This window comes from Henckelia pumila, chromosome 2 (assembly GCF_033568475.1).
Source record: "Henckelia pumila isolate YLH828 chromosome 2, ASM3356847v2, whole genome shotgun sequence".
NCBI lineage: Eukaryota > Viridiplantae > Streptophyta > Magnoliopsida > Lamiales > Gesneriaceae > Henckelia > Henckelia pumila.
Genome location: NC_133121.1, coordinates 148,154,980 through 148,227,068, shown reverse-complemented (window position 1 = coordinate 148,227,068; position 72,089 = coordinate 148,154,980). Strand labels below are relative to the sequence as shown.

General features: G+C 32.4%; 4 protein-coding genes across 7 annotated transcripts; 1 reads left to right on the top strand and 3 right to left on the bottom strand.

The window, feature by feature from the left end:
• Window positions 1–9,088: 9,088 nt before the first annotated feature.
• LOC140884091 (ethylene-responsive transcription factor ERF071-like) lies at window positions 9,089–10,187 on the bottom strand. Its single transcript, XM_073290757.1, has 2 exons — window positions 9,899–10,187; window positions 9,089–9,810 (listed from the first exon to the last, which is right to left on the bottom strand). The coding sequence occupies exons 1-2, from the start codon at window positions 10,053–10,055 to the stop codon at window positions 9,218–9,220; spliced, it is 750 nt and encodes a 249-aa protein (XP_073146858.1). The 5' UTR covers window positions 10,056–10,187; the 3' UTR covers window positions 9,089–9,217.
• A 25,447-nt stretch (window positions 10,188–35,634) lies between these two features.
• On the top strand, window positions 35,635–38,202 carry LOC140882799 (uncharacterized). The gene is made up of 3 exons (XM_073289002.1): window positions 35,635–36,218; window positions 36,343–36,394; window positions 36,534–38,202. Exons 1-3 carry the CDS (start codon window positions 35,914–35,916, stop codon window positions 37,983–37,985), a joined length of 1,809 nt encoding a protein of 602 aa, XP_073145103.1. The 5' UTR covers window positions 35,635–35,913; the 3' UTR covers window positions 37,986–38,202.
• A 309-nt stretch (window positions 38,203–38,511) lies between these two features.
• Window positions 38,512–46,737, bottom strand: LOC140878880 (putative GTP diphosphokinase RSH1, chloroplastic). Of its 2 annotated transcripts, none has more exons than XM_073282504.1 (25): window positions 46,598–46,737; window positions 46,398–46,469; window positions 45,888–46,066; window positions 45,430–45,606; window positions 44,874–44,939; window positions 44,530–44,622; window positions 44,286–44,417; window positions 44,011–44,112; window positions 43,842–43,919; window positions 43,679–43,750; window positions 42,582–42,689; window positions 42,347–42,444; window positions 42,037–42,097; window positions 41,891–41,953; window positions 41,752–41,808; window positions 41,576–41,677; window positions 41,056–41,208; window positions 40,805–40,936; window positions 40,632–40,718; window positions 40,460–40,531; window positions 40,058–40,144; window positions 39,453–39,906; window positions 39,195–39,256; window positions 39,023–39,091; window positions 38,512–38,935 (listed from the first exon to the last, which is right to left on the bottom strand). In XM_073282504.1, the coding sequence occupies exons 2-25, from the start codon at window positions 46,426–46,428 to the stop codon at window positions 38,831–38,833; spliced, it is 2,640 nt and encodes an 879-aa protein (XP_073138605.1). In that variant the 5' UTR covers window positions 46,429–46,469; window positions 46,598–46,737; the 3' UTR covers window positions 38,512–38,830. The 2 variants fall into 2 exon arrangements, with proteins under 2 accessions (XP_073138605.1, XP_073138606.1); XM_073282505.1 differs by having other exon boundaries at window positions 46,540–46,735.
• A 12,942-nt stretch (window positions 46,738–59,679) lies between these two features.
• Window positions 59,680–61,685, bottom strand: LOC140884816 (exopolygalacturonase clone GBGE184-like). 3 transcript variants are annotated; one of them, XM_073291681.1, is made up of 5 exons: window positions 61,426–61,685; window positions 60,816–61,118; window positions 60,408–60,697; window positions 60,095–60,314; window positions 59,680–59,978 (listed from the first exon to the last, which is right to left on the bottom strand). In XM_073291681.1, the coding sequence occupies exons 1-5, from the start codon at window positions 61,600–61,602 to the stop codon at window positions 59,745–59,747; spliced, it is 1,224 nt and encodes a 407-aa protein (XP_073147782.1). In that variant the 5' UTR covers window positions 61,603–61,685; the 3' UTR covers window positions 59,680–59,744. The 3 variants fall into 3 exon arrangements, with proteins under 3 accessions (XP_073147782.1, XP_073147784.1, XP_073147783.1); XM_073291683.1 differs by having other exon boundaries at window positions 61,446–61,585; XM_073291682.1 differs by having other exon boundaries at window positions 61,321–61,459.
• Between the last annotated feature and the right edge of the window lie 10,404 nt (window positions 61,686–72,089).

Sequence of the window (72,089 nt, the reverse complement as noted above, 5' to 3'; positions counted from 1 at the left end):
ATTCTGCAGCGGTCTGAGGTTCAGGTAGACAAGGATTTGACTTATGTTGAGAAACCTTTTCGTATCCTGGATTATAAGGATAAGGTTTTACGGAACAAAGTCATTCCTTTGGTTTTAGTTCAGTGGCAGCGCCGAGGCACTGAGGAAGCTACTTGGGAGCTTGAGGACAGGATGCGTAAAGACCATCCTGAGTTGTTTTGATTTCATTCTTTAAGTTGTATTCAGTTGCAAACTCTGTAAACGTTTGATTTGAATAAAGAATGTTTCTGATTTCTGTATTTGCATTCGGTACTTAAGATCTGTTTTCGAGGACGAAATATCTTAAGTGGGGGAGAATGTAGTAGCCCGTACCCTAATTGAGTAATTAAAAGATTAATACTAATTAATTGAATTGGGTATCGGACGGATCGGAAGCTCCGAAGGCACGATCGGAAGCTCCGAACAGGATCGGAAGCTCCGATGAGCGATCGGAGGCACCGATGTTATTACGTCAGGCATGACGTGTGGTTGGATCGGAAGCTCCGATCAGGACCGGAGGCTCCGATCACCCCTATCCGGAGTCAACAAGTGATATTTTGACACGTTGCAGATCAGGATCTTCGGAAGCTCCGATGGCAGGATCGGACGTTCCGATCGAGGTTCGGACGTTCCGATCAAGGATCGGAAGTTCCGATCGTTGTCTATAAATAGAAGGCCGAGGCTTCACTTTCATTTGCCAATTCCGAGTTCTCCTTTCCCTTCTAGTCCTTTTGGAGCGGTTCTAGTCTTCTTAGGCTTGGTCCGAAGGTCGGCAAGGCGTTCGGTAGTCGTAGCGGAGTTGTGCCCAAGTTCTGGAGGCATCGACATCAAAGGGCTAACGACGGACGAAGGTATAGCTTTTGCTTCCTATAAATATTTAGGAGTATGCAATAGCTTAGTTAAGGCTTTTAGAGCACTTTAATGATAGTAGTATCATTTGGCAGTGTAGAGCAGACTATAGGCGTGGACCTAGAGTTGGTAGAGCTTGCACTGTATTGAGGTACGAAAGTACTGTTTGAGATATCCTGACTGAGTATGCATGTATTATGTGACCACATGATTTATATGCCATGATATTATGCTGCATTCATTTGCATCTTGCTGTATCTCCTTCGAGATGTCTGTTAGTAGGGTTGTACCCTATCCTGTTAGTGGATGGACTTCCATCGATTTGGGTCCGGCGTTTCCACGGTTATCTCGGTATGGGAGCCACCTCCTGAAGCGACGGCACAGCGTGCTACATACCAGGGCCCGGTCTGTCTCTGTTATCTGATCCTTGACCTCGAGTCTATAGGGAGTTCACTTTGCATGCATGTATACTCATACTCTCGCACTGAGCGTCTTATGCTCACGTCTCGTACTCTGTATTTTTCTGGACACCCTATTCCATGGGGCAGGTTTGCGATTGGACGAGGAGGGTGGATCCAGGAGGGGCTAGTCAGCGGTTGGCCGGCTGGAGCTTTGCTTAGGTTTTATTACTGTTGTTTGGGTTTATACAGCTATTCGATTTGGTTGTATATTATTGGATAAATTACAGATTCCTTTACTTGGGATTGTATAATGTTTATGGTTTCCGCAGTTTTATTCTGATATCTGTTTTATTAAGTTAATTGCATGTCTAAGTTCTGTTTAGTAGGTGATTCGGGTAAGGATCACTACACAGCTAGTCTCGTAATTAGTAATCTAGCATATGGTCGTATTCTCGAAGGCCGATAAGGAAGTAAACAACAATCTTCGTGGATTGTCGCCTACATCACTAACAAACGTTAAAAAAGCGTCAGAGATTGTTCGACGTAGATCATTCCAACACTCAAGTCAGTAAATAATAGTGAGGGTAATCCTCTAAATTTTTAGAAGTGTCTAGTGAATCTAAACTTTTTTAAGCAAAGTGGGTCGAGTACTGAAATTGGGCTTATAACTCATTAATATAATCCTATCATAGTTTTAAAATTAATATATATGTCTGTACATATGTTTTAAAATTAATATATATGTTTTCCCCTAATTTTATATATATATATATATATATATATATATATATATATATATATATATAATTTCGATCACATGGATAACCACTATATGAACAACTACGTGAGCAACAACTGACGTGGCAATCACTCATTGAATATACAAGGTGTCACATCAACTGTTGCTCACATAGTTATCCATGGTGGTTGCTCATGTGATCCAAATTAATAACCAAAATTTGTAGACTTGTACCAAATTTCAATGATACAATCACGTCAGAAATACATGACAGTCAAACACTCTCATTTCGTTATCGTATTTGCAACCGAGGATTAATGGAGTAGCTCATCTTCTAGCTCGGAAAGTTCGTTTATCACTTCATTATTAGATTTTTCTGATGGTGGCTTTCCACCTTAACTTCGGATATTTAAGGATGCTTTCAATTAATATTATGAATGCTTTCCTTTCAAATTTTTTTTTTTAAAAAAAACAAGGGGGAAATCAAAAAATAAAACTAAATTTTTTTTATAATCTATGTTGAGTGTGAAGTGATGAATTGCTCATGCAGAAAAGGACAGAGCAACACCCTGATTCCCATTACGTTTCCCACGCGTTTACAGCATACTCACATATATATTTTCCCACTTTTAGGTCAGAATTCAATTTTGTTTTATTATGATCAGTTTTTTATTTTAAAATGTTTTCGTCATAAAGAATGGAGATTGACGCTCGGTACTAAATTTGGTTGAATGATGATGCACACGAAATGGCGTATTGCATTGGGAATGGCAGCAAAATGAGTGGAAATTTTCTATTTTTAACTTCTCATCCAAACAAATTATACTAACATAAGCCCACCCCAGCGACAATAGTTCACTAAATTTTCATGTAAAATATGTTAAAATCAAGTATTTTGTTTAGATATATTGTTCGAAGAACAATTATTTTACTTAAACTATATGCACAACATTGATAAAAAAAAATACAAATTAAAATAAATGTAACCAATGTTTTCATAACCGGACCGGTGATCGAACCGGTCTACCTTAAAAAAACGGTCCAACCGGTTCAACCGTTTTAACCGGACGGTCGGACCGAAAAACCGTTTATATAATATAATATAATTAATAATATCTTTTAAATTTTATAAATCTAAAAGATGTATATAAATAAACAAAAATATATTTATCATAGTTTAAAAAATAAATAACTATATAAATATATTCAAAATATTAATTATAGTTATATATACTATATTTTTATAAATAAATAAATTAATTAAAAAATATATAATAATAGAAAAATAATATTTTTAACGAAGTACAAATTTCAAATAATCATGTGTATATATATAATAAAATATTAAATTAAGATTTTAAAATTAAAAAAAACAATTTTTAAAAAAAATTAAAAAAAATTCGAAAACCGGTTCAACCGGTTTTCTGGCCGGTTCTTAACCGGTTCTTGGCCGGTTCGACCGGTTTTGACCGGTTCTTGACCGGTTCTGAGCGGTTGAACCGTTAAAACGGTTTTTAAGGGTATTTCGGACCGGACCAGCGACCGGTTCCCGGTCGAACCGGCCGGTCCGGTCCGGTTTTTAAAACACTGAATGTAACAAATCGAATCAAACTTATGAGTGGCGATTGATTAATTACGTAATTATATCTATATTAGTTCAAAATAATTAACACATAAAATTGTTAGAATAATTTTCCGAATTCATTTAATATTTTCAGAAATTTGGTTGCTCATGACGAATAATGATCTCCGCTGCGAAAATTACAGGGCAACGCCTCCGAAAGCTCTTCAGAAACCTCATGACATGTTCACGAGTTGATGCTTTGGTTCGTGAACGGGTCTCACTAAGAATCGCAACTTTTCAACATCGTCTCTTCATTTATATAAATATGTGCATCATCAGATTCAATGGTATGTCTTGTATCAGTTTATTACCTTCATTATATCATGAGAGAGATCGTAAAAACATCTCTTAAAAGATAGCGTTTAAAACGTGATTTGGAGTTCATCAAATTCTTTTATAATATTTTCAAAATTCTTCAACAAAAATATCCTGTATTGATCGTATTAGGATCGAAAACTCTAGGCCACAAAGGGTCCATAGCATTTATAGAATTTCCGAAACTCAAAATTTTTAAGAACAAACCTTTTTTCCCGAGTAAACCACACAAATATATATATATATATATATATATATATATATATATATATATATATATATATAGAGTTCTTTTATGGTGCCCAACTCATATGCCCAACTCCATGCCCACCATGTACAATATGTGAGTTGACCAACACAATTGATGAGTTGACTTATCACATATTGTACATGGTGGGCATGGAGTTGGGTATATAGAGTTGGGCACAATAAAAGAACTCTATATATATATATATATATATATATATATGTATATATTAATGGATCATGACACAAATGATGATTGATGAGTGTGTTATGAAAACTAAAGAATGAAGTATTTAAATAAAATAAAATAAAATATATTAGATTTTAAAATTGAAATAATAAGGAAGAAAAATAAAATATAAAGAAAATACGTGATCTGCCGGAGGGAGGGATGCTCCCTTTTCCATATGGAGGACCAGCTCTTCCACACTGAGATACTTTTTATTTTACAAAGTGTTTTAAAATAATAAAAAAATAAAAAGGAATTCACCTTGATTAGCTACCTATCGTCATGCCTTAATTAACCTTTATTATAATATACTAAAACCATGTGATTAATTTTGATAAGATGGAGGGTATTTTTAGCAAATCCAAAATTACACGACATAATGTTCTATTGTATCATATATAGTAATAGAAAATAAATCAGGGTACATTGGGGTTGGCCACCGCTCAAATTTTAAATTTTTTATTGGATGAATTTTATATAAAAACTATAAATTAAGATAAAAGAAGAAAATAATTCTTCTTCCCAATTTTCCATTTTATATAATCTTTATCCTATTTTTTCATTATTTTCTTCCCAAGTCCCAAATCTCTTTTTATGTGATTTTAATTATTTATTTTTATTTACGAATTTTTAAAACCATATTTATGATATTTTACTTGATTATTTTTTATTTTGTGTGATTTAGTATGAAATTTAAGATCTTCTTGCAATTCTTTTGTTGGTTAATGAGATCCTATTTTTAGGATATTGTCTAATTCATGGATCTAATGATCTATATTTTAACACATAAGCATAATTAATATTGAATAGATGACGTGACAAATCATTAAACCATTAGATCATAATTAATATTGGAGAGATGACGTGATAAATCATTAAACCATTAAATTGACAATTAGGGTAATACTCGTAAGATATTCTTTCTTTTGTTTTAATCGAATGTTATATATATATATATAACTGGTGAATGCTTATTCGAATGTCGTAACGATATTTTTTCACCTCCTTATTTAAATTGTTATTTTGAAAATTTTAGCTCGATGTGAAGTGTGACTGTGTGAGGAAATTAATGTTGAACTGGATGAAAAGATTTCAAATTAATTATTTTGATTTTAGTTTTATTGTTAACAACGAAACAATATATCAAATCTTAAATTCATATCTTAATTATTTATTAATTAATTATATAATTTAGAATAAATTTCAAATAACATCATTATTTGATGAATTTGAATTTCATCTTAATTAATATAAAATACTATATAAACATGAAATATGATGATCTCAAAGTTTATGATCTTATTTATTTTATTAAAAAAACACATTTGAAATTATTCCTCCATTACATCTTAAAGGATTTCAACAATAATTTAGCATTCAACTTAATGTAAGATTTGTTATTTTGATGTCATCGTTGGATTTCAATTCTGAAAAAGATTCAAATATTGATGGACAATAGATGTATATATAGCAACTTTTTTAAAATTATCTATCACATTGATTATAGCCAACTTGAAATTAAAATTAAGGCAATATATATATGTATGTTATAACCTAATGAGTATATTTCTAATGACAATTTTATAAAATAAACTTTTACGATATATATTCTGTATTTTCAATACATAATAATCCTAAATTATTACAAACACAAGCTGTTGGCGGTGATTGGTGGTAGTGAAAACCAGGGGCGCAGTTGGTATCACGCCTACCTTTGTCTTGGTCGCCCGCAGGCCGCAGCCACTCAAAATTCCGTTTCACCCTTTTTAACGTTTTCTGAGTTTTATTAAGCACACTAGGTTTAAATAATTTAATTAAGTTAAAACTTTGTCCAAACACAAACTACAACTACACCCTTCTCGAAATATCCAAGTTGGTGAAGTAGATTAACGTTTAACCAGATATCAAGAGTTCGATTCTTTCTACCAACACTTTCTTGAACTAGTCTGTCGCATATGACTTACCTAGTATTGTTTACTTGACTAGCGTAGTTTAAAAGCTATTACGTTAGTCCAGAAGTTTACCCAGTACGTAACGAAAGGTGGTAGTTGCGGGTTCCTATGTCAAAAAAAAAAAAAAAAAAAACAACTACAACTACATACCAAAATTTAAATTAAACTAATTATCGACACACACCATGCGTGTGATATATGGACAATGCTATGTGTACATATAATCTTACATAAAGGGTTACACGCCTTATTAAATTAGGAAGTATCTCATTTTTTAAAAAAATTAATTTCTTTTCAACTTACAATTTTTTGTCTAGCTCAAAAAAAAATTTAATGAAAATATTATTATTTTTATTACTTACTTATAGAATTAATTTTATTGAGTTCAACAAAAAATTTATTTTATAAAATTATAAAATATAATTATTTACTAAGTTCAACAAAACTAATAATGTCTATTTTTATAGTAAATATATTTTAAAATTTTTAAAATTAAAATTTTAGATTTCAATCATATATAAGCGAGATTTTATTATTATATATTTAAATTAAAATATATTTAATATTATTATGTGTAATAATTAATTATTTTTGTTAATAAAAAAAATAACAAATCAAATTATGTAGGTTTGTGTTGATCGGGTTAGTCGAGTTCTAGTCGTTCACTATTGATTTATTCGGATTTGGTTTGAGAAATTTGTAAAAAAAAATTACTTATTTATAGAATTAAGAAATATTTACTATATTTTTATATATTGTATGTTTGAAAAATAATTATTTTATATTGTATCATATATTTTCAATATGTAATAATTATTTTGTAAAACATTGATTTTTTTAAAAATAATTGTTATTTTGTGAAGTAAGTATATTTTAAATTTTGTACACTTGAACTTTCAAATTTAAATTATATAGAACTATATAAGTTGTTATGTATTTAAATCAAAATATATTGATTATTATTGTGTGTATTTAATTATTTTGTTAAAAATTTAATAAAATCAAATATTTCAAGTCCATCCTGAACCCCAAAACCTCAACCTTAACCCGATAATTATCTGGTCAACTCGGGTCAGGTTCAATTTTGACACCTCTAAAACTGTATAATAAATAAAAATAATAATAATAAAAATTTTGTTAAGAATTTTTTTTTTTAACAAGACAAACAATTATATGTTGAAAATAAAGATATTTTAAAAGAATTTTGATTACTTTCATAATTTAATGGGTGTGTAACCTATAAAACTCTATGTACACATATCATTATCCGTTATATATTGGGAAAGCAATTTTGTAAACTTATACGGTGGATTTCCAGTAATTAGATCAATAGTTGAAATTTTTCTTCCTGTCTAGGGTTATTAATTTTCACTTCGTTTTTTAAAAAAATATTTACATTTTTTAAATTAAATTAAGAGGACTATAGATATAAATATAATTTGGTGTAACTAAGTTAGTCATTAAATAACTCAAACTTAATTAATAAATGTAAATATAGAGGACTATAGAGTTCATTTCAACCTATTTTTACAGACACTATCTTCATGATAGATCTAAGGATCATCATTTATCAATACATGCGGGGTCCACTAAAAAATAATGGACCCCACATTTATTGATAAATGATAGATATAAATATAATTTGGTGTAACTAAGTTAATCATTGAATTACTCAAATTTAATTAATAAGTAAATTAAGTCATCTTAATTAATATCTTTTCAGTATTATTAAATCTGATATCATAAAAGAATATTTGATTAAACTAGATAGTACATACTAATTAAAAAAGGTTTAATTTAATTATGTACTTCTATTATTATAAACGGGTGAAAATATATTTGACCCACAAGTTTTTATTTTAAAATCATTGAAAAGATTTATAATATGATCGAAAGGTCCTCTGGATCGAGCAGTGAAGTAAAAGTTCGATTTTGATGGAGAAATTAATAATCATAAATAAAAGTTTGATGATGATGATGATGATGATGATGATTATTGATTATATACGCCAAATTATGTTATGATAATCCATATATAATTCAGAAACAAATTAATATTAAACTTCGAAAACATAACATACATGACAATCAATCAAATGGAAAATTGCTTTTTTGGTCCTGTATGTTTGTTACTTTGCGATTTCAATCCTTTATATTTTCAGATTTTAGTTTTAGTCCGCTATCTTTATTTTTTTTGGCAAATTTAGTCATTTTTTCGACGTGGCGTTGATGTGGCACCAATTCAGTGCTGTTGTGGAGCTGACGTGTACAATATCACGTTAACATTTTTGAATAAAAAGGACCAAAATTGTCAAAAATCAAAACATGCAGGACTAAAACTGAAATGTGAAAATATAGAAAATCAAAATCGCAAAATTACAAACATATAAGACTAAATTTATAATTTTCCAATATTTAAAACTCGAGTTTCAAAACCCGGAATGATGTATCGTCTCCTGAAAATTATATTATATTTTGTTTTAAAAAATTTTATATTATTTACAAATGTATTATTCATCGATAAAGATGAAAATTTTCATAAAAACCTAAAATTTTGCAATAAAATATTAATTTATATATATATATATATTAATAAAATTATAAATTAAAATCTCAGATTATCAGTACGTCAAATTTACAAATCAAAGAATAATTTTATTCCATCACAAATTTAAAAATAAATGGTAAAATTAGAAAAATAATTTAAAATTTAGAGCGCAAGAAATTATAATTTATTTCACAAAATATATTACAAAAGCATTGGGCGCCGCGTACACATATTTAATCACCAAAATTACAAAATTAATATTATGTTAATTAAAAAAACTAAATGGGAAAAATCCGTTAAAGCACACTGGAGACCGGAACGCTGCCTTCATCGAAACTCCAGAGCTCCACCGACTCCGGTGGCGGAATAGTTGCCGCCGCCGTCTCAGATTGCCCGTCAACGTACGGTAATTGGTAGAAACTCATGTAATTTTCATAAGCTGTGAGCTCCTCAGACAGCTTCTGCAGCTCGTTCTCCTCCTCCTCCGCCGCCGTCGTCGTCTCCATCGCCTCGACTACGTCCGGTTTCCTGATATCAACATTTCCATTCACCTCGGAGTTGACTTCGTCTTCACTGTGATTCTTGGAGTGAAACTCATAATTATCACACATTTCCAATTCGTCGGAGTTGAAATCGTTACAATAATCATGGTCTTCATTAATATTGGGGAAATTGACTTTAGCTTTCTTCCCTCTGATATTCCGGGCCTCTCGATCGTAAGCTCGGGCAGCTTCTTCAGCGGTGTTGTACGTACCTAACCAAACCCTAACCCCTTTTCTCGGGTCACGGATCTCCGCCGCCCATTTCCCCCACGGCCTCTGCCTGATCCCTCTGTACAGGTTTTTCCTTTGCTTCTTCGCCACAACAAACTCCTCCACCTGTTCATCACCTGTTTCCGATCAATCCCCTTTTTAGTTTTTGGACAAAAAATAATGGAATCAATCGTCGTATATATGTAAATATATTATGAATTTTACCTCTAGTAGGTTTAGATCTTTTGAGAGGCGAGGAGCTGGAGACATCTCGGGTGAAAGAAGCAGTAGCAGACCAGAAATCGGCGGAGGTGGGACAGGTATCGTCGGCGGAGACGCGACGGCGAGGGATGATTCCGGCGAGGATTGCACCGCCACACATTCTCGATGATTATATATAAATATAAATGAATGAAAAACAAAGAGCAGAAAAAAGAAGAGAGATATCAGAAATCAACGAAGAATTGGTTGATAATAAATAAATATATCGCATTAAGTAAGCATTTTGATGAAGGAAAGGGGGTTGGTTTTGCTGTTATATATACTAGGGAAGGGGTGGTACGGTAATATATTATTTATTAATAAAGTTTAAATAAAAAGATAAGAACAAATCCAAATTCATTGCATGTTCTTAAAATATTTCATGTCAATATGCATGCTAGATAGCTTTTGTAAGTTGCCCTTTGTGCCCAATTGGGAATATCAATTAATGGATTGTTTAATATTCCATTATGAACGTGATTTTAAAAACATTTATGTTTTATTTTAGGATTAATTTTATAAGATAAATATCTTATAAATTTGATTCGTAAAAATATATTACTTTTTATATCAAAATAATTGTTTCTCATTCTTTATATAGATCGGTGTGAATTATCTCACGATAAATATAAGTGAGACTTTCTCACAAGTAACATATTTTTATGATAATGGGATAAATATAAAGTTTTAAAATCGAAGTTAAAATTATATTGCATTTATTTCAGCTGATAAAATTGAAATATTTATACCAGTATTTGAGACCTTCTTTGCAACTTAGGCTTGTGATTAGAAATTGCACATATTTATTATGAGGGGATAAATTCAGAAAATTTAATTACTAAAAGGAAAATGATTTTTTAATATAATTAATTTTCAAAATAATATAATTATAGTATTTGAAATATACATATAAAATAGTTATTGTTATTAATTTTGTTTTAAGATAACATTCATTAACTAGAAATCAACAAGTCTTGCATTACAAATTTCGAAAGTCAAGATGAGATGCACCCATCACTCCATTCAATGTTTGATTTAACTAAAAGAACTTCTCGAGCCAATCGGTGAGCTGCACCATTCGCCACTTTCCCCGTATGCTTTAAGCCAATGAATTTAAGGTACCGTTTGGTTGGCAATATTGTTAGCATATATATAATATGTCTCATCTAATCTTGTGTTTTTTTTATGGTGAATTACCCAAATATCCCCAAATCAATACTGAAATATGTGCTCAGTCCCATATCAGGAAAAAATTGTTCTCAGTCCCTAACATGGACTAATTATTTTTCTCAACTCCCTAGTTGATTCCAAAGACATAAATGCCCTTTACCACCTTGTGAATTGTACATGAATTCCTCATTTCTTCTTCTTCGTATAACTTTTTTTTTTTTATTCTCCATATAACTTCTCTGTCTTTTTTTTCCATTATTTTAAAGTTTGATTTCTCTTTTTTGAATCCAAAAGAAATCGCAATAAATGAAACCCACCAAAACAGAACAATTTTCCAGAGCATATATATTTTTATTTTTACAACCACATCACTTCCTCGAATACCAACATTTAATTTACTTATTCACTAAACGGAATTTGTAGCGAGAAATATCATATCAGTTATGCTTCTCTACGTGGGGTGTGCAATCGGTTAAAACAAAACAGATCGAACCAAAAGTTTCAAAAATCGAATCAACTGATTTATTTTTTAACAAATCGAACCGATCGAATTTGTATATTAAAACCGACTAACCGAGCCGATAAAAAAATCGGTTCGACCGAATAACCGATTTTTTTATTTATTATTTACATGTTTTTTTTTACCGAACCGATAAAAAATCTGTTCAACAGAAATAACCGATTTATATTTGTTTTTTTTATTTACATGTTTTTTTTTAAAAAAAATAAATGTATTTTCGTGTGCACACATTTCTCCATTTGAATTTACAAGTATTTTTAGGTGCACGGGCCTTTAACAATTTTTTTTTAAAAAAAAAATATAATCTTACATGCGCACAAGCTTTCAATCGAATTTAAGATGAAATTTCAATATGACGATGAAGATAAATTGTGGTGTTAGGATTTAAGGCAAAAAATTAAAAAATATGATATGCGTTTTTGTTGGGTTAGTGAGTTTGAATTCTAATAAAATTGGATATATATAGTTATAGCCCAACAACAAATAAATAATTATAGTTAAAACTTAAGGCCCAATATTAATTTTTTTAATTATATAAAAAAATTCGGTTTAATCGATATTTTTTAAAAATAACCGAACCGAACCGATTAAACCGACTTAACCGATATCTTTTAAAAAAATAACTGGTCAAACCGAATAAACCGAACCGAATTTCCGATTTTTTTGGTTCGGTCGGTTTTCTCGGTTTGACCGATTTTTTTTTAGCCCTCATGACACTTAATTTTTTCATCACATTACATTAATTTCTAGTTCTGCTTCACTTTGGTTTTGTTCCAATTTCGACACCCACCCCAATTTTTTGCCAATTGGAGGAGCCCCAAGATATCTAGGTTGTATCCAATCAAATATGGTTAGTAGTAGACAGTAGCATTCAATATTTTATTTGGTAATTAACTTACTTTGATTTTTCTTTCTATAATTGTATAAATTTAGGGGGGAATTTGGATCTATATATGTTCTTTGCGAAAGGATAGCTCTTAACTTCAATATAGATCTTGAATATGTGCTATGTTGACTCCTATATAATAATGTGTTTTATTGACTTCTATATGTGCTCTTTTTTTACTTGGATATACTCGATTTACTTACATATGTACCTTATTTAATTTTTTTATTATTTATTAGTCAATTGACATAATATAAATTTTTGTGTATAAATATTGAAATATGGTAAATATGTGCTATATTCACCTCTTTACGTACCTCATTTGAATATTATTATACCTTATTTACTTGAATATGTACCATGTTTAATTGAGTTATTAATTCTTATGTTATATTGTCATTTGATACAAGTGAAACTTATTTGAGAAGCTATTACATGATTTTAGTATCTCAAACACATTTTAACATGCACTCCTAATGGTTGGAATATTGATGGTCTCTATTTGAATTCATATCATGTAAATATTGCATATATTCATGAACTACTTACAAAAAATATGATTACATGTTTGCTAATCTTAATCTATGTGTTGGTGCGAACATCTCATTAATAATTCAATAACTAAAATAACTATCTCAAATGATTTTTTGTACACAATCACGTTCATGTTCGGTGGAAAACACAATCTTCCTATCGAATACTCAAATTTGATAATAATGTGCTCTCTTAATCCTGTATGTGCTCTGTTTTTACTTGAATGTACTTGATTTACTTAAATATGTACCTTATTTAACTTTTCATTATTTAATTGTCAATTCACATTAATATAGGTTTTTTGTATAAACACTAAAGCATGATAAATTCGTGCTATATTAACCTCTTTAAGTACCTAATTTGAATATTATTGTACTTTAGTTTCTTGAATATGTATCCTATTTAATTCAATAATTAAATCTTAGATTATACTTATCATTTGATATGAGTGGGATTCGTTTGAGTAGCTATTACATTGTTTTAGTATCTCAATCATGTATTCATGTGCACTCCTATTGGTTGGAATATTGATGATCTCTATTTTGAAGTCATATCATGTAACCATTCTCTATAAAGAAATTTCTCACATGTTTGCTAATCTTAATCTATGTTTTCGTGTGCACATCTCATTCGCAATTCAATATTTATAGTAACTATCTCCAATCGTGTTTTGGAATGAACCAAGCCTTCCGTTCGGTGGAGACCACGATATTCCCACCTAATACTGAATTTTGGTGACCATGTCCTCTATTAACTCTCATATGTCCCTTATTTACAGCTTCCATGTACCCGATTTATTTACACAGATACCCTATATGATTCTTTAATTATTTACTTGTGAATTCAAATTAGTGTAGCTCTTTTATGAAAGTACTCAAATTTCACACATATGTACCGTACTCAGCTCGATACGTACCCTATTGGAATATTATTGTACCTCATTTACTTGCATATATACTCTCTTTAAGTGATAGTTAAATATTAGATTATACATGTGAATTTGTATTAGTGAAACTTTTTTGCATAGTTTGAGTGTCTCAGATATAGGGACATCCACACTCCATGGTTGCTATATCGTTATGCCTCTAAATTCATATCATGTAATCATTCTCTATAAAGAAATTACTCACATATTTTTTAATCTTAATATATGTTCTCGTGTGCACATCTCATTCGCAATTCAATATTTATAGTAACTATTAATTGTGAATTGAAATTAGTGTAGCTCTTTTATGAAAGTGCTCAAATTTTACACATATGTACCGTATTCAGATCGATAAGTACCCTATTAAAATATTATTTTACCTCATTTACTTGCATATATACGATCTTTAAGTAAGTAATTAAATATTAGATTATAATTGTTAATTTGTATTAGTGAAACTTATTTGCATAGTTTGAGTGTCTCAAATATATGGACATCCACACTCTATGGTTGGTATATCGATTATGCCTCTAAATTCATATCATGTAACCATTCTCTATAAAGAAATTGCTCACGTTTGCTAATCTTAATCTATATTTTCGTGTGCACATCTCATTCGCAATTCAATATTTATAGTAACTATCTCCAATCGTGTTTTGGAATGAACCAAGCTCAAGTTCGGTGGAGATCACGATATTCCCATCTAATACTTGATTTTGGTGACCATGTCCTCTATTTACTCTCATATGTACCTTATTTATAGCTTTCATGTACCCGATTTACTTACACATGTACCTTACCTTATCAACACATCACATCTCATTCGCAATTCAATATTTATAGTAAGTATCTCCAATGGTGTTTTGGAACGAACCACACTCCCGTTCAGTGGAGACCACGATATTCCTACCTAATATTGGATTTTGGTAACAATGTACTCTATTGACTCTTATATGTACCTTATTTATAGCTTCAATGTACCCGATTTACTTAAAAGTGCACCTTATCTGATTCTTTAATTATTTACTTATGAATTCAAATTAGTATAGCTCTTTTATGTAAGTACTCTAATTTCACACATATGTACCTTATTCAGCTCGTTATGTACCTTTTTTTAAAATCCTCCAGAATAGTGTTTCCTTATCTCGAATCTCGATCATATTCGAGCGGATAAAAGTTACCACTCGAGCGCATAACTCTTTGTTTTGCATTCTTCAAAAATCATCGTGCACGCTCGAGCGGTCTTTGTACCGTATTCAGCTACTTATGTACTTTATTTTAACAGTTTTGTACCCGATGTACTTAAATTTGTATGCGATTTAAGCATGCACGACAACCCATATTCTCTTTTGTTTTTTTTTCTAGTTTTAAATTTAATATTTTTTTAAAAAAGAAATTGTGCTTGAAAAAAAAATTATAGCTCTTAACTCTATTGCTCCATGCGGATACACCACCCGTGTGCCCCCCAAGCGTGGGTTACCCTACTTTTTAAATTTTCCAATGTCAAGATATTTAGTTGTGTTAGTACCAGAATAATGATACAACACGGTACAATAGTTAGATTAAGTTTATGAAACATGAGATAAACTTGTTTGTAAGTAGTGGATGAATAACTATGAAATATGTGCATAACATGACTTCATATATAGATCACCAATAACCAAACCAACGTGTTCTTTTGTATATATGTACGAAATATATAAACCACAACATAGTTAGACTAAAAATCTTCACTCATGCCAATTCAAGAGTATAATGTAATATTGAACTACTTGTTACTTAAGGGTACAAGTCGAGTAAATCGGGTGCGTACAATATGTAATCGGGTATGTGTAAGAGTCAATCGAGTACAACATCGAGTACACCGTTGTGAGAATAAGAATGTCTATGATATGTTTGAATCAGTATGAAACATGTGATCAACTTCATTGTAAATATTACAAGAATGTCTATGATATGTTTGAATGATATGATTTCATGTAGTGACCACCAATATCCAAAGCATGAAATGACATGTTGACATATGTTTTACATACTTAAATCTCTGAGTAGTTAGTCAGACAAGGTAGACTAATTTCAAATCCCAAGTAATCAATCATAATTGTAACTAAACAATTAACCAAATACAAAGTCATGTATATCATGTACATATGAGCATAATATAAGTACAGATCGTGGTAAACCAAACACATTTCAGTACTTCTATCTACTTTCTGATAGAAGGTAAATAATTTCATTTCATAAGTAGACATAATAATTTCACGAGGTACAAACTCTATCTAATCCAAGTACATATAAGAGTATTATAGGTACATATAATGGTAAACTAAGCACATTTCATGAGTACTTTCTAATAGACGGTAAATAATGTCATTTCACAAGTAAAAATCATAATTTTACGAGGTACAAAGTCATGTATATGAAGTACATATGAGCGTAATATGGATACAGATCGTGGTAAACCAAGAACATTTAATTACTTTTTGATAGAAGGTAAACAATATCATTTCACAGGTAAGCATAATAATTTAGCGAGATACAAACTCTATATAAGCCGGGTATATATGAGCGTATTATAGGTACATAACGTGTCATTTTTACCCGCTTGAGCTTGCATGAGGTAGTTTGAAGACCAAAACTGAGAACAATGCGCTCGAGCGGTAACTTTTACCCGATCGAGCTCTCCATATAAAAAAATCAGCATCTGAACAGAAAATAATGCGCACGAGCGGTACTTTTTACCCGCTGAAGCACGAGCAGATGAATTTTCAAAGTGCAGATCGTGGTACAAATGCATGTATATCAAGTACATATGAGCATAATATAGGTACAGATCGTGATAAACCAAGCACATTTCAGTACTTTCTGATGGAAGGTAATGTATATCAAGTACATATTGCAGGACAAGTGTACAATGCCATTATTATACTCTGGATATTATTGCAGGATGATGGAAGGTAATGTGCTCCTTGTAGTTCTTTTCATTGTTCTAATGAGACATTGATGGATGAAGCTGACCTTCGATTTTGGTACTAATTTGCATGCCATAATTGGAAAATTTTTTTTGGTTCATTAGTTGTATACCCGATTTGGGTTCATTGAGTACCATATATGTAAAATAAATATACCTAATTTCGCTTTATTTGTACTTTTTTTTTGTCTCAACTTCGATATGTTGTTATCATTTGTACGAAAAACTATGTGTAAAAAAACACAAACACCATCACAAAAAACATAATACGTAACACAAAAAAATTACACAAACACAACAACAAAATTTGTCCAAAATACAAATTCGACGGTAACAACATAATATGTCAACACAAAAGGTTGTCCACAAAAGAAATATGACTCGGAAATGAAACAAAAGGTGTGTGTGTGTGAAGTATGTGATGGTATCTCTATCATGTGTAAATATTGTTGGTGCTTCCATTTTTTATTGCTTCTTCTTTATTTTTGATGCTCTTCTTCTTCTTCTTCCTTCAATATATACACAGATATATATTCAAAAATTCATTAATATTAATATTTGATTTTTTGTGTGTGTTTTTTTGTGAATGAATAAGTTTCTGGAGATATATATATATATATATACACACAACTAGGCGGGTGCGAGGCAGAGGTGGATTCCTTATTCAGAACTCTGCACAGAAAAAGTAAGGAAAATATAAGGAGTCCAATACGATATAACATGTATGTTAATTTATTCTCTATATGGTTATTTTTCTATAAAATCGATCGAATTAAGTATTATTCTGCCAAAAGTTTTTGTGAAATAATAGGGATTTTCTCCAATTAATCAATAATTTTATAAACGAATTAGTACCTAATAATAAAGCTACAAGCTTGTAAAATTTATAAAATTTGAGATTTTGTGTTCCAAACCTTTCAATTTTCACAATGAAACTAGCTTCAAGATTCTTCAATGTTGTTGCTTCGTAGTAGAACAAAAACATTTTCTGGTCTTCGAAGTAGACTCCTACAAAACGAAGATGGATTCAAGAGTTTCAATTTAAGGCTCTTCGAAAATTTTGCTGCCAAGAATTTAGAAGCTCACAGACACCAATTAAATGTCTTCCACTTTTTATTCCTAGGAGACGAAGGGATATGGAAATGAAAGATGGAAAGGAGAATAAAACAAGAAAAGAGATGGTGCAGGTGACGTGAGCAATTGAAGGATAAATAAGTAAAATGGTCCATTTAGGGAGCTTAAACAAACAAATGAAATGGATCAGGAATTGAAAATGTATTTTGCCTGACAAGGGACTGTCCCCAAACCCAAGTTTGGGTTTGGGGATTTAATCCCAATTTACCGTTTTTTTTATCATATTATTTATTCATATATTAATTATTAATTTTACATCAATCAAATCATTGAATCTAAATTACTATATATATTACACCTATAAATAATATTATTTATATTTTATTTATTGTTTAAAAGACAAAATAATAATTTATCATTTTTTTATAAAATTTAATCAATCAAATCAAATAAACTATAATCTATCAATCAAATTCAATATTATATTAATTATCATTTATTATTTATTTTTTAATACATTATATTACTTATCTATGTATTATTTATCTTATCACTTTAATCAAATCGTACCCTATGCTCGAATTTCCATCGCTACAGTGTCATCCGTACCCAAATCCTCTATTGGTTTAGTTACTGTCTGGAAAAGAGAATCCGAAAATATAGAATGAAATCAAGCATAGCCAACCACATGAAAATTCTGACTTTAGGTCGCATGTCTCACTACAAAAAAAAATCTGGGTTTTGCGACCATTAAAGCATCGCACAAATAGTTGTAAAATTGAATTTGCAACGGTTTTACGACGGTTGTTTTCTACCGTTACAAAACACATCGTCGCATTCGTTTGCGACGGTTTAAAAAAAGCATGGTAAAATTTGCGACAATTTAAAAAAATATTGCAAAATATTGCGACGCTTTAACAAAAACCGTGGTAATAATTTGTCATGGTTACACTTTAACCGTTGCAAAAAATGCGACGGTTTTACTTTAACCGTGGCAAATGTTTGCTACGGTTGTTTCTAACCGTCGCAAATTTTGCAACGATTAACCATAAAACGTTGCAAATAATTTAATGTATTATATGAAAAACGTTAATTTATATATTTTATTAATCAATAGTAAATTATTAATATTAGTAAAATATTCTAATTAATAAAATAACAAATTTGTCAAATACATTTAACTAATTCAAATATTAAACCAAAGTGCACACAAATTATCCAAATTTTGATACAAACAGTAGTCTATGGAAACATGAGTTGTGATCAATCCGACGCCTGCTGTGTCTCGTCGTCGTTGTCGTCGCCATCGCCATCGCCTTCATGCTGAGTGGGCTCCTGAATACGCAACGAGTAAGATGGATATGATGCCTGAGCAGCAGCACGTGTGTCTTCTGCGGATTGTTTCTTCTTCTTGTTGACCGCAGATAAGATCTTAGCCATCATCTGCTCCATCTTACTCAGGCACGACTGAGTATGCTCGTGCTCTGCTCGAAGCTGCTGTGTCTCCAGTCTGGCTGCCTGGGTCTCCTGTCTCGCAGCTAGGGTTGGGAAAAAATACCAAAATGCCGAAAATACCGTCATAACGTACCGAAAAATTTACTTTCGGTATCGATAACGGTATATAAAATTTTTTATTTTGGTATACCGAATATACCGAATTTATTTATTTTTTTAAAATTTTTACGGTATACCGAAAAAAAACTCGGTATACCGAAAAATTTTTCGGTATGCCGAAATTTGTCGGTATATCGAATTTTTTTATTTCCGGTACGGTATTCGATATAAAAATTCTCTATACCGAAAATTCGGTATACCAAATTTTCGGTATGGTACCGGTATGAAATTCTTCATATCGTTATGGTACGGTACGGTATACGGTATGAGAGTTTGGTACGGTATACCGTACCGTACCGTACCCAGCCCTACTCGCAGCCTCTGCCTCAGCTCTGACGGCCTGTATCGCCTCATTTTGTGCCGCCATCGTCGATTTCATCTGGCTAGAACCGCGAGGACGAGGTGTCATTTCATCCGGTTATATGGTATGTGTGGTAGACCCGATACCATATACCATATAGCACCTAAAAATCTAATCTACTAAATCGCATGCATTTATATTAAATAGATATTATGATTATTATTTTTAAGTTTAATCGATTTAAATTTCTTTATTTAAATTATGTGTTAATAAAATATTAATTATTTATTCAAATGATTTTATTGTACCAGCTATTTAATTTATATTGTAATTGTTTAAGTTTAATTGTCTAAATGATTTTTATTGTGCAACTTAATTGTTTTAATATTTTAAAGGTTAGCTTGCTTAATTAAATGATTCTTATTATTTAGTTTATTTATTTAAATAATTTTTCTATTTAAATGATTTGAATTGTCCAGTTTATTTATTTAAAATAATTTAAGTTTATCGATTAGTTATTTAAATTATTTTAAAATTCCTAGCTTATTTATTTAAATATTTTTATCTGTCCAAATCATTTAAAGGTTTTTATATCGCTTGTGTATTTATTTAAATTAATTTTAAACGTTCGTCTAGTTGTTTAAATTATTTTAATCGCTCTGCTATTATTTAAATATTCCATTTATTGTCGTGACATCAAAATATTTAAATTGTTGATTTTAATTCCTAAGATAGTGCCTAAATTCATTTTCAATATTTATGATTTTAATTGCTTGAATTTTTAATTGCTTAAGTTTCCTTTAAAGTTTTAGTTGCTCAAAGATTTTAAATTAATTATTCTTAAAGATTCTTAAGTTCAGTATTCTCCGGTTCTGGCTTCGGCGATGGTGGATTTCGACGGTAAATTCCAAGATTTTATTTTAAAAGAGATAAGTTGAGAGGAATGAGGAATTTAGACGAGAGTTTGATTTTTTTGAAGTTTCCGGGTGTCAGAAATCATTTTATCGCATTCTTGGGCTTTTTCTTTAACTTTTTCAAAAGTTAGAATTTTCTTAAACCTCGACTAGTAAAACTCAATTTAATATTTTAATTTGGAGCTTTTTTTAACTTAGGAATTTTATAATTATAAGTTTAGTAAGCAAAAGTTGTAGTATTTTAAGTTGTACTTTTAAAACAACACACACACACACACACTTACTTTTATATACTTACACCTATACATACACACACATGTACACCTAACACTCACTTTTTTATCCCAAAACAAACAAAACTTGAACCCTAATATTTTGATAGTACACTAGCCGCCCCCCTTCATTCTCTCTTTCCCTCATTTTCTCTCCCACCTTCGGCCGCCCCTTTTCCAGCCCTTTCGGCCGCCGCCGCCCTGCGACCACCATAGCCGATCGGAGTTCGTGTGTAGGAAGTGTAGCAAGCTGCTGGCCGTGTTGTCTAGCTCATTTTTCCATCGTTTCTTCAAGTTTTCTTAGCTAAGGCAAAGTGTATGCATTTCCTTGAACATTCAAGCTAGCTATTATATTCTTGTGCTAAAACCCTATTTAATTTTTGAAATGCTTGTAATTATATGTATGATAGGGTTCGGTTTTCATCATTTTTCAGTAGGGTTCATGATAGTTTCGAATTTTTTTTATTGAGAATGAATTTTAAGGAGTTGCACGGAAATTGTGATTGGAGGCATGATGTGTTTTGATGCATATTGCATAAATTCAAATTTTCAGAGGTTGTGCATGCCCTAAATTCGAAAATTTCATGGTGATAGGGCTGTGTTTGAAGTGTGTGTGGAGCATTTTGTTGTTTGTCAATTGGCTTCATTGATTGTTCATGAATTTAAGGCATTATGGTGCATGATCTTGTTGTTTTCGAATTGTGATGTGGGTGAGCTCTTAGCCTAAGATTCATCTCAAGGGAAAGACTTCTTAGCTTCAGCCTCGCCTTAAGGGAGACCCCGGATGAACAAGCGCGTGAGTCTCACTCACGTGGTCTCTACGGAATGTGTGTAGTCCCCTACCTTCAACTTTATAAATACCGGGTTTGCTCACTTCATTTGCAACTCAATACTTTCATTTTTGAGGGGCGTCCAAGCTCTCCTCTTCACTCATATATTTCTGACTCTGACTTGAGCGTCGGAAGGGCTATGCCGGGACACTCTTCCGGCCCCCTCTAACACTCTTTGCTTGGTTTCAGGCTCGCCTACGGACTTGGAGCTTTGGGCTTAGGTTGGACTCGGATCATCAAATTTTATTGAGTATCAATTATCATCAACGTGGACGAAAATAAAGACTCGAAAACTCACATTATATTTATTTGACATATAATTATATTATATTACTAACATAGTAAAGTGTGCTAATTATCAAACAAAATCATTTTGGTCTAAAAAAATTAGGATACGTTGGAATTCGATAATATTGCATGCGGATGAAATAATTTTCAAATCAACTAGAAAATCTCGTGAACTACCTCAACCTGTTTAATCCCTAGCAAGTACCAACTACACCCAATTCGTCAAAAAAAAAAAAAAAACTACACCTAAAACTTATTTATAATATAAGAAATAAGAAATAAGAAATAATACGTGATACAAAAAAATAAATAAAAAAAATGTGATGATGATGTTGATGATGATAATTATTATTATTGTTATAATAATACACCCTGAAGACCCATTAATTTTGGGCTTTGTTGCAGTTGACATAATACATTTTTCGATAGATGTCCTCGTATGCAAACTTATAAAGATTAGGCCCATAACTTGTTTTATTATATTCGTATCAGAGAACATGTTCGACACGAAACGATATAAAAAGTTTCTTTTAAGTTTTATCATTTTTTTGCTTGAAAAAAAAAGAGTGCAATAAATTTTTTTTATAAAAAGACAATTATCTTATCTTTTTGTGTGTTCTAGTTTGTGTGTTCTAGTTTCTCATATTCTTTTTTTAAGTAAAAAACATGTCACGAAAACTCATATACAATCATTTCACGGGTAGAGATGTATATTTCATCCAATCCATCACGACATGACCAATGAAAAGTATTATTTTTATGGTCAAAGTATTATTTTTCAATGCAAAGTATCATTTTTCGTTAGTTATGTTAATAAAAAATATTTTGTAATAATGCTGACTTGAGTGAAAAGTATTTATAAAAAGAATTATTTTTTATGTCTAAGTATTTTTTTTCAGAAAAATTATTTCTTTTGGTTAGTTATGTTATGAAGAAATATTGTGTAATCAGGGGTGGATCTACGTGAGGATGAACCCCCGAAAATTTTAAATTTTTTTAGTATTATATATGAATATTTTATAAAGTACCTATAGATATATTAATAGTTATCTATAATAATAATCAAGCCTTCAGGCATAGATGGCTTGCAGAATTTTATTCAGGCAACGGGTCACGGTTTCGAGCCTTCTTCCCCCTCATTTCATTTTCTTTTTAATTTTTTCATTTATATGTCTTGTTCTTCTCAATCCATTGTTTTTTTATTTATTTATCTTGGACTCATGAATTAATTAATACATTTTCAATATTTTTTAGTTGATTTTTTTTCATTTATTTGTCTTGTTCTTCTCAATCCATTGTTTTTTTTTATTTATTTATCTTGGACTCATGGATTAATTAATAAATTTTCAATCTTTTTTAGTTTAGACAATTTTAATGTCTATTATTAAGTCTTTATTAAATTGAATTACTTTTTTCTATGTATAGTTTTTTTAATTTATTTGTCTTGGACTCATGAATTAATGTTTTTTTATTTATTTATGTCTTGTTCTTCTCATTGATTAATGTTTATTTATTTATTTATCTTGGACTCATAGATTAATTGATACATTTTCAATATTTTTTAGTTGAGACAATTTTAATGTCTATTATTAAGTTTTTATTAAATTGAATTAATTTTTTTCCCATTTATAGACGTTAAGAATGAGCATTTCTTATCAAACTAAATTTTTTACTTTTAAAAATTTATGTTACATCACTTTTCTCTTATTGAAAAAGGTCTAAAAATTAGTTAAAAAATATCTCTGAACTTTAAAGTAATTAAGAATTAACTATAAAAAGACAAAAAATTAGGAGTTTTATTAAGTTCAAATTTGATTTCGTTAATAATGACAAACCTATATGACTCTCGAACATAAAATTTCTCAATTTTTTTTCTTTTATATTTCGCACTTAAAGAGAAATTTTTATGAAAACAACAAATAAACTACAAGTCAAAATAACGAAATTAATAGTCATTGTTGGAAATTAGCAGTTCTATTACAGTCGCACATTGTCGTTACTTAATATACGACCCCCCAATTTTAACGTCTTGGATCCGCCCCTATGTGTAATACATGCTCATTTGAGTGAAAATATTTTTTGTATAGCCAAAAAGATTACTTTCATAACAAATATGAATTTGGTCAACCAATCTAACATAGATAAATCCAAAAAACTGTTGCAAAAAATATTTAATGAAAGTGTGTCTTGATAATCTCAAAGAACAGAAGGCCAAAAAAAAAAACGATTGCCTAGAGTCAGTATGACAAATTAAAAAAAGTCCCTGATTACTATTATATGTCATATTTAAGTACTGTTATATGTTTAATTACAACATTATATGTTTAATTACTTTTAATGCTGATGATGGGATAATTCCTAAATATATCCCTCTAGTTTTGTTATTGAGCCAATTATATCCCTTTTGTTTTTCGTATCCTAAAAATATCCCTTTTTAATTAAAAAGTATCTCGAACATGTCCTTGAAAATAAAAAATACATATTCTGCCCTTTATTTCTTAATTTTATTAAAGTTATGCATAAGCCCATCATGCTTCCGTAAGATTAATTAAAATTAAATACCTCTTTGACCATAGTATCGCCGGGTCATACCTGCCGAGTTTTACGAAGTGCTCCTCACACTCAACCACGCAGTCGCAACAGATAGTTTCTGCACAAGCTCCTTCAACGACACCCAGCACAGCCTTAATTCTTTTTCTACCTTAAGGCGTATGATATATAAAATTAATTATAAAATATAAGCATGGATGAACAAGAGACTTAGAAAATTTATTCAGATAACATATTATTACATAAATCAATCTCATTTAAAGAGGAGGAGATAACTAGTTTAGCTACTCATAGTAGCCTTGTTCTTGAAATACATAAAACAGAAATTTAACACACACTCAGAAAGAGAAATATTACAATAATTTTTATTTCGTAAAAAAAAACTGAAGGGAATGATCGATCTTAGATTTGCCCTTGTCAGTGTGGGGTCTAAGATTGATCTCTTCCTCTTTTACCCCAGAGGCGGAGGGTTGACTTGATGAGTTATCATCATCAATTGTTGCTTTATCTAGATCATCAAAAGCTGATGATAGATTAGCGCTTGTTTCTTGAGTGTTAGAATCCTCAACATATTGTTTTACAACCGTTGGCTGTATTTCTTGTTTTTGTAAAACCAATGGTTTTAACATTTCTTGTTTTTGAGAAACCAGTGGTTTTTTATGGCACGCATAATTGGCCCTTGAATAGCAGCCCATAGTTGAGTTTGAGCTTGCATACATCCTGTGATTCGATTGGATACTTTGATCCGATCAGCTTGTTGTAACCTGTCCGCCATATCAGCACTTAGGACAAGCTGGTTGAACTTGGTTTGAAGCAGCCCAAGGTGTTCCTTGAGATGCCTCTGTATTTTCATGATGGAATCTACGTCACTTCCTGCCATCTCTTGTTAAGAAATCTGCAAGAATATTTTCATGAGATTTATTAATAACAATATCAAAATATAATTTTGACATAAAGCTTGCCATCTTAATAACCTAGCTTTCTCATGTTTAGATTCAATCTTATTCCTTAAAAAAGCTTTTACCTGAGTGTTATCAACCTTCAAAGTGAATTTTTTAGCAAGTAAAAATAATGGCCATTTTTCAAAAGGCCTTTTAACTGCATAAAATTCCTTCTCGTTGATATGCCATCTGATAGCTTCAGATTCTGAAAAAAGACCGCTACAGTATCTGCATGGTACTTCTCCATCCGGAGTGATCTTAGTAAGCACTGCTGCCCACCATTCATCACTAGCATCCGTAAATAACACCAGATCATCTTTATCCACGGGTATAGCCATTTTTGGGAGATTCTTACATATTTCCTTTAATTGGTTCACCCCTTTAGTATGGTCATCGGTCCATATAAACCTTGCATCTTTTTTTAACAAAGGGTTGAACACCTTTCTGTACATTGCCAGATTGTTTATGAACATCCCTGCAAAATTAATTACCCCTAGAAAACTTTGGAGTTGTTTTACATTTTTGAGTTTATCTGGAAAATTCTTTACCTTTTCCACAATATGGGGTTGTAGAATTATTACAGTTTCATCAATCTCAATCCCAAGAAATTCAATTTTTCTTGTGGCTATGACTGCTTTCTTTTCAGATAAAACCAGTCCTTCTTGTTTACAAATTTTAGAGAAAATCTCTAAATGTTTAACATGTTCATCTATGTTTTTTGATGCTATAAGAATATCATCAATATAAACAAACATGAAGTTGAAATAATTTTTAAAAAGATTATCCATTTTTCTTTGAAATATTTGGGGTGCATTAGCCAATCCCATAGGCATAACTTCCCAGATATAATGTCCTTGTGGTGTAGAGAAGACTGTGAATTTCTTACTGCCTTCCTCCATTCGAATCTGGTAGAATCCAGACTTACAATTAAATTTTGAGAACACTTTAGCATTTCGTACACAGCTAATTAGATGTTCTCTACTGGGTATGAAGTACCCATCAAACTCCAGGATTTTATTAATACCTTGGTAGTTAATAACTAACCTGGGTTTCCCTCTTTTTATTTCACCATGATTTCTGACCAGAAAACCTGGGCTGCTATATGGTGAAACTTCTTTTTTGATTAGACCAAAGTCCAAATGTTCCTTGATAATCATTATCATATCCCTTTGATCTGTTATGTTCATTGGGATAGACTTATATCTGACAAATTCATACTATTTTCCTTCCTTTAGAGTAAGACTGGCTTTGAGTTGATTTCTATCCCACCATGCCAAAGGATGCTCATTGTAACTTTCTTTGATTCTCTTTTTGACATCTTCAAGGTATACCTTATTTTCTAACTCTATATCTCTGTGATTTAGAGTTACTTTGAGAAGCTCCATATCCTCTGTTTGGAGTTCTTGTTCTCTTGTTATTTTCAACATGGTTTCTCCAAACCTTCTTGGATCTTTCATTTTTGGATGAAAAAGTTGTCCTTTATCACCACGCTGGCTGCGAAATATTATCGGTAATTGTCGATAAAAAGCAAACTTGAGTCTTTGAACGATAATTTTATGATCACAAATTGTAGTGAACATAAGTCATCTTGACTCGTCGTCTTGTGTGTACTTCTTAAACATTTGTAAGAAGTTATTTCCTAACAAGATGTCTGCTCTTGTACCATGGAAATAGATTGATGGTGTTTTTACCTTGTACCAGGGTGTTTGACCTGCTCCTCCCACAAGGATCTCTGCTTGTTTTATTCCTTTGCAAAGAATTAAAATTCTTCGAGAGAAATCTCGTCCAGCAATTTTTGGCAATTCTTCTTCACATTTTTCAGGGAAGACTCCCCTTTTTGCTGTACAAATTCCTGCTCCCGAGTCAATATAAGCTGCAAAGTATTCAGCCTTATATTGTTCATACAAAATATCAATCGGAATGTATATGGAGAAAGGACTTGTCATCATTTTTTAAAGGGATTACTAAATGGCCCCGCCATTTTTAACAGACTATGTTGTACCTTAGTAATCCGATTAAGACTATTCACCTTTAGTTTTCCTAAGGCTTCAGAAGGTAGAGTATGGTTACTCCTTTTTACTTCCTCAATGCGTTCTAGTAAATCATGTTCCTAACTTACTAATTTCAACAATTGCTTCTTTCTCTGTTTGTGAACAGAGTTTTCAAATCTGATTAAGGGATTGTCCCTTATCCAATTGTCTTGGTTTTCCATCTCGTAGAATTCTTATTGAATCCTCCAAGTCTTTTCTTTTATAATAAACTATATTCCTTTTTTAAGGCGTTTCCATGGTTTATGGTCCTCCAGAAACTCTAGGCCAAGAATGAGCTGATCCACTTCTTTTCCTGGAATTCCATAGATTTGAACTTCCAATTCTCCAATATTTAGTAATGCTTGGTAAGTTCCTGTTACCTGCTGCTCTAAATAGTAAATCGAGTTACAAGGAAATTGGTTCTTGTGACTTGTAATTTCGAATACTATTTTGACTTCTTTCCATCCTTCTGGAGATCTAAGTTTTCCTATTATCGAAAACTCCTTTTCTTCTGGTGGAATTTCCTGAATAGGAGATTTTTCCCACCTTCGACTTGTCATTCGGCCACCTTGGAAAGATAACCTACGGGGTTCTATTTTAAGATCTCTGTATAGAACCGATTTATCTTGTATTTGAATGTCTGTTTCTTGAATTAAAGGAAACTCGATTCTTTCCGGGTATATTGCTTGAGCAACTTTCCCAAAGATTTCTGGAATTTCAATAAACTCGTTTCTAATAAATAATTCAGAATGATGAGTATTAGAAAGAGCATATGAAATTTGATAAGTAATAGAATATGGTCTATTACCTTCCTTCATTAATCTTTTTTCCTTGAAGTTTTGATGCAACGTCAAGGCTCGACTAAAGTCTCTGTCAGCTAAATTGTAGGCTATTCTTGGATAAATAACTCCTACAATTTTTTCTGCACATAGATTTCCTAAGATCGTACCCAGAACAGCATCTTGGATATTCCCCATTCTTTTATCACATACTACGATATCAATGGGTGAATCTATTCCTTTTTTAAAAGTTGCCTTGATCATTATTTGGATTGCTCCAATATGAATCTAAGACATCATTCTTGCTACCTCACTTTTCAGCTTCTGCAATTCCCCTCTTACTTCTTCAAAAAGAATTAACTGCATCTCTATTTGATTACTTGTTAACTCCATAGGGATTGCCATTTCCCTTCTGGATACTTTGTAAATCAAATGATGTCTTCTTTGTCTAAGCCCTAGGTTGCCTAAGACTCTTTCTACTTGTCCTGCCGAAAATCCTTGGTACTTTTGTAAGGTTGGATTTTCTCTCATAATCATTTGGACCATATTATGAGATATCGTGGTTTGACTAAAAAACCCAGCCAAACTCTCATGTGTTTCGTGTCGAAACACTTCTTCTTTATTCTGATTCTGATTCAGATTCATCTTGGTTAAACAATATCTCTTCTTCATATATACTTTCATCTGAGGGGATATCCTCAAATTGATATACTTGGACTATATCTTGAAAGAAGACCGTATCATCTATATCTGGTGTTGCTTCAAAGAGTTTAACTCATTTTCTCTCGTTTTCTGGACAGTTTGTAGATATATGTCATCTAGCTCCACATGTCCAGCAATTGCAATCCTTAAAAATTTCACTTGCTCTCGTATGAGTTCTTTTGAAAGTTCTTCTAGATGGTGTTCTTCCCCTGCTTTGTGATGAGTTTGTTGCTGGGGATGCTCGTGTAGGTCCACTTTTTCTACCAGATCTATAGGCTCTGGCCTTTTTTTTGGACCAAAATGTTCTTGGTTTTCAAGAACTTTTCATTCTTTTATTGTAGGGATTATTTCTGAATTTCTTCCTCTTAAATCCCTGTGATCTATTCCCTATAATCGTAGGGAGATCATTTTCTCTATAACATAGAGGAGTATGCTTATTAATACCCCTTATTTTCTTGTAGTTCTTCTGTAATGCTGCCATATGGCACCATTCCGCCAATTTACCTTTCAAAAAGGAGGCACGTCTTGCCAATGTATCAAGATTACCTGGAACGTATTCTTTTATCAGCATTTCTCTCCAGGGGCTTGGCATTTTTGCGAAAAATAGCTGAATGGCTATATTTTCTTCAACTCCCGAATTCCATCTGTATTTGGTGAATAACATAATATATTCATCAACTAAACAGATATCATGTAACTCGAGGCTATACAGAGCTTGAGTATATCTTCTCTTTTTCTCTGTATCTTGATTATTGAAATAATCTACCCCTATGAATTGTGCTTTAAAAAGGGTGGTCATTCTTCCTCCAATCTCGCTAAGTGATTCTCCTGCTAAGATTGATTCATTGGTTTCTGGCATGGTCATTTCCCAAGCTATCTTGACAGATTCCATTAGACTCATTTCCAGAAGTTTGATAAATCCTTCTTTATTGAGATCTAAAGTTCCTGCTGCTATTCTCATAGCTGATGTCCAATCATCTATAAGATCTTCTTTGTTTTTGAAGTCCAGAACATTCAGGTTTAACATAACTCCATAAGAATGTATAGGGTCTAAAACAGTTTTTGCATAAGGAGTTTGATGTATTGGTATATTACTCCTTCTTGATCTGGTTCCGGCTGGATGTGAATTTTCTCCAACATGGAACTCACTATGTGGTTCTTCTGTTTTAACCACATATCTAGGGGGATTCCCTATGGGTTGTTCACCCTCAGGGGAATTTATTTTTAGATCTACTACTTTGAGATTCGCAAAAGAATCCGCAAGATCTTGTAGATCCTCGAGATTTAATCTTTCTAAAGTAGTCATCAGATAGTGTTTTTCTCTATTAATCATCATCAATTAAAGGTTTTTGAACCATTTTGGTTTTATCTTTCTGATGTAACAGAGGTTTGGTACCAAACGAGAGTGGTAACCTTCCTCCCGTATTTTTCTTTCTAGAACTAGAAGTGTGTTCTAGATTTACGATTTTGGTTTGAAGATCCTTTATAGTTACAAAAATTTCTTTTTGTTTCTTAAGGATTTCTCCAATCTGTCGAGGTATTTCGTACAGCTGATTACTGTAATATTGTACCGTGTTTTGAATTTCTCTAATATCTCCGGAGAGTTTAGAGGAATCTGGTGTGATCTCTAGAAATTGAGAATTAGAAATCATATTTCTTAATCTCTTCAAAGAGTATATAAGACCTAAGTCTCTTTAAGTTTTGTAAAAAATCTATTTTAAATAGATTCACTTGTTTTTGGGATTTCATATAAATGAAATCTTTCTGGTTCAAACTCTTGTTTAAAACCATGGTTTGTTGAAAATCTCTTCCTCAACAAAGAAAAGTATGATTTAATGAATAATATAAAGTTTGAATAAAATTACCTAGGCTCTGATGCCATTTTCAGCCATTGGGAAATATTGGGAAATGTTTATACAAAATATTAATATAAAATATTAATATAAGAGTAGTTAGGAAATTTTTAGCTTGGAAGACATATCAGGAAAACTTTTTATAAAAAAAGGGACGTAATTGGCCCCGAAAAAAGTGTTAGTATATTTTTGCGAAAGTTAGAAAACTTTAGGGACATAATCATTAATTATCCCACTGATGATCATTGCCACTAATAATAAGTATAAATTATGTGATATAATTTAGTCAATATTCTTTTTATTCTGACGTAACAATGCTCATTAAGTAGGTTTTGACCAACATTTCTTTGACACACACATATATATGAGTAATTTTTAGCTGTCCAACCATTCATGTTCATCTCGTTCGGGTTTTAGTTATTTTTTTTTATTTTTCACATCACTAAAACACGGTAGCGGATTTTAGTTATCGGGGATGAGTTGGGCATCATTGGTTGGACAGCTGAAAATATATATATATATATATAAATATATATATATATATATATATATGACTATATACATTCAATAAATTTGATCTTTACATAAAAAAAATGGTACCAATTTTACGACAATTGATATATATATATATATATATATATATATATATATATATATATGACTATATACATTCAATAAATTTGATCTTTACATAAAAAAAATGGTACCAATTTTACGACCATTGAATTTCTCAAACAAGAAGAATGGTCCTTGGCTAAACAGAAACATATGACTAATTGACTTCAAATCGTATCCTATTATATCTTTTACTCACATGGGTAAGCAACACTTTTTTTTTAAGAGCACACATTTTCTGGGAAAAAAAAAAGAAAAAAAAAAAGAAAATAGACGGTGTAACACAGTCTCATGAATCTATATCCGTGAGACGAATGAATTTGATTTATATTTATAATAAAAAGTAATATTTTTAACATAAAAATAATATTTTTCACGAGCGGGTCAGATAGTTTTCTCATAGCATTGGCTCTGATATTTTATTTTTATTTTTTCTCGGACGTCTAATAGCTATACTATCTTATTAATTTTTATTAAAGTAACTAAATTTGATGGTATGGTGTAAAAATTCCAACAATATACCTCTAAAATTATAAAAGTGGTCTATTTTTATTTAATAAAACATATAGTAAAAATCTATTTATTAAATTTTTACATTGTATTTTCTCTATCATATCCACTTTCAAAAAATTTTAAAGCTATTAAAATATTTATTTAATATTTGTCCAAAATTTTGAGTTTTAAAATAATTATATCATTTTTAATATAAAAACTGTTATAAAAAAACCATTGAATAAAAAAAAATTAAAACAAAAAATATCGTATATATGCACGCAACGCGTGTGTAGAGGCGCAATTTATATCTATTCTATTATATTCATTGCGAGGCCACACAAAATTTGTATATATGTTGGAGTGGCCTTCTTGGTTTTTTTGTTTTTTTAATTTTTTAACAATTTTTTAATATTTTTTTTCATTTTTTAAAATTATTTATTAATAAAAAAATAGATTGTACGAGCAGTCGAGCACGCAACATGTATGCAAAAACAGACTGTATAAGCACGCAACGCGTGTAATTCATTACTAGTATTAAGTGAGAGAGGTTTAGTATGTTAGTGTGAGTGTGACCTTTTTTTAAAAAAAAACAATGTTTCTTTATTTACGAAAATATTGCATATGGATCTTTGTAAAATTAATGTACTTTTACTGTCCTGTTGGTGAGTTTTTTTTTTATTTTTTTTCTATTTTTCCATTTATTATTATTATTATTATTATTATTATTATTATTATTTGGGATTTCGTTACATCAAAGGACACTCGAGTACTAGTGATTAATAATTGAAGAGTGAAGAATAAATGCTAGGTTAATTATGATACATGCCCTTAAATTTATAATAATTACAAAAAAAATAAACTGTAGGATTGATCGAGCGCTTACCGCTTTACCAAAAACTATAGTTGATGGTAATTGTGCAATTCAAATCTTTTAAACCGTACAGCAACTCAAGCGTCATGGTTCGATCGATTGTTCGATCGCTCTACCAACACGGACATTTATTGCATCCCAACATGTTCTACCCAATAATTGCACTCTTTGCAATCAATGTCATCGAACACATAATCTTGACTCTGATACCAATTGTAGAACTAAGCGATTGTCGCTTTATCAAAAACTATAACTGATGGTAATTGTGCAACTCAAATCTTTTAAACTGCACAACAACCCAAACATCATGGTTCTATCAGTCTATCGATAAGAACAATTATTGTACCCCAACACAAACCAACTTTAAAATTACATATAACTCCTTCAAAGTTGTATCAACCTTGTTTCTACTCCTATTGAGTTTATTATTTACATGCATATCTCTTTTAGGTTGTTATCGACCTTACAATTTTTCCGTCACATTATATTTAGAGGGATAATTAATCATAAGATAGACATATTCTTGGAGCGAGATATATGTAAATTTTAAAGTTAACACCTGTAAAAGTAAGGTTAATACAATGGGATATATATAGTTTCAAAATTAACCGGATATTTTATAATTTTTATAAATTAAGCTTGATTAGATGTGTATATAATTAACTCTTAAATGCTATCCTAAAATAGAAACTTTAACCTAAAATTATTCCATAAAAAAAAACTCTCAGATTGCATTTGGATTGATATATAATTTGAAAGATCAGGATTTCAAATCACTGATAAAAAATTCATTAGTTTGTTCAGCAAAATTTACTTGACATTAAATTTCAAATTTCAATTAGTTATTTTTTTTAGTCATATGACTGGATTTCAAATTTTATATAATATAAAATCATTTTAAATCATCCTTTCCAATATCTTCTCAAAGGTTGGATCGATGTTGGCTTCAGAACATAATCAATGACTCGGATCAATTTTGTAGGTCAAATTAATTGATCTGCAAAAAAATTCGGGCCGTTGAATCTCCACCTGAACACTACCTAGATGAAGTAGCATCGACAGATTTCTTCTCAAATCGATATTTTATAGTCCAAACGCTATCTATGTCCTTCTCAAATCGACATTTTATAGTCCAAACGCAATCATAGATAGCTACATTGTTAAACAAGATTCCTATGCACTGTGAAGTGTATGCTTCGGCCCGTGAGGATTTGTCATATTCAATTCATAGGTTTGTTAGAACAATGTGATGTCATGTCATTCAATTAACGTGACCTACCTACCCATCCTACACCAACTTTCAATTCATTAATCATTAATGAGTGGCCACTGCGGTTGTTTGGATTTGGAATTAACCTTCAATGTATTACTAATTAATGATGTTCAAAAAATTATATTACTAATTAACATATAAATTTTAAGAAATTTATAAAAGGGTTTTTCTTCAAACTAACCAAGTAAAACGAATACAAATAAAACACAAAAAATATATTTATATAATATCACAAGAGTAAGTCTTTTGTGAGACGACGAGTCAATTCTACTCATATTTACAATAAAAAGTAATAATTTTAACATAAAAAATATTTTTTCATGGACGAGCAAATGAGATATCCGTTTCACAAAATTAACTAGTAAAACTGTCAGTTTTCGAGATATCAAAAATTATAATGTTAATGTTTCTGTATCACCTATAATTTTTTAGAATTTTTTTTTCTTTCACCAAAACTCCCTATGAAATTTCAAAAATATGTATTTCACCTCATGAAAATTGAATAAACGTCCAAACCTTGACTTTTTATATAAATTTAACGATAAATCCTTGCTAACTAATTTTTTTTTTAATACACACCCATACTGGTGGCTAAAAACCAATGCTTTTTTTTAAGAGGCTAAAGACCACCAACATTAAGTTGAAATTTCTTCTAAAAAAAACCATTGGAAGATTCAATGGTTTGCTTAACTTTGTTAGTGGATTAGTTGATCTGAAAAATTATATTACAATAGACATATTGTGTAGATCTGAAAAATATTACAAATTAATAGAATGCTATTTTTTTTTTATATTTGGCGTAATATTGTTTGAAAAAAAAAAGCCAGAACATGATCGCGTGTTCAAAAAATCATGTTTAGCAAAAGGTTAATCGTACAAGTTAAGGGCTGTCATGCCAATTTATTTTTCGTGAGGATGAAGTAAGCATTTTGATATTTCAAAGGGATTTTGGTGCAAAAAAATCAATATTTTTATGACCATAAAACTTGCAATCGCTATCATAAGACACACACTCGATAAATCATCGGGATAATGCAATAGTCTGAAAATCATTTCAACCAGATGTAATCTGCATTGTATCGAAAAAGTGTTAGTCAAAAAATCAAACTCCTGATTATTAATCAAACGTTCGACTATTTTCATGCCAATACAGTATTTACCAGGTCACCTGTTCTAGTGGGTACTTGGGAGGGTTTTTAATAACATATATAGTAGGCACTTGTCACGCAAGCCTGAGGTTGAGGATTTAGAACAATTTCTTATTCATTTTCAAGAAATGAAGAACATATTTTTTAATAAAAAATTCGAAAGCAAAAAAAAAAAGAAAAGAAAAGAATATATATGAAATGAGAGACAGAAAAGGTCAAATCCGGCGTCCGCTTCAAACTCCTAAAGATCCAGTAGTCTCCAGTAAAAACACAAACAAAATCGCATCGGGAATCCCGAACGAATCAGCTCCGAAAAGCTCACGAAGATTTACGTCCCAGGAGTTGGGAGGTGATACATAAATTTTATCTGACAGTAATCAAATCATAAAAAAGAAAGTGAAGATCAAGAAGTAGATTATTGTCATGGAGGAATCGAAGGGACCAAGCCATGCTCCAGAAAAGAAGAGAATCGTCGTGAATATCGGCAGAGTCTCTACACACGGCGGTGGAGGAATTGGAGGAGTTATTCTGTTGGGTGGCGCTTTGGCCACCGCCGCTCTCGCCTCGGCCTTTATAATCGGGAGGAAGAGACGCGGTGGTTCCAGCGACAACAGTCGCCGGAACACCCGTACTCCACCACCTGCGGCGGAGAACAACAAGGATGAACGGGATAGCGAAGCAAACAAAAAGGAGTGCTCCACTTTTCTTGATGCCAATAAGCAATCAAGGTTGGCTTGCATAATCATTTTCCCTTTCTCCAATTTTTTTAATTTTTTTTTTTTTGGAGAGAGAGAGAATCATAGTTCGTGTGATGTGGTTAATGGGTTTTTTAATGATTTTGAATTGCAACAGTGAAACAACCAAAGAAATTGAGTTCAAGAACGATACTCAGAGCATGGTTTTGGTAAGTCTATTCTTCGACGTGAAAATTATCTGCTACTTGCTATTAATGCGTTATGATCTAGATGAACGTTGTTAAATCAAGAACATTTCTGGAAAGGGACTTGATTTTATTGTTCCAATTATAAATTGAATTTCTACAGTATGAGAAGCACAGGATTGAAATCAATGGAGTTGCTGTCTGCGACAGCGAGACGAGCGAGCAAATTCTCTGCTCTATCACTCCCCTGAGACCAGAAAATGGTGCAATTTCTAATGGAGGTGTGTCCCATTTACAAGCCCGGGAGAAGAAAATGCCGCCGCCACTCGAGATCGAGAATACACTGGCACAAGATATGAAAATGCAGTCATCGGCGGAAGCAGCCATTGACGACAATGGAATTAAGAAAGAATGTAAAGATTTTGAGGTAGCGGAAGCAGAGGGAGAAGACAGGGATGCTAGAGAAATTGAATTGATGGGAGAAATCCATGAGGCGAAATGTGAAGACACCATGGAAAGCAATGGAAATTATGTGCCTGTAATAGAAGGAGGAACCTTAGTTCTAGAACACGGCAAGGATGGGCAAGAAAGTGATTTGCCAGTGGTTCGGAGTCCTATCAGCAAACACGAAAATGTTGATCATGATGAGAAACAAGATTTCTTGTCCAGTGAGGTGCCGGAAATAATTCATGATGGTGAAGCTATCCAGCAGGAAGAAGACGATCAGCTTGAATGCATAGAGGGACATTTGGTTCATGAATGCGAGAAATGTATTGAACCTGATGAAGAAATTATCCCACAGAAGGGCGAGGAAGAAAAAGAAGAAGAGAACGTTGAAGAAAATGGCTACATCGATAATACAACACCAGAGAACAGGCAACTTGGAGATTCTGGCAGGGAGGATGTGCAAATTTTGGCAATGCATTTGCCTGAAAATGAGCCGATTTCCCCTGACGAAATGAAAGTTGCAGAAGATGATGCAGTAAACGAAGAAATTGAAGTGTCATTTTGCCAGCACAAAGACACAGAAGATGAGATTGCGAAGAATGTTGAAAATGAAGTTGAGGACTCATGTGGAACAATTGATACAGGTATTGCCACAGCAGAGAATGAAGAGAATATCATTGATGGAACAGATGGTGATGAAGATTTATCAGATGACTATGAGGCAGAACAAAGCACAGAAGGAACCGTAGATACCTCCATAGAATCCAATATAGGAGGGGGAGGCGTTCCAGCCGAAGCAATTCATGAACCATCCATCAAAACTCAGCAAGAAAAGCTTGTCAATAGAGAAATAGAAGGAAAGATTCAAGAAGATACAACAGCGAAACGAGGGAAAGATGTACTCCACCCGAATAAGATCATTGCTGACAACACCCAGATTACGAATGGCAGATGCAACTCAGCTAAAACTTTTATTGAGAGGTATGTGGTGGATCTAGCAACACTGAAGAGTTATTCAACAAATTCAGGCACGCGCAAGGCGCTTCTTGTGGCCATCCCCGTCCTGTCATCAGTCTCATGTTCCTGGTTCTTCGGCCTACCATTCGACAAATTCTGCTTCGTAGTTTTATTGACCATTGTTCTGTCTAAATCCATGATCGTTAGATAGTCAGGTTAAGCTACGTGCACTGCAATAAAATAACGTAGCTAACCTTTGAAACTAAGCAAGGACACGGCTGCACAAGAATTTCTCGGTACACGATAGTAGAATTTGAACCACTGAATTATAATTTTGCTTGAGTAATGGATATTGTTTTCGGGTTCAGCGACTTAGCCACTGAATTATAATTTTGCTTGAGTAATGGATATTGTTTTCGGGTTCAGCGACTTAGAATCCTTGATCAAAAGTTGTGGATACCTTGTAACAAATCTGCACAAGGAATGTCGATAACGATTGCCACCAGTTTTATTTGCTGTCCTAAGCTATTTGCCTAGATCGCAGTACTATCGTTGGTGTTTGGGATTGCTTTTAAAAAAGCACATTTGCGTTTTTCTTTCGCAAAATTTGCAAAAACTCAAAAATGCTTCCTAAAAATAATCTCATACAGTAATGTAGTAATCAACGTCAACATAATAAACATGCAGCAAAGTTATACTTAATCAACTTCCCAAATTCTTCCAACCATAAATCAAATTGTTTAGAAAAAGAAACCAGATTTGAAAAGTATGAATATGCCCATAATAAAAGGCAATTAATTTATATTGGACGATTTCTTTAACTTCCAAATCCATTTACATGTATACTGTCATTTTACTACTACTATGCTACCACTCTTCTTTCTGTACACGGACCCTCGAACCCCATGGACTGCTAGCCTTTAAATCTGATTTGGATGATGGTTAGATTTCGACATAATTGACAAGAGCAAAGGATCTGAATTCCCTAAAACAAAAAGCTCACTTCACAAAAATTTATCCCTTTTTTTAATCAATTATTTACGTTGGGCCACCAGGCTAGCACTCTAGAAGCTGTTGGTTTTCTCTTGAACTCAGCCAGCTGCAACCAGTTGACCATCCCAAAACACCGAGAATTAGATCCACCTTCGAACATGCACTGGCCTGGGAAAAAGAGAAAAGTTTCAATTTATTAGGGAATGTAAAACAGCGGCACTTGAATGTGAAAATTGTATGCAAATTTAAGTATACCAAATCATCAAAACTTGATTCGACATGAAAAAGCATGACCCCCATTCCCTTCTTTCGGTCAATTTCCGCCTGTCAATGTTACCATGGTGACAAGATAAAGAAATGTAAAGTTCAAGGAATCTGTTGTCTAAAATTGATCAACATCGCAATATTATTTTTCATTCAAACTCACAGCGCAAGAACATATGGTAATTCCTTCAGCTGCCAGAGCTGATGTAATATCTGCCATCATGCCTGATAATCATTTTGCACATCAATACATCAATTGGATTTAATGGACAATGATCCGAGAAAAGATCATCAAAACCTATTGCATTCAATGTTCAAAAACTCACACACTCAAATGCCTCATCGCTGCGAAATTTCATTCCAGAACATGGACAGTTGACAATAACAACACAAAAATTAAGTAGCATGGCCACAAAAGTACCTCTTCGATCCAAGCAGACAATGGACAGCCACTGGATTGAGTTTCCATCTAGGTTGTGCCATGCAGTGATCTTGCTAGCTTGCCAGCCCTCTAAGCCGGGCAATACTTCCCTGTACAATGGAATATTGGCAAGTATCATCTTGGCGACACCATTACCTTGAGAAAGCACTTCTCCTTTAGCCTTCAAGCTCACGTTCAGCATATTTTTGCTATGTTTCCCATTAACTTTGGGCATTTGAATAGAACCCTTCTCAAGTTGAAAGATATCTTCATTACTTGTCTTTGCAGATGCAATTTGCATAACATTCCTCAAAATCTTCTCCCATGTGTGTTTAGCACCTTTAGAATGATTTACTTCTTCCACTTCACTATCCCCTTCAGATTCAGTAACAAATTGCTTCACCGAATCAGCAGTTATTTCAGTTTCTGACAGTGCGGCTTGCTCCCTCAGAAACTGAGATAATAGGAAACGACTAGATTAATAGAGTTGAAGGAACAATTTGATTTTTTTATTTTTGCGTACATTCTAGTAATTTGTTTGATTTTACACCTTTTTAATTTAGCTTCAGAGTATTGATAGAAATCTAATAGAAAGATAAACCTACTTTAATAATCTTGTGTCGGGCACTGCGTGTTTTTGCATGTTGCAGCCACTGCTTATGTCTCTGAAAGGCAGATTTACTAGAGAGCCCCTGATACAGAAAAAAAGGAATTAGCTGTGCATGCAGTAACTCTGTCTTCGGGATAATGAAAGACCAAGAATAGTGAATGATAGAGGAAGATAGAGGTAAAGCAAGTTTCCGAATAGATTGAAATGTGACAGCAGTATCATGAGATGAAATTATCAGACCATGCACCCAAACTTTCAAAAAAGTAAAGCTCCAAGAGAATACAAATCTTTCTTCAAATGGACTTATTATGATGCTAGCCAGCTATTAATTTTGGAAGCAACAGAATGAACCCAGAAAGGTGCGAGAATCAAAGTCAAACTTTCAAATCAAACTCACGTTATAGGTGATAATCTCCACAACTTCAGCATTCACAAGCACATGTGCGGGAGAGACGAGATTACCATTGACCTTCAGACGGAAAAATTACGGTGAGATTAAGATAAGAACTCGACGACATGGAACTAATTAACATAAAAGGTGAAACAAGGACAACAAGAAGTCATTATACCTTAGCAGCCACCATTTTATTCCCAATTTCAGTGTGGATCATATATGCATAATCAGTGACAGTCGCCCCCTTGGGCAGATTTTTAATCTGTAGGCAGTGTTGTAGAACTCAATAAGTAATAGTGATAACTAAGAAAATCCCTTTTCAAGCAAAACTAATTATGATCCTCTAACCTCTCCCCTTGGTGTAAATACAAACACACGACTGCCTAAAAGATCCCTAGTGATAGTATCAACAAATTCCCTAGAGCTCATATTTCCAACGAACTCCTCTTGCCATTCCCTAATTGCATTGAGCCAGCCTATCTGCAGGTTTAAAAAGACGACAAAAATTAGTGTTAGACCATTAATGGACTTTTTAACTGAAAATGTACCAAAGAAAAAAATTTAGAAGATACGAGAGTACAAAGGCAAATCTATTCTACCCTGAGAGCAATACTAGCATTGTTGAGGCACATTGGTTTCCCTCCAGAGCTATTGCCATTTGGGATCCCGACCACACCATTCACAAAAACTTTCCCACTGTAATGTGCAGCAATCCCTCTTTCAGAAATTAAATCCATCTCTTCAGTCCTAATCTGCCAAACAAATACGGAAAGATATAAATCGACAAAGATTATGTTACAGACTTTGATATTTTCATGGGCTCGAGAATTGGACAGGGGTATAAAACATGACCAGAGGCTGTGGGAATCATCCAGTTATTGTTTTTGAGTTTTGTGACTAGTGTAGCTAGGGAAATACTAGCATTTTGCTAGGGTTTGGTGTGCAGAGCTTGTGTGTGGGAGTCCTTTTTGTTCCATTTACAATAAATTCGTATTAAATTGTGGTCGCAACAAATTGGTCCCGATAATCTGTCATAAATAAGTCAATTCTATTTAAATACAAATGATACAAGAAAACACATAGGAAGAACACACAAGTATAAGTAGTACAATGACAAACCTGAACCTCCAGCCTGAACATACTCTCATATAGAAAGGGAATCACTGTAGTATGAAGACTTTGATAGCCATTGGGCTTCGGGGTGGCAATATAATCCTTCATCTGTCACCACAAAAAAAGATAAATGACAGTATATGTTAAGCAAGTCTCATATACTAGAGATTATTGAAACATACCGTTCGAGGGATAGGGGTCCAAATTCCATGCACAAGGCCAAGCACATGGTAGCATATCTGTTGCATAAATTTTGGTAGACAAAATAAGCTCCCAGTTGAAATTGGAAGATGTATTATCTACTAGCAACTAAACATTCACCTGTTGCGCATTACACAAAGGTCCAACTCCAACACATGGTTTCGGCTTTATTATAATTCGAAGCTGGTGATTAAGATATTTTCACGGATAAGTAGCATAGATATTGGAACATAAATGTGGATATTAAAACTACTATTATAACAAACCTGTGCAGTCTGGTTAACTTCACTTATGGAGCCTTTAGATTTAAGAACAGCTTTGTAGATGCTGCATATAAAACAAAAGAACTGAGTAGTCACAGCATTATAATCTGTTACAATAAATTATTCCATCCAATAAGAAGTAGTTGTACTTCAAAACCCGACCACTTATGTCGCATTAAGAGTTTGAAGTAAAAAGACTCTGGATGGAAATAGTTCTAAGGTAAAGTAGAAAAAAGGAAACACAAACTTACCCTGCCAGCTACAGTTTAGTCTAGTAACTACATTCCTAAGAATGATAGAAGCTTATGATTACCTGTACGGTTCTTTACATACAGGCTGAACTTCAGTTTTCACAGTCAGAAGGTCTAAGAACTGATCATCCTCAATCCGCTTCTTCAATATTGTGTTTGCCTAATGAGAGGAGACAGATAAGTAGAAAATTACCAGATTGCAATTACTACGAATTGAAAGGTAGAGAAGGAGACATTCAAATAGCAGTGCACTGCAGCACTGAATCATGTGGACGTTCAGGTAATAAGCATAATCACCTCTTTGAGGTCTTTTTCATGTTCTTGATAAAGTTCCGCCAATCTTCTCTTGACCTTAGCATAATCTTGAGGGTTTGTATACATAAAGGCCAGATTTTCAAGTTCAGACTGCAAGAAGGAGATGAGTGCAATAACACAACAAAAATTCAGAAAACAGAAGGCTGAATAATCATAAAAGAGGATCTCATCATGTGAGAAGACATGAATAATCATAAAAGAGGATCTCATCATGTGAGAAGACATGGCGGTGCATACAAGACACTGAAGCATATTGCAGACCAGAAATACTTGTGTCTAAAGAAGAGAAATAAGTGATCTTGAAGTTTGCTATAACAAAAGACCAAAGAGGCTACAGTACACCAATGTAAATAGTTGTTTAGAGTTAAATCCCACCAACTCAATTGCTAATTATTTTCAAATCATAATAAGCATTAGTGAGGAAGGATCAAAGTTTTGACATTTAAAAGGAGAGAAAATTTTATGCCATAAATCATATCCTGAAGCCAGTGGCCCGGGGCTAAATGGTAGTCATGCCCCTAATGATCTTTTACGACAGTTTTGATTCCAGAATCCAGGTGGATAATTGAGAGAACTGTAAGTCGTGCAAGTGCCTAAAACAAGTATAGAAGACAACAAAAAGCTTACCAATCATTCCCTTGCCACCAAAATCGCAACATATGAGAATGCTTTATTATAAATGAGCAAAATTTATCATTGGATCTAAAAGCATTGAAGTGCTCACTGAAATGGGTATGAAAAGGAATGACTCGAATGCGCAGTGAAATTGCAGTAAATATTGTTTTTTTTTAGCTACTGATTCAAAACAGTGAGAGGAGAAATGCAGGTGGCATCTAACTAATAAATTGTAACAGAACTAATACTACAAACACAAATGGAGATTGAACCAAGTAAAGATCACGAAATTATTTGAGACAGAAACACAAACGACTTAGAAGACAGTCAGATGCCAGAAAGCCAAGTCAATTATGAATATAAGAAGTCTAAATCTAAATTATGTTGACAAAGATGGAATACCAAATATAAATCCAGAAAGTTTAGGATGTTATCATACAATCAACGAAGTGCAAATGGCCTACCTTTATTTGATAAATTCCAAGCAGTTTTGCCAGAGGAGCAAAAACTTGAAGCGTCTCCATAGCTATGCTGGACTGGATGTCTCAAAGAAATATAGAAAACAGAATCAAAACAAGATATTGGGTACCATTTAATCATCTATAAGACCACAACCAACTAAATTACCTGCTTGTGTGGAGGCATATGCGAGAGAGTTCTCATGTTATGTAGTCTGTCAGCTAATTTGACAATTATAACACGGACCTGATGCACCACCGGAACCTTTTGTTGTCAGAGGCTTTCATGTCATAAAGATGTAAGCTTTAGATTTATTTCCATGGACAAGGGAAATCACCTCTTCAGTCATGGCAAGAAACATCTGGCGGAGGTCATCTGCTTTCACATCTTGAATGGTATGACTCTCATCCTTTGACTTGAATTTCCCAAGTTTGGATACCTGGAATGGGAAAATCACAATAGGGCATTAAATACTCAAATATCGCTATTGATTTTACTCGGATAAATCATTTCACAACCTTGATATCTGCCACAAAAATGAGACATGATTACATTCAAGACTCGTATTAACATGAAAACTTCAGATCAGGAGATATAAGTGTGTTAAAATACCTTTGTCTCCCCTTCAACAATGTGGCGAACAGCTGTGCCAAAATCTTCTTCTATTCTTTCAAAAGTAACAAGATTTGTATCTTCCACAGTATCATGCAACAAACCGGCAGCTATGGACTCCCAATCTAATTCCTAAAATTAAATAGGTCGACATTAAAAACCAATTACAGTTGAACAAAGTAATGTGAGAAAGAAAACCAGAGAGTTAGCACTAAATGGAAAAAATAAAATCTGTGCAACTCACAAGTTCTCCAAGAATTTGAGCAACTGCAACTGGATGAATAATAAAAGGCTCCCCACTGCGCCTCTTTTGGCCATCATGTGCCTCAAAAGCCAACTACAAAACAATTGAGACATACACGTTTGAATATGTGTGAATTGCTAAATATTGAGGTTATAAGTTTGAAGTTTCCAACAAATATATAAACCATAGAAGTCAAAGCAAAATCAATCAAAATAAATGAAAATACAAAAGGCAAAGGGAAAAATTAACGGAAATACAATGTAAGAACACATAATGAACGCATCGAACGGTGAATAACAAAATCAGAATTCTGAAGTGCAAAAAGAAGATTAGCAGAAACTTACATTCAGTGCCTTACGAACCAATTCCAATTCCTCAGATGGCAGATATGAGATACTACGAGAGAGATCCTGATGCCATAAAAACGTTAGAAAAATAATATAATAAGACTGATTTCAGTAATTTAAACAATCTACTATATCAGTATGCGCCTTAGCGAAAAAGTAAGCATTAAGCATCTATTGATAGATTTGGCTATAGATCAGACAATCACAATTCACTTAAAACAGAGATTCTTTTAGCTTCATCAAGGTCTTTTTTGTCCTACTGTTTCACCAAAAACTGCATTAACTGAGATAATTTAATTCATGCAAACAACAATCTATTTGTGGCTTAAGACACATGAGACAACAAATTGGTCATCTTTGAGTTCAAACTGTCTAGTTCTGCAATGGGTTCAAATCACAGATTGATAAAACCGGATATTACACTAGGCGTTCATGCTAGCAATAATTTAACTCTTTATACTATATGGATCCATCTTTAAAAAATTAACAATAGAATCATTTCTTTTCAGATGCTTCTGAAGTGGCTAGCCACTTTAAATTTTAATGGTGTTACCTCCCACAAGCTATCAGGGGAAACTTCGTACGATTCGGAAGAGGAAGAAGGAGAATAACATAATTTCCATTTGCTTCCAGTAAAGTGTGCGATAGTTGAGGTTATATACTTCGGGGGAGTAACAAAATTTGAGGCTTCGTTCGAAGACCATCTTCTCCAATGATGAACTTGACAGATCTGGAAAATATAATTAAATATATAACCGTAATTAGAAACAAAGTTAAGAGTCAAAAAACTGCCCTCCAAATTAGATTTTGGCCACGGGGCGATGGACTAACTACTATTTCAACTCATGTTGCAGTTAAAAGTAAACCACGTGTCCCGACTCGTACGTACTGCTCCAATTTCGGACTCATATGTTGTTAATCGGCACTAGTTTCATTGCTTTAAAAATAGCGACTAATGATTAGGGAATACAAAGTAGAATCTACAAAATAAAATTTAAACAAAATGCTCACACATAAGATGCGGTTTCTTTTTAGAACTCTTCCTGGTGCCTGAGGAGGATGTGTGGTACTTGCAAGAAATCCAGTGAGCGCTCTCGGAGCTTTTGAAGCACATGAAAGCATACTGCAATCATACTTTCCACTCACATCTCCTTTCTGAAACTTACACACATTCACGCATTCTACAGACACTGCCAAAATTTGAGAACAAAAAATAAAAAATAAATAAATTCTCGATCAAACATGCCAGAGACCAAACAATAACTTATTCCAAATCAACAAAGTCCGACGAAATCATCATATTCACAACGAATCAAAGTATTAAAAAAAAACATTTTTCACACGGCCAAAGTTAAAAAAAAACCCCCATTAAAATCCCCCATCAAACGGCAGCAACTTATCTAACACCAATAAATTCCAAAAAAAAGAATTAAATATCCATCCAAAACCACGAAATTTAACAACAAACATTCCATCAAAACATTACAAACGAAAAATCAAAGGCGCAAATAAAAAATGCACCTGCCATTGAAGAACCAGAAGCCATCACCATTCCGACGCATCGGTAGCTCACCTATTCATCAACAACACACACTGAAACAAAAAAAAACTCAGAACAAAACGAATTCCGCAGCTGAATCAAACTAACAAGCGCTCGCAACACCTGGAACGCCAAAACTGAGCCTGGTTTCAGCAAAATCAGCAGGAAAAAGAAATCTTACGAAAAGATTAGAGAGGATTTAGCTTGAAGGAAGGTAGTGTAAGATAATCGAGAGGAGATAGAATGGAGGTTTAGTCGAGGCCACACAAATGCCGTAACCCAAAGATACTTTTCATTTTTCCCCTCATTTTCTTCCACTGTGGCTTTAATTATTTATTATTTATATTTATTTTCATTTTCAATTTCAATTTCAATTATTATGTGGGATTTTATAGGTGGAAATTTATGGTATCCCTTGGGTGACGTTTGTTTTAGACTTTATTAGGATAATAATATTGGACTTCTCCAAAAATAATAATAAGGATGATGATTATGAACCCTGGTGAATTTGGGCCACGAAGAATTGAAATTATACATCTAGATATATAATAAGTTATATTGGATAAATTTATTTTTTTTAAATTTCAAACTAGTATTTTTCCGATTTGGATCCTCTGCAATGTTTAGCACTAGATCCAAACTTGTATTTTATATGTCATGCTATAATATCATAATAGGATATTTTATAAAATGAGTGAGGATATATTGCACATCAATTTTTCCAGTAGAAAAAAATCAGTTTTGTCAAATCTGATGATAGATTTAGGTAGTGTTTGCAACCTCTAAAAATAAATGAAAGAGACAATGAGTGATCGTCGGTGCCAAGAGGTTGCACGGACAATGAACGTCTCCTGGTAGGCTTCTAGGCTGATCCTGCCGGAATGAGTGGGGTTCTGAGACTGTGTAGGTATGAGACTGCATAGTTGAAGAGAGTTTAAAAAATTTCATATGTACTATTCATATCAAAAAGGTGCATCTTTAGAGGTTGCAAACAATAAATTATCCTCCTCTATTTCATGCTTGGTACATTTTTAAAAAGCCCATGATAAATCAATGGGCCCTTGATAAATGCTTTGACAAGGGGACTATGTATCCCTTTGATTTGGTGTGATAAATTTAATACAACTAAAAAATACTACAAAAAAACATGATTACCCTCCACATATAAAAACATCTAAACTCTAAACCCGCTCATTTTTCTCCACATTACGGTAGTGTTAATTTTGTCATTAAAATCGAATATATAAATTTAATCACTCTTATTAAAATCATACTAAACATTCAATATAGTATCCTACCATTTTACTTATCCTTAATTTATCCTTATATTATATATCTTATACTTATCATATCCTATGTATCAAACTATGCCTATATGTATATTTATCCTTATATTATATATCATATATTTATCCTATCATATGTACCAAACTATGCCTATATGTATATTTAATAATATTATTTACAAAATAATTAAAATTTATATCATATTAAAAGATGTTGAAATAAGAGATATATTGTAGCGGAAACAAATAATAGGATAGATTGAATTCGCTTTATTGAAATTTGAGATGATATCACAAATATATATTGGTGAGATTGGTTGACATCGTTCATATCTACAATGAATAAAAAAATTGGTTCATAAAACTATCTCATATGAATTTTGTATTAAATTTTTTTTTGAGCCAATTTTGTATTAAAATTTTAGTATATATAGTTGGAGACTTGGAGCAATAGTGAAATACGTGGTTGCAACTGAACAAGTATTTTTTCATGAAACACCACATACTTCATTAGTGATTCAAAATGTCATGAAGTATAACTTGTTTCAGAAACAAAGCAATTGCATCGGGACAACCAAGTCTATTTCCCTTGTGTAAATATCGGTGAGGGAGTTCGTGTACTTACAATGTTCGACTGCTGGAACAGCAGAACAAATTATCTTGTTTTATTATTTCAAATTGAAATATGACCTATCATTAATTTTTACAATATAATATTATTTTTATTTAAATATAAATCAAATTAACTACAAAAATCATTATACACTAATATCTTACTATCTATTACTATATATAAAAAGAGAGCACATTTTAGATATCTGTTTTTGGTGAAGCCATTTTTATATTTTCATTTTGGTACTTGGTAAGTATTTAAAATATAATGATTAATAGTGTGAATTGATAATATAATTTTTTAGGTAAGTGATATTTTGTAAAATTTTCAAAGAAGAGTTGAAATCTATGAGTAAAGTTATATAAATGTAATTTTTAAGAATTTTATTATGATTTTTAAAACTTAAACTCTATGAAATCTCACGAAATCCGCAAATTTCATAAGAATTTCATTTAGTTAAGTGAAATCTCATCAAATACCAATATATCTCATTTCGAAATCATATTTTACCAAACACTAAAATATATTTGTAATTCCAAATCTCATCAAATTTCATTGAAATCCTTCGTACCAGTGATATGGTTGAATTTCCAATTCCATATTTTATCTTCCAATGTTGTTTTCTCCCACCATTTTATACTGTTATTTAAAAAATAAATTAACTCAATTTTGAAAATGGTAAGAAAACGTGTTTGTTTTTCAAAGTTTCCTGTAACATATATTTTTTTTTAAAAAAAATTGGAATTTATTTAATGACCCAACACTGCAAAAAAAAAATTGGATTTAGCCACGGTTTTTGAAACCGTGACTAAATGCACCGTGGTCAGGGTTACTCACGATTTTAAACCGTGGCTAAAATAACTACGATTTTGATTAAACCGTGGCTAAAATAGCCACGGTTTTTAGAGTCGCCACGGTTATTAAAAAACTGTGGCTATTTTAACCACGGTTTAAGTAAAATCGTAGCTAATTTACCCATGATTTTTTAAAACTGTGGGAAACTTAGCCACGGTTTTTAAGTTAACCGTGGTTAAAATACACACGGTTTTAAAAATCGTGGCTAAGTTACCCACGGTTTAATCAAAATTATGGTGGCTAAAATACCCACGATTTTACAAAAATCATGGCTAAGTTATCCACGGTTTGAATAAAATCGTAGGTAAATTAGCCATGATTTTTTAAAAAACCGTGGTTAAATTACCCACAAATTTTTATATTCCGTATCTAATTTAGACACGGCTTTACATTATATTAATTAATTTCATCTGTGTATATAATTTCAATTTAACCACTGTTATTGCATACTCTAACGTATACACAATACAATCAAAACATTAACTGAATGAATTATTTACATGAAACGTGCATACAATTATTGAGTTTAACCAATTAACTATTTCGAGCCAAAAACATTCAAATATCACACAAACACTGAAAATATCACAAATTCTTCAACAAACTCACGAAAATACTACGACACAAAATACGATGTTTGAACTTCAACAATCCAGTGTGTGCGTAAATAGCTAGTAAGTAGGCATATATATCTCTTCAAAAAGAAAATTGCTAATATACATACTAATACTATACTATATATAGAGGGAGAAAATATAATAAAAACTGTAATTTGGTGAAGAGTTTTTTTAAATCCCAAAATGCCTTTCACCCTTCAGGTTTCAATTTTCATGTTTTTTACTTTTGGCTTCCCGTTTCACAGAAGTTGCTACTTTCAATTTTAAAAACAAAATCTAATGTTTTTCATTAAATAAAAATCCTCACATATGTGCATATGTTTTCACTTTATAATTTTTAATTTTAAAAACTGCGTTTAAATTTTCATCGACTTCGGCATATTAATTAATTTTATTTCCCAACTTTGTTTTTCTCGTAATTTTTTATTTTATATATTTATATAATTTTAAAACAAAACAATTATCCTATTTAGCTAAAAATATTACACATAAGTACCCATGGCATGCATAAAATCGCTAGTATAAAGAAAGATTACTGTCTCATAAAAAATATAATTTGGTGAAGCATTTATTATCCTAATCCAAGAAATATCCTTCCCCCCTAAAAAGTTCCATTTTCCATGTTTTTACTTCAGGTTACATGTTTCTCCGAGGCAGTTTTTAACCTTCAATTTTGAAAATAATAATCCACGCGCTTCATTATATAAAATCCCCACACGTACGTGTGCATACATTTGCACTCAATAATGTTCAACTTCAAAATTGCCCTTATGTTCGTCCACTTCGGCATATTAATTTCATTTCCCAAATTTGTTTTTTCCTGTGATTTTTCATTTAATTTATAATAATAGTGTTACCCCGAAAAAATATTTCAACCCGAGCCCGTTTATAATAGGTTTACCCGGTATAGCTCAAGGTGGCTAGGTCCAGTCCAGTCCAAAATTATGTTGGACTTTGCGACCTGAGCTGGTCATTATGGGCCGACCTAAGTAGTTTCTAATGAGCCGCAAGTATTCTTTTCTAGTTCGGACTCTGATATATATGAGATAAGTCTGAATCTTTTCAAATATTCACGAGATAGAGATAAGCTTACAAAGAGACCAATTGATGAAGAGTTTTAGTCCAGGACATGTTATAATTCGACTACGTAACTTACTATTTTTCCCTTATAAATACAGGTATTGTTATGGTTGTGTTCATTCATTACTCACTATTCATCATTCATTACACATTCACTCTCACATTTACATTCACGCACTCATATCTCTCAGTTTTCGCATTGATCATACCCTCTGCCTTCAAGACACTGACTTAGGTATCGGAGGGGTCATGCCGAAAACACTTTCGGCGCCCCCTTGACCTAGCTGTTGCTTGTGCAGAGTTCATTGGTACCCGACCCGACCTGCTTTATAAAGGAGTTGGAGGATCCATTCTACCCGACCGAACCCGAGGTAAAAAATCGACATCATCAATTGGCGCCTTCTGTGAGAATATACATACGATTTTTACATAATGTGTGCATAAACTCGCTAAAAAATATATTATACATAATGTGTGCATAAACTCGCTGGTGAATACTGCGTAATCGATTTTTACAAATTTTCATAAAATATCAGAGTTATCGTTCTATTTATTAGCACACCTCGATCGAACGTGAAATTACACACATATATATATATTATATATATTTCTAAACAATAATAGTTTAGCCTATATATATAAATGAAATTTATAAATATATTCCAACATAACTTGGTGTGGGAGTTGTTTGCCAAATAAACTATATGTAGATGTGATTTTATGATAAGTAACTTTAATACTAGTCGATTTCCTTTAGCTGGATTATCTATTCTATTATCTATTATCTATTATCTATTTCTATTATATATATAAATATGTGAGTTGAATTGTGAATTTACTCATATGTCCTTCTCTCATTAATGCCTTAAATTTAATGTGTTTTTTGTTTTATTATTATTATAATTATATCTATTATCTTATTATATTTATTATTATTATTATTATTATTATTGTTATTATTATTATTATTATTATTATTATTACTCTTATAAATATATGAGTTCCAATTGTGAATTTTCTAATTTGCCCTTCTTTATCTTACACACTATTAATTAAATACTTTGTCATTTCCAATGTTTTTTTTAGGTTTTTCATTTCATTTCATTTTCTAGATTAGTCAAGAGTAATTAATTTTTGTCCATTTATTTTTATTTATTCAAGGTATATTAATTGTTAATATTTAATTTATGTCTTAAATTAAAAAATTTATTAATTGAATTTATCTTAGCCCATTGATTTATTATTCAAAGTAGATTAATTGTTAAATTTAATTCATTTCCTAAACTAAAAAAAAAATATTATATTAATTGAAATATGTCTTAATTTATTTGTCTATATCTACATATGTCTATAAAAGTGACGCGCTCATTTTTCATTTAATAATCTATTACTCTATTACTTACTCTTATAAATATATGAGTTCCAATTGTGAATTTTCTAATTTGCCCTTCTTTATCTTACATACTATTAATTAAACACTTTGTCATTTTCAATGTTTTTTTAGGTTTTTCATTTCATTTCATTTTCTAGATTAGTCCAGAGTAATTAATTTTTGTCCATTTATTTTTATTTATTCAAGGTATATTAATTGTTAATATTTAATTAATGTCTTAAATTAAAAAAGTTATTAATTGAAATTTATCTTAATTTTGTGCCCATTGATTTATTATTCAAAGTAGATTAATTGTTAAATTTAATTCATTTTCTAAACTAAAAAAAATTATTATATTAATTTAAATATGTTTTAATTTATTTGTCTATATCTATATATGTCTATAAAAGTGACGCTTTAGTTATTATCATTTTTAATTCCATAATTAATATTTTTTGTAATATTTATGAAAATTTTAGGGACTACAAATATAATCAACAAAATCAATATTTTTTTGTTCAAGGTAAAAAAATATACTCATTTCTTCCCACTTATTTAGACTTGTGTGTATTTTCACATATATATTAAGAAAGTGTTTGAAAAAATAAACTTTATAAAAAAATTTCTTATTTTACCCTTATTTAATGAAATTTTAATAAAATACAATAATTATAAAATTCGTTAATAATATAAATTTAATAGAGATAAATCGGTAAAAGAGTATGACATGTGATATTTAATATGAAATAAAAGTGACACTTTACTTATTATCATTTTTCATTTAATAATTAATATTTTTGTCAATATTTTTGAAAATTTGAAGGACTACTAATGTAATCAACAACATTAATATTTTCTTGTTCAAGGTAAAATAATATACTCATTTCATCCCACGTGTTTAAGCTTGTGCGTATTTTTACATATATATTAAGAAAATGTTTGAAAAATTAAATTTTGTAAAAAAAATTCTCATTTTGCCCTTATTTAATGAAATTTTAATAAAATAAAATAATTATACAAGTAGTTAATAATATGAATTTAATAGGGATACATTGTTAAAAGAGTAGGACACATGATATTTAATATGAGAACTAAACTATATAATTGAAACAAATAAAAAATAAATCTAGTTTAAATAAGTGAGACATCAAGAGTGTGATTATAAATAAATTTTATGTTGATATTTGTATTATAGTATAATAATTGGCTAATAGAATCAATTAATGATAATTCTTATGAAATCGTAAAAAGTTGTGTGATAAAAAATAGAAAATCACACTAAATTCAAATCGATTTTAAGTCAGAAAAGTTATTATTATATCTAAGTTACTTAAATCCTAGCAATAATTGCTTTTTATGACATGTACAACAACATGTGCTTTATATGTATATCAAATTTAAAACAACTCAATTGGATTATTACAGAAGAAAATTAAGAATAAAAACATAATCGAGTAAAAAATTGAGATCAAACATTATTGAATTATCAAAAATCACGTTAGAAATTGAACTAACAATAATCGAAAATTAAATGTTAGTGCACCAAAATCAAATTTGACAATTCAATGGACTAAAACTCAAATTTGGACAAGTTAATGAATCAAAAATCATTTATCTAAAATAAATTACAGTAGCAATTCAAGCTACGTACAAAAATTGTCTTATGATTAACATGGTTTATCATATAAAAATAATATGTGATTTATGTTTACTTTATCAATAGAAGATCAAAATTCATCTCTAAATAAAGCTTTTAAATAAAAAAAATGGCTTTTTGGTTCACTAATGTTTATGCTGGGGTGCAGTAATAGTCTCTGAGAGCATTAATCGAAATTAAACATGACTCTTGATATTTTGTATTGTTTAAAATATTTGAGTCGTATTGTTACCATCAAGACGTGTTCGGTCATACAATTAATATCATAGTCATGCTCGTAGTTTCGATTCATATTCATTGAAAGTACAATTATTGATAAGGTGATTGTTGTCTCTTTGGGTTGAACAATTGAAACATGTGTTTGTTTGAACTGCGATACGATCTAAAATATTTGTGTTATATAATTATCACCAACTATAGCTTTTAATAAAACACAAATCTCTTGATCCTACAATTTGTAACAAATATATATTTTGTACGTTTTTCAATAAATATATAACATATGTTATTGTTTAAAATTGTTAGCTAAAAAATAAATCAAACTCAATGCTTAAACATATAATATACTACAAAAAACCATCGATCAGAAACCGACAAAATATAACAAAAAAAGAAAGTTAAATAGGTCATATAACCACTTCAGTAGCTAATTAGATATTGAATCATGATGATTGAAGTTTGAACTTGTCCGTAAAAAGTATAACACTTGATTTTAATAAAACTAAACATTCAAAATTTGATAACTTCGGTCTCAATCAAATAAAATTATTGTTACGTGCAACACACGTACATTTTTTTTGTAATATATATATATATAATGGTTTCCGAATGAACAACTCATGAGTCATGACCGGCCCGTACTGAAGATTCATGGGAATTGTAATAGATTACAACAAATTTGATGTCAGAAATTATGCATGTTATATATGTATTGGCACAAATTATATATAAATAATATGAAAATTGATTAATTGCATAAAAATTAAAATTCATTGGCAATTAAGTTATGATGGAGAAAAATGATCGAAAATGATGGGTCATCATACCAGAGTGACATTGTAGACAATTAAATTTGTCAACCTTCAAATATGACAAGTACAAAATAATTAAATATCAATAAAACAATTAGCTATTTTTGGGAATATTAAATTTCTAAAAATTAAATAGTTAATTAATTGATAATTTAATATATTTTGTGATCAAATCAAGATTTTTAAATCAAGATTGCATCTTGCACAAATTGGAAGAGAATGCTAATATTTTTAGTATTTGAGATCAAATCTTGCATCAAATAGAAGAAAATACTAATATTTTTAGTATTTAAAATCAAATCTTGTGATTAATGGAAGATAATCACCAAATAAATCAGGAGAAGCCAATCAAATTGCGACACCTCATCAAATAAAAATGGTAGGAATCTGCATCCTTCAGTTATAAATAGGGGGCAGATGATCAAGAAGAAAACACAACAAAGAAAACTGAAGTAACGAAGTATAAGAATTCAAAATTTTTCTCTCAAGTCACATTCAAGAAGTTCAAGGTGCAATTCAAGGCGTTCTTCTTCAAAATCATCAAATTCAAGAAGATCGTATTCTTCATCAGATAAATCAAATTCAAGAAGATCGTGTTCTTCATCAAATTCAAGAAGATCGTGTTCTTCATCGAATAAATCAAATTCAAGAAGATTGTGTTCTTCATCAAATAAATCAAATTCAAGAAGTTCGTGTTCTTCATCAAATTCAAGAAGTTCGTGTTCTTCGTCAAATAAATCAAATCCAAGAAGATTTCATTCTTCACCAAATTCAAGATCACAAAAATTCAAGGCGCGATTCAAGGCATTCATCGCGTTCTTTTCAAATTTTGAAGGTTAATTCGATAACAAGGTGTGGACCCATCGAATTAACATTCTTAAAATATCAAATCATCTTCGACGAAGATCAAATATTCAAGAAATTCAAATTCATCAAGAAATTGTCATTGAAGAGGAGAATCAAGGAATTATCTAGAGATTGTATTCACTAATCTTTATTAAATTCACTTTGTATCAAGTTTCCTTGATTTTAAGAAATAAAGAATTTTGCGCTACAAAATTTGGCACGCCCAGTAGGACTATCTCTACCCTTCATCTTTTCTCTTCATCAAAATTTCTAAGTCATCATGTCCACCAATGAAAAGATCACTAACATGAAGATTTCTACTACAAAGTCAACTGGAATTCTTGGAGTCATCACAAGAAGCATGTCTAAGAAATTACAAGAATCTTCTGAGCAAACCCATTTTCTTGAGACCCATCAGAACTCTCACATAGAAAGCGTGATGGTGACAAATGCCACAACTTTAGAAGATCAAATAACAAATTTGACAAAGGCCATTGAGGGACTCTCGAGACATGTTCAAGAACAGGACTCCCAAATTATGAAGTTGATGGACAAGATAAACCATACTGATACAAGTTACATGGACAATTAAAGAAGATGAAACTAATGATGGAACTGAGTCATCATTGAAGAAAAAAGAAAATGAATATATATACAAAATATTTACATTTTTCATCTGACGGTTCAGTTCCTGTTGACCAGTTAAAGGAGTTCGTCATGGGTACTATCAAAGAAAAGCTTGACGGATGCTCCAATCCATCTCTCACCTATGCCAAGCCATATTCACAAAGGATTGATAACTTAAAAATGCCAAATGGCTATCAACCTCCAAATTTTCAACAATTTGATGGCAAAGAAAACTTAAAGCAACATGTGGCTCATTTCATTGAAACGTGTAACAATGCTGGGACATACGAAGATTACCTAGTCAAGCAATTTGTCCGTTCACTAAAAGGGAACGCATTTGATTGGTACACTGATCTAGAGTCATGTTCGATTGATAGTTGGAAACAACTAGAACAAGAATTTCTCAATCGCTTTTACAGTACTCGACGAGTAGTTAGCATGATTGAGCTAACAAAATCACGACAATGGAAAGAAGAGACCATCATTGACTTTATAAATCGATGGATAAATTTGAGTCTTAACTGCAAAGATCGATTGTCTGAATCTTCTGCAATTGAGATGTGCATCCAAGGTATGCATTGGGGACTTCGGTATATCCTTCAAGGAATCCAGCCAAAGACATTTGAAGAATTAGCTACTCGAGCCCATGACATGGAGTTTAGCATAACTACAAATGGAGCGGAAGGGCATCCAACTCAAGAGTATCACATACCAATAAAAACAGAAATTTTCAAGAAAGAGGATGAGTATTTCACCAATACTCCTGACCCACAAGAGTATAAAATGTGAACGGTATCCACCAAAAGTCTTACATGTGGTTAAACTGTTATGTGCTCCACCAAAAGTCTTAAATGTGGTTAAACTGTTATGTGCTCCACCAAAGGTATTACATGTGGTTAAACTGTTATGTCCCCACCAATAGTGAATTCATGTGGTTAAACTGTATTTCTCCCACTTATGGTATTTTATGTGGTTAAAATATTAAATCCTCACCTAGTCTAGGATGGTTAAGAAATAGATACTCTTGGCCCGCATGAGTATAAACTGTGCACGACACCCCCATCTCAAACAATCAAATTTTTGAACTACGTTATGACTTGATCCCTATATTGGGTACGCAGGCAACTTAGATATATTCTGAGTACAGTCATGAACTTGTGTTTTCTTTTCACATGAAATATTAATATGTTTTATATTTTCAGTGAAAGTTAAACACAATCAAAAGATCGAAAAAAAAAAAAAATCTTCAAGTATTTTTAGGAAACTTCAAGATGGATCCTTGACGTGTTCAAATTCTTGATAACGTCATCATCGAAAGGATAAATATTTTCAATCATAGTGTATTTCCTCAATCTTATGAAGTGGTTGAACACTGAAAAATATTCCTCATTGTCTCTTCAAGAAAGTGAATTATTTTCACTTCTTCAAATCACCAAGCCTTCAAATTATGCGCTTCTACCATCTTGAGTTGATTGGACCTGACCCACCTTTCGAAATCTCTCGAAGTATGTGATGTGTAGCCGCAATATTGAGAAATTTTTTTTAAATATCTGCTTCATCAATGCTCGTGAATTCTTTGGCACCTTGAATGACTTCATCATATAGATGTTCGACGATGGAGAGGCCCAACAAAGAATATGTAAATGGTTCACAATGTAAAAGTCAATAGTTTATTATTGAGTGGACACCATGCTTCTCAAAATGTTTTCAAAATGTTGGAATCTCGATCGAATGTGAATAATGAAGTATACACGGGGTCGTATATTTGCACTGCCTAAAGCCAATGATCACTCCGGTAAAGAATGCCTTCAGTACACTTCCAATATCATTTGATGTAATGAAATTCGCCAAATAATTGAAGTGTACTGTCTTGTATTGCATTTTGTTCAATGATCCGTCGCTTCGATGATGGATATGAATATAAGGTAGAAAAAAATGTTCATCCAAATAAGATGCATGAAGGGAAAATAAAAGTTTCTATCTTTCGCTTACTTGGTGAAGAAGAAAATATGGACGCAAGAAAATTTGGAGGGAATTAAATTTGAATTGAGGATTCGTGAAATCTCAAAGAAATTGCTGCAAGTAAATTATCGTGACTTACTAAAAAAAAAATCAAAAAAAATTCATTTGTGAATAAGTCTCAAGGGGGCATTTGTAGACAATTAAATTTGTCAACCTTCAAATATGGCAAGTACGAAATAATTAAATATCAATAAAACAATTAGCTATTTTTGGTAATATTAAATTTCTAAAAATTAAATAGTTAATTAATTGATATTTTAATATATTTTGTGATCAAATCAAGATTTTTAAATCAAGATTGCATCTTGCACAAATTGGAAGAGAATGCTAATATTTTTAGTATTTGAGATCAAATCTTACATCAAATAGAAGAAAATACTAATATTTTTAATATTTAAAATCAAATCTTGTGATTAATGGAAGATAATCACCAAATAAATCAGGAGAAGCCAATCAAATTGCGACACCTCATCAAATAAAAATGGTAGGAATCTGCATCCTTCAGTTATAAATAGGGGACAGATGACCAAGAAGAAAACACAACAAAGAAAACTGAAGCAAACAAGTAGAAGAATTCAAAATTTTTTTCTCTCAAGTCACATTCAAGAAGTTCAAGGCGCAATTCAAGGCGTTCTTCTTCAAAATCATCAAATTCAAGAAGATCGTGTTCTTCAACAAATAAATCAAATTCAAGAAGATCGTGTTCTTTATCAAATTCAAGAAGATCGTGTTCTTCATCAAATAAATCAAATTCAAGAAGATTGTGTTCTTCATCAAATAAATCAAATTTAAGAAGTTCGTGTTCTTCATCAAATTCAAGAAGTTCGTGTTCTTCGTCAAATAAATCAAATCCAAGAAGATTTCATTCTTCACCAAATTCAAGATCACCAAAATTCAAGGCACGATTCAAGGCATTCATCGCGTTCTTTTCAAATTTTGAAGGTTAATTCGATAACAAGGTGTGGACCCATCGAATTAACATTCTTAAAATATCAAATCATCTTCGACGAAGATCAAATATTCAAGAAATTCAAATTCATCAAGAAATTGTCATTGAAGAGGAGAATCAAGAGATTATCTAGAGATTGTATTCACTAATTTTTATTAAATTCACTTTGTATCAATTTTTTATTTCTTGATTTTAAGAAATAAAGAATTTTGCGCTGACATATATCCAAAATTAATTACGGTAATTAATGAGCTAAAAAAACAAAGTAAGAGTACTTCTAAAATCAATAGTAAAAAGAAAGATAATAATAATAATGATAAAATTTCAAAAATAGCAATGAATTGATTGAAAAACATGTATGATCTACTACAGTCTACGCACAAAATGAGGGGCCTGGGGGAACCACTGGTCCTTTAGCAAAGAACTTGGCGCTGAAGCATGTAGATCTCAGGGGTCCGACTAGGCCGAATGGCGCCAAATATATGTTAGACAACTCGACGTCGTTGCAGGGGCATGTGGAACTGCAATTCAGATTTATTGGAACCGCTGAAATTGTTGTTCCTCTTATGTTCCTGAAGTGAACATCTCTAAGCTGCACGTTCGATTGCTGCCATCGAATATATGATCATCAGTAGGCGAAATCGATCGACTAGTACTGATCATGTTTAATTTGGTGTTAATTAATTTATTATAAGTAGCTAGTTGTGTATCATGTGTACGTACCTGGCGTTTCTTCTTGGAGTCGTAGTGCTGGTCGATGATGATGGGATTTTTAACTTGGTTCATCACGAGATCCTGGAAGTAAATTCCGGTGGCGATCAAGCGCGGCGATGCGTGGTAGGTTTTGATTCTTGCGCCGTTTGTTGTTCCTGTGAGTGTGCAGTTGATGATAGTGACTTTGTTCAAGTTTGTTTCATCTGGTCTCTTTCCCAAGGATCCCACGCTATATATATATATTTAAAATCAATCATTTTAAATTAAAAGGAAAAAACCGAAAAGCTTTTCCTAACTAGAAGCAATCTCAAACACTACGTACCTAAGGCCATGTCCAGGGCCACAGAAAACCCTGGCGACAAGAACATTGTTGTTGCCATGGCCTACGGAGACGCAATCGTCCCCGGTTCCGATGATGGAATCGGTGATGTTAACGTTGGTGGAGCTGCTGATATGCAAGCCGTCTGTGTTTGGACTCTTTCCAGGGGCCGTGATTTTCAGGTTCCAGAAAGCCACGTTGCTGCTGTCCGTCACCTTTGTGTGGAAGCCCATGCTGTTCACGAAATTCAACCCGTGCATTGTGCCGTATTGCACCGACTGAAACACCAGAGACTGCATGCATGCATGCGTTACGTTGTAGAATATAATATTTGAAGGGATCCATCACGAAAATCTTAATCAATTTTACAAGAAATTAATAATTAATAATATATATATATGCAATGCTTACGACAGGAAGCGATGGGCCGTTCTTGCTGCCTTTGCCATACTGCCAGAAAGATTGACCCCGGCCATTGATGGTCCCTCCGCCGGTGACATCGACGCCGATAACTTCATCGATCATGAGCCAGGCGCCGCCGGAGTATAGACTGAGATCGTCGCTAGCCAACAGGTTGCCCTGGATTTCGATGACGATTGGTTTGGCGCAGGGTCCTTTGAACACAACCTCCCCGGCCACAAAATTCCCCCGCGGGATTAGAAGCTTCGCTGGTATGGCAGATCTGCATGCCGCATTCCAGGCCCGTATGAGTGCCTGCACCATTAATATTTCATTAATTTTATTCCCACAATATTATATTAATTAATGTTTGTCTACATATATATATGTAAGCTACCCCATTTATAACATCGCTATATGTACGTGGCATGTTTTTTTTTATGATTTCATGAAAGGTAACATGTAGTTGGAACATAACTCTAGCATCTCATGCAGCCATGCAGGAATTAAACTTAACTTGTTGTAATATATAATCACATGAAATAACATGCATGTGCATGTTGATATAAATAGGATAAAAGCTGGTTTAATTTATTGAATGAAATCGAGTATATATCGTCACCATAGAGTTGTCTTTTCTACCATCAGCCACAGCCCCAAACTTCATAACGTCAAAAACTGTCTCGCCAACTAGGCTACGACGGGCACCGATGGCATTGGAGTCCGCGCCATTGATCGGGAACAAGCAAGCCATGCCCAAAACCAGGCATATTGCCCGAACTCCGATCAGACTCGTCATGTATATATGGATGCCCTGAAGACAATTTTTGTATGTTAAGAAGGTTGAGTTCCTTCTTCCTTTTTTTTTGGGTTTTTTTTTAAAAAAAGTTTTTTCAGGCTGAAAATACTATTAGTTTTGGTGGTTCGAAAGCTTTTTGTACCTACTTTTGAGTACCATCCGTTCCATTTCCTATAATTTTATCGACTAAGATTTGTTGTTGCTTCTAGTTCATCTATTTTAGCGAACGTGTTTGAGGGGCGAGGATTCACTTACTATTTTTACCCATATATCTATTTGTTTAATTAATTTCAGAAAAATATATATCCTAGCTAGGACTATATAGATTTATAGCTTGAATCACGATGTCATTTTTCCACGTGCCACATCATTATTTTTTCTCAAGGTACGTAATTAAAACTAAGGTATTCTAGCATAATAAAAAATAGGTATAATAATAATAATAATAATAATAATAATAATAATAATAATAATAATAATAATAATAATAATAATAATAATAATAATAATAATAATAATAAGGGGTTTAATTTCTTCTTCAACCTTAGACACGCACAAAACCCTACTTTACTTTCTTCTCGTTCTTTTTACACTTCTATACTCTTGCCAAATGACTTAAGGATTGCAGGGCTTATTTCGGAAGAAATCCCGCCCCTGACCGATTTATTCATGGTTTTCAAGTGTACCATGTGCGACTATGAATCGTTGACAGATACAGGAAGAAATTTTTTAAGAGCATCAATTGTTGGATCATATATAAATTCAACGTTGAGCTTATATATAAATAATATTATGTATTACAGACTGTATGTATTACAGACTGTCAAATAAGGTTAGCTCATAAAAGTGATCTAAGTAAAATTCGGGTTATTTGAACTTTAATGTATATCTAATAAGGTACCGTGGACCTTCATTGTGTATCCAGCTAGTGAACTTTTCTATTTGATTGATGTGTTTAAATAATAATCTTATACATATAATTAAATAAAGTATTAGTAAGATTATTGTATTTAATCTAATAATTGAATATAATCAAGTGATATCTTATATAATCAATTAGTAAGATATAAGATTTATTTGCATAAATGTACATAAATTCTAAGCTGGAAAAAGAAAGAAAATTGAAATCGTGTGGAACGATTGAGGATGGAGAATAAAGAAATGTGGGTGGGAAATGGGTAGTGGGGAGGTTAGGTTTGGTCTAATCTTTGTTTTGTCCTTCTGATTTTAGATCACAAAAAAGAGAAATAGTGGCAATTTTGTCCGTTCACATTTTTAGCCAAATTTAGTTTTTTTAATGGCTTTGTGCATTATAATATAGTAAAGATAAATTGGTATTTGTACAAATTTAATGAGCGCAGAAAAACGTATGTTCTTGTAAGTAGGGCTGGGATACCGTACCACAATACCGAATTATCGGGATACCGCACCAAAATTTTTTCGATATTGCAAACATTTTTTCGGTATACCGAATTTTTTTTCGATATCTCTACGGTATCAGTATGGATTTTTTTCACACTAAAATTTTGAAATTTCGGTATCGGTATCACTGTATCAGTATGAATTTTTTTTCATACCGATATTTTTGGTACGATATAGCGAAAACCCACACCTACCTGTAAGTTTCAAAAATGATTTAATAAAAACTTGTTTAATTTATTTTTCATAAATGATCCTTCAAGTATTTTGTGGGTACAACTAGATATCTATGTTATTTCTTCAGTACATATGTTAATACACAAAAACTTTTATGAGATCGTCTCACAAAACAAATTTTATGAGCCATATTTCTCCATAAAACAATATTATTTTTAGAGATATTATTTTTCACTATAAGTATGATTCGAATAGATATATTTAAGAATAAATTATTGTATATAATATATTTAAAAAATAATTAATCATGTCCAGGGCCATGAATTATTTTTTAATCAATAGATACCTAAGCTACAAGTCAATGGTTGTCTTGGAGCAGCCGAGGAATCTCTCTTTTATTTTTTTCATCGATATTTATTATTTAAGAAATACCTTAAAAAGTCCGATGTGTGTGTTAGATTTTGCTGTCGAAAACCATAAACCAATCAAACTCAACGAAGTGGTTAGACTCTTATAAAAAATTTGATCGCGGAGATGAAACAGTTTCTACTATATGAAAGTTTCTAAAAATAGAAAGTACTGTTGCTTGCTCGTAAGTCGTATACCATGATACAAAAGCTTTTTAAAGTGTATCTACGATATGAAAGTTTTTTTTGGGAAATTGCATATATCATTATTGTGAAATTCCGTGTTAGCTAATAACCCCCTGTAAAAAATTTTTAAGCTAATAACCCCCTGTGAAAATTTTTTGTAGCATACACACCCTTTTCAGCTAAAAAATGACGAAAATACCCCTACATAAAATAAATGATAAATTAAATAGTTCATAAAAGTCGAGGGCATTTTCGTCATTTTTTAGCCAGAAGGGGTGTGTATGCTACAAATCTAGAATCACAGGGGGTATTAGCTTAAAAAATTTTCACAAGGGGTTATTAACTAGCACAGAATTTCACAAGGGTAATATATGCAATTTTTCCAAGTTTTTTTTAGTTTAAGAGCCTCGGGTGTGATGATGGTGTTTATTTTCACATGTTGAGTGTTTATATCATTAGTTTTTTTGTTATCATTATTTTGTTATAGTTTTTAATGGCTAATAACTGCATGAGCACCCCCCTAAAAAAATCAAACCACCCTATTCAAAATTAATAGCTTTTAGTCATCTTTTTTTTTAAAAAAAAAATCAGACATAAAACCTTCTACTAGAGAGGTCACTACAAGAATATATGCTTTTAATGATATTTAAAAGTGTCACGACATATTACTTATCTTGAAACTTTTGATATATTGACATCAAGTAAAATGTCATCTATAGTGATGTCGTCTAAAGTCTTATGACATTTCCTAGTGTCACTATAACATAAAAATAATCACACCACTAATGTCATGAATAATTGTTATAGTGACAGAAAAAGTGTCACCATAATATTTGTAATACCATTTATAAATGTCATCTTTTCATATAATATAAATGCACTATAAGATTTGTAATGACACTTATAAATGTCATATTTTCATATAATATAAATGCATTACCATTTTTTAGGATATTTATAATCTATTAATATTTTTTAAATACATCACAAATTTAATATTAAAAACAACTAAAAAAATCATAAATTATTGATATTTATCGAATTACTTAGTCAAAAAAACATTTATTAACAACCAATTTTTGGATGCATAGAATTCATACAAACCTTCTCATAATGTATCGACAAGCTACCATTTCAAATGTATCAACAAACTAAGTATACTAAAATCAAATGACTTAATAATAACAAGAGAAGCCAACATTGTTCTTCAGAACATCCTTCATCATCTGGACAATTGCTATCATGAAATTCATTTGACCACAAGCTTGGCTTAATCTCTGTGAAATTTTGATCAAATCGAGCCTCCAACCAAAGATAAAATGTAGACAGCTTTCAGAGAATTCACAAGTACCCATATCGAGGAGAAATAAATCAAAATACATATTATCTCACTGTTTCCCTTGCTCCTCAAAACAAATTTGTTTTTTGTTTCTTGGGCATATCATCTTAAAGATCTATAGGCCTGAGCCAATATCAGTTCCATTGGCAACTAAATACTTAATACTCAGACATCTTTAACAACTGAAGCACAAAATTAATATGAAATACGTCTATCTTAAAATAAAAAATGCAGTGCATACTTTAGCCAATCTATACCAAGCTTCGCATTCTCATCTGGTGAGTTCACGCTGAGAGGAAGTCCTTGGTCTCTCCAAATAGCATGTACAGGACCATCTTCTAGTGAGAATACCTGAAAATACCAAATATAAATAAATCTGAGCCAAATTATGTTACCTTGGGTTTTAAACACCATCACCAGCTACTTCATGTAAAGAAATAAACATAAAATTCTGATAAAAATTTTCTTTGAGCCTTTAACAATAATACTACAAGCGATCACATCAAAATGTAGCTAAATATTCGAATAAATTACAATACACAACTTTGAATACAGCTACATGTCACCATATGTACATTTGTCCTGTGTTCATACAATTGGCATGCAAACATGTTGGTCATCTGCAGTCCATATTCCTCATAAAACATTAATTAAATTTTGAATAAAAAACCACAATCAAATACAGAACAGTACAGTCCATAGAAAGCCAAAAGAAAAGAAAGAAATGAGACAATCAGAAATGTTGGGCTTTGGCCCAACTTACCCTTTTTTCTTAGCCAGCCCATCTTAAAGCCCCTTTTATTAAACCCACTAAGTGCCCTATCAGAGGGGGAGTGCCTCGTCTCTTTTCTGGGCGCCTCCATCTCGATCGGCAGAGTGCGTGAAGAGCTGGAAGAACGAAGGCTGCTCGGTGCTCCTTCTTTGGTGACTTTGTGTCGTCTCCTTTTTTCCCCTTTGTTTTGTGCTAGTTTTAGTTTTGATGTCTGCGATTTCTTCCTTGCTTGGGCTCTGTTCTGTGTGAACAGATTGGTTGGGTCTAGGAGAAATCTCTTGGTCTTCGTCTTGGTTCTTGGTTAAAGTGGAGAGTCTAGCGTCTGAGTCCCGGAACGTTTACTTCCATTCTCGTTGTTCTTGTTTCTGTCCATTTTCATTTGTTCCAACCTTTTGCTTCTTTTCTTTCTTTGTTTCGCAGGAACAGGTCCAAGACGGAAGATGGTGGATGGAATGAGGTGTGAGAATACCTAACAGTGGTATCAGAGCCTCTGGTCCATTTCCGAGTCGCCTCCGCCGTCTGGAATAGCTTGGATAGCAGCTGCCGTCGCTGCTGTTCTTCAGCCGAGCTGCCTGGACTTCCGACGCCGCTGGACAGTAGCTGTGTTCGTTGGACAGCCCGCTTCCCTTCATCGTCGTTGCGTGTCGTACTGGTTCGTGGGATCGAAACTCTTACTTAGAGTTTTGCTCTGGTAAATTGGCTTGATCCTCTTTTATCGCTTTAGTAGTAGCCGCTGGCCGCGGTTTAGGTATTGCGATTACGTGCTGGTAGAAACCTAGGATTTTTCGTGCTTACTAGTTGCTTTCGCTGTGCTTGCTGAAATCTGTGGTTTACTGCCGTGTGAAAATTTGCTTGTCCTTTTTTTTTCTGTGTGAAAAATGGCATTCACTGGTTTCAATCTTGAACCTTTTAATGGGAAAACGGATTTCTCGATTTGGCAGCAGAAAATGAAGGGAATTTTAATACAACAAAAAGTTTTCAAAGCAATAGATTTGTCGTATCCTGCTGCTGAAACGGCTGAGAAAAAAGCTGAAATGGATGAATTTGCTTACTCCTCTATTATCTTGAATTTATCTGATTCTGTGCTAAGAAAAGTGGGTAAACTGAAATCGGCCAAAGAACTTTGGGAAAAATTAGAAGAGCTCTATACGGAGACTTCACTACCGAGTAAATTGTTTTTACTTGAAAAATTTTTCCGTTTCAAACTCGATTTGAACAAGGACATTGATGAAAATATTGATGTGTTTACCAAACTAATTCAAGATATTAAGCAAACAGGAGATAAACACATTGATGATTACACACCTATTGTTCTCTTGAATGCTATTCCTGATTCTTACAGTGATGTTAAATCTGCTATTAAGTATGGTAGAGACAAAATAACGTTAGAAACTGTTGTGAATGGTCTGAAAAGCAAAGAGATTGATTTGAAAACCAATAGGGGTGGTTATAATTCTGGTGAGGCTATGTTTGTTAGGGGAAGGTCTAAAAATCGTTTTCAAAGACACTCAAACAACCTTAATCAATCTTCTGTGAAAAATAGGGGTAAGAGTAAGCAAAGATCTCAGTCAAGGCCTAAAAACAGAAAGTGTTTTAATTGTGGTGAAACAGGTCATTACATTAAAGATTGTTCAAGGCCTAAACAAAAACAAAACCAGAATTACAAAAATCAGCATGATGATATTGCTAATATGGCTTCTTCTAGTGAAAACATGGGTGATGTTTTTATGGTGACTGAAGTATGTGATGCCTACTGTGAATTCTGTGCATTCAAGTGCTTTGTGTGGAAATGAATGGCTTGTAGATTCTGCGTGCACTTTTCACATGTCTCCATTCAAAAACCTGTTTTCTACTTATAAAGAAGTGAAGCATGGGTCTGTTTCTATGGCTAATGAAAAAATGTGCCAAGTTGCTGGTCTTGGTGATGTATGCTTAAAATTTGATTCAGGTTATGTGTTGACTTTGAAAAATGTTAGACATGTCCCTGATTTATGTCATAATTTGATTTCCTGTGCTGCTTTGGAAGATGACGGTCTACAGGGTAGATGGGGTAATGGGGTAATGAAAATCTTGAAAGGTTCTTTGGTGATTTTCAAAGCTGAAAAATTGAGAAACTTGTATGTTTGCCATGCTGAACCTAAATCTTGTATGCAAAACTTTGTGAACGTTGTCTTGAGTGATAAAACTGATTTGTGGCACAAAAGACTAGGTCACATGAGTTCTAAAGGTTTAAAAATCTTGCATAAAGATGGTTACTTTGGTACTGAAAAATTGTCTTGTGTGCCATTTTGTGATGCATGTGTTCTAGGCAAACAATCTAGAGTCAAGTTTCCTTATTCCCCAAGTCCCAAACAACACGTCACTTCTGAAATTCTTGAATATTTGCATGCTGATGTTTGGGGTCTTGCTAGTGTGCCCACGCATGGTGGAAATCAATATTTCGTATCTGTGATTGATGATTTTTCAAGGAAAGTTTGGGTGTTTTTATTGAAAAACAAATCTGATGTGTTTGAAAATTTTAAAAACTGGAAAAACTTGATTAAAAATCAAACTGGTAAGAAAATTAAAATTCTAAGAACCGATAATGGTCTTGAATTTTGTAACAAATTGTTTGACAACTTGTGTGCTGAATCTGGTATTCAAAGACACAAGACTGTCCCTTATACGCCTCAGCAAAATGGTGTTGCTGAATGTATGAATAGAACTTTACTTGAAAGGGTGAGGTGTATGCTTGCATGTTCTGGACTTTCAAAAAAGTTCTGGGGTGAAGCTGTTTGTACAGCAGCTTATTTGATAAATAGATCCCCTTCTGTGCCTTTGAATGGTAAGTTTCCAGAATTTGTATGGTTTGGTACGCAAACTGATTTGTCAAACTTGAAAGTTTTTGGATGTTATGCTTTTGTGCATCAGAAACAAGATAAACTTGAACCTAGATCAGTAAAATGTGTTTTTCTTGGCTATCCTGATGGGGTTAAGGGTTATAGATTGTGGGTAAGGGATCAAGCTGGTTTTAAAGTGTTAATCAGTAGGGATGTTGTTTTTAATGAATCTGATTTTCCATGTTTATCTGCTCCCTTACCCATTCCCCAAGTTGCCACTGCTCCAAACAAGGTGGAGCATTTACCTGGTCCAAGTCTTGTTCCTGAAAATGTGCAGAATGTGCCTGTTGTGGATGAAGTGCCTGATAATCTGTCTGATAATGCTAATGATGATTCTGATATGCATGAGGAAACTAGTGAAAATGTGCATGAAAATGACTTGAATGATTATCAATTAGCTAGAGATAGATCTAGAAGGAATATTAGGCCTCCACAACACTTTGATAACTTTCTCATGACTTCTTATGCATTCAGTGTATTTGAATCTATTGATAATGTTGAACCTAAGTCGTATGACGAAGCTTTAAAATCTGAAAATTCTGGAAAATGGTTAAATGCGATGAAAGAAGAAGTTAATTCTTTGCATGTTAACAATACTTGGATTCTTGTGCCTAAACCTGAAAATTGTTCTGTTGTGGACTGTAAGTGGTTGTTCAAGGTCAAGAATGAGTGTGAATCTGTCAGATTTAAAGCTAGGTTAGTAGCTAAGGGTTTTACTCAAAAAGAAGGGATAGACTATACCGAAATATTTGCTCCTGTTGTGAAATTTACTACTGTTAGAATTATGCTTGCTCTTGTTGCTCAGTTTGATTGGGAGTTGAAACAGTTAGATGTTAAAACTGCTTTTTTACATGGTGAACTAAATGAGAAAATTTTTATGAGGCAACCTGAAGGCTTTGTGAACTCTAAGTATCCTGATCATGTTTGTTTGCTCAAGAAATCTTTGTATGGCTTGAAGCAATCTCCTAGGCAATGGAATAAAAAGTTTGATGAATGCATGATCTCTTTGGGTTTTACTAGAAGTAATTATGATCATTGCTTGTATTTCAAACTAAATGCTAAAGTTCCAGTTTTCTTGCTTATCTATGTGGATGATATGCTATTGATTAGTTCTTGTGTGAAAACTGTTGAGCATGTCAAAAATTGCTTGAGTGCTAAATTTGATATGAAATTCCTAGGAGATGCTAAACGGATTCTTGGCATGAATATTTATAGGGATAGAAAGCGGTCTATCATTTTATTGAATCAAGATACTTATGTTAAGAAAGTTTTGAGTAAATTTTCCATGTCAAATGCCAAACCTGTCAATGTGCCTCTAGCTGGTCATTTTGTTCTAAGTAAAGAGCAATCTCCTAAAACTGAACATGATATTAAATGCATGAAGAATGTGCCTTATTCTAATGCTATTGGTTCTGTCATGTATTTAATGGTTAGCACAAGGCCTGACATTGCATATTCCGTTAGTTGCTTGAGTCGGTACATGTCTGATCCTGGAGTTTCTCATTGGGAAGCTCTCAAATTTCTGTTGAGATATTTGAATGGTTCTGTGAAACATGGTTTAAAATTTTCCAGATCTGAAAATGGTGTTAAATTGGTTGGATATGTGGATTCTAACTATGCCAATGATAGGGACAATAGAAAATCTACAACTTCTTATGTGTTTACATTGTGTGGTGTTTGTATTAGCTGGAAATCTCAATTACAACACATTGTTGCCCTTTCAACCACCGAATCTGAGTATGTAGCTGTCACTGAAGCGTTAAAAGAAGCTATTTGGTTGAAAGGACTCATTTCTGAAATTGGTTTTCTTGAAGGTGAAGTTGTTGTATTTTCTGATAGTCAATCTGGCATCCAACTGTGTAAGAATCCTGTTTTTCATGATAGAACTAAACATATTGATGTTAGGTTCCACTACATTCGTGATGTGGTTGCAAAAGGTATAGTTTATCTTGAAAAGATTCCTTCTGAATTTAATCCTGCTGATATGGGAACTAAGTGCTTATCTGTTGAAAAGTTTAGATCGTGTTTGAAAATTTTAAACTTTGATACACGTGATTGATTGGCTATGTATATGTGTGATATTGTAGCTTACTTTGTGTTTGCTACATGTTTTTTGATGTGAGTACTAACTTTGTGTTGTGTTGTGGGACGATGATGATGCTTTAGGTGACTCTCCATTGCCAGTGAACCGACGTTGGGCCAAAAAGGTGGAGATTTGTTGGGCTTTGGCCCAACTTACCCTTTTTTCTTAGCCAGCCCATCTTAAAGCCCCTTTTATTAAACCCACTAAGTGCCCTATCAGAGGGGGAGTGCCTCGTCTCTTTTCTGGGTGCCTCCATCTCGATTGGCAGAGTGCGTGAAGAGCTGGAAGAACGAAGGCTGCTCGGTGCTCCTTCTTTGGTGACTTTTTGTCGTCTCCTTTTTTCCCCTTTGCTTTGTGCTAGTTTTAGTTTTGATGTCTGCGATTTCTTCCTTGCTTGGGCTCTGTTCTGTGTGAACAGATTGGTTGGGTCTAGGAGAAATCTCTTGGTCTTCGTCTTGGTTCTTGGTTAAAGTGGAGTCTAGCGTCTGAGTCCCGGAACGTTTACTTCCATTCTCGTTGTTCTTGTTTCTGTCCATTTTCATTTGTTCCAGCCTTTTGCTTCTTTTCTTTATTTGTTTCGCAGGAACAGGTCCAAGACGGAAGATGGTGGATGGAATGAGGTGTGAGAATACCTAACAAGAAACCACGAGATAAAACTCCCAGAAGCTCAGCCAGAACAGAGAACTGTCACGTCTCTCCTTGAATGAATTTCAAGAATAACACAATAAAAAATCTGCTCAATTTCATGTTAAAAATCCACAAGTAAATCACCTCAATTTCGTATCCAATCTCCCGCAAAGCAGCGGCAACAGTGACCATTAGAATCTGATATGGATCAACCGACAGATCTGCAAGAACCTATGAACACAAATGAAGACACCCAATTAGCAATGATGCTCCCACGATAAGCTATATTGCTGCTAATAAACACAAACTATGAAGTTATTCAGCAAATATTATTATGAATGACTAGGTAATATATGAGAGATACAAGCCAAACTATGGAAAACCAAGGAACCTATTAGGTTCAATCAGTTCCCACAACAGGCACCGACACTGTGTCGGGCAATCCCAGCCAAGATCTCATCTTCTTTATTTTCCCCACAAAGATGCTAATTGTTTCATGTTTATTTTATATTTACCACCTGGTTCGTCTATATATACTTGTCGCAATTCTTCGAAATAAGGGGCAACAAATCTATTGGAAAATTGAGCATTTGATATC

What these genes read in the sequence shown, in the direction of transcription:
- LOC140878880 (XM_073282504.1), bottom strand. Translation starts at nt 46,428, where the DNA reads ATGGTGATGGCTTCTGGTTCTTCAATGGCAG. An exon ending in ATGCTAGTATTGCTCTCAGG is followed by an intron (nt 40,937 to 41,055) that starts GTAGAATAGATT and finishes TTAAACCTGCAG; the next exon opens with ATAGGCTGGCTCAATGCAAT. An exon ending in TGGAGATTATCACCTATAAC is followed by an intron (nt 40,145 to 40,459) that starts GTGAGTTTGATT and finishes TTTCTGTATCAG; the next exon opens with GGGCTCTCTAGTAAATCTGC.
- LOC140882799 (XM_073289002.1), top strand. Translation starts at nt 35,914, where the DNA reads ATGGAGGAATCGAAGGGACCAAGCCATGCTCCAGAAAAGAAGAGAATC. An exon ending in GATGCCAATAAGCAATCAAG is followed by an intron (nt 36,219 to 36,342) that starts GTTGGCTTGCAT and finishes GAATTGCAACAG; the next exon opens with TGAAACAACCAAAGAAATTG. An exon ending in ATACTCAGAGCATGGTTTTG is followed by an intron (nt 36,395 to 36,533) that starts GTAAGTCTATTC and finishes GAATTTCTACAG; the next exon opens with TATGAGAAGCACAGGATTGA.
- LOC140884816 (XM_073291681.1), bottom strand. Translation starts at nt 61,602, where the DNA reads ATGACGAGTCTGATCGGAGTTCGGGCAATATGCCTGGTTTTGGGCATG. An exon ending in GTAGAAAAGACAACTCTATG is followed by an intron (nt 61,119 to 61,425) that starts GTGACGATATAT and finishes TTAATGGTGCAG; the next exon opens with GCACTCATACGGGCCTGGAA. An exon ending in ACTCCAAGAAGAAACGCCAG is followed by an intron (nt 59,979 to 60,094) that starts GTACGTACACAT and finishes ATTCGATGGCAG; the next exon opens with CAATCGAACGTGCAGCTTAG.
- LOC140884091 (XM_073290757.1), bottom strand. Translation starts at nt 10,055, where the DNA reads ATGTGTGGCGGTGCAATCCTCGCCGGAATCATCCCTCGCCGTCGCGTC. An exon ending in AAGATCTAAACCTACTAGAG is followed by an intron (nt 9,811 to 9,898) that starts GTAAAATTCATA and finishes GATCGGAAACAG; the next exon opens with GTGATGAACAGGTGGAGGAG.